Consider the following 71,701-nt stretch of genomic DNA (forward strand, 5'->3'; position numbering starts at 1 on the left):
AAGTCTCTCTAGAGTTTGGAAATCTTTACCAACAAAGAAAAATGCTGATGTATTCTCTTTCAGTTGGACGTCCTCAGATGACTTTTGGCAAGCTCCAGAGAATCATCCCGAAGGTGAGTATCTCTCAAATCCAAAGGACCAGAGAACCTTTGTCCCTTCACGGATGTGAACACTGGTAAGAGTGGGAGAATATCAAAAATGCCCTCATTGCCTCCTTCTCCCCATGTCTATCACAACACCTGATGTAGCATCGACAGCTTAATAATACTGAGTTGTGATTCTTAATACTTCCTTTGTTTTCATAGTGATGCCAGATACTATTTTAATAACTTCACATGAAGTAATGTAGTGAATCCATGAGAAGACCTCTATGATGTTGTGTCTGTTATTATCTCCAAATAATAATGAGTCACACACTTCAGTGTTTATAAAAGCCATGTGACTTGGCGCAAATCTTCTAAGTTCTCTGAGCTCCAGATTCCTGGTCCATGAAATGGAAGTGAAGAATCATAGTTCATGTTATAGATCATAATTATCAGCAAAATAATGAAATGAGGCTATCATGGTACAGAGATGTTAAAGAATTTTCCTGAGGCGGAGTGGCAGGGGTAGTTTAATCCAGAGCTCCAAGCCATTTAAAGCTCATTCACGTTTGCATTTATTTATGAAGTTCAGATGTTGCTCACTAGGGATTTACCCCATAGGGCCTGCTGGTGCTTCCGTTGAGACACCCATTCTCGCGACAGGAAGGACCAGCTGGCCTCTCCTCTGTTACCAGGGCCGCTTGCATGGCTTAGGAATTGCTTTGACTGTTGGCCCCTCCCTACTGTGAGCTCCTTGAGGGCCTTGTCTGCACCTGGGGCATCCGGGAAGCCCCAGTCCCAGCCCAGGGGATCCCTCGGAGGTGCCTGAATGAGTGATCCCACAAGTGCAGATTCAACTCTGGTTTAGAGGGTAAAGGAATGTGGGAGTTGGGTTGCCAGTGTGGAGACCAAATTCAAAGAAGGAAACAGAAAGGTGTTAATTGTTATTATTATTATTACATTTAAACAGTATTTACAAGCTCAGAGAGTACTTTCCCTTAGCCTATTTTACATGTATTGTTCACTATTTCATAAGTGAGGAGGCTGAGTAAAAAGTAGCTTAAGGGCCAGGCCCGATGGCTCACGAGTGTAATCCCAGCATTTTGGGAGGCCGAGGTGGGCAGATCATGAGGTCAAGAGATAGCATCCTGCCCAACATGGTGAAACCTCATCTTTACTAAAAATACAAAACTTAGTGGGGCGTGGTAGTGCCTGCCTGTAGTCCCAGCTACTCGGGAGGCTAAGACAGGGGAATCACTTGACCCGGGGGAGGGGGAGATTGCAGTGAGCTGAGATCTCGCTACTGCACTCTAGCCTGGTGACAGAGCGATACTTTGTCTCAAAAAGAAAAAAGAAAAGCAAAGAAAAAAGTAGCTTAAGATTGTTGGTCAGTGACATATCCCAGTGTAACCAGAATTGGTATGGGTACCATCTCACTGAATTCCACATTCAATGTTGGTGCCTCTCTAGGGTGCTATGCCATATCTGGTACTGCTTTGTTTGCTGCCTAGATTAATTTCAGCAAACCATTTCTTTCCCTCTCCCTTCCTTGTATTCATCTCCCCACAGTATCTTTCCCAGCAGTGTTTTGTCCCCTCGCTACGTATTTACATTTAGACTCCCAGCAACTGACTACAAGCCTTTATGGGATCCCTTGTATTTTATAGAAGCTCTTCCATTTGTAGACCTTTTGAATTCTTAGAATGCTATTTTTCTCCAAATCTTCTGTATACCACACTCTCAATTACATGGAGATTTCTGCTGTTTGCACGAATGTCAGTCTTAAAAGAGTGTGAAGATAAGCATTCTAGCCCTGGAAGCCCCATTCATTTAGGCCATTCCTTTCACTTCTAACCTCCCAGGTTTCTCCTTATTTAGGTAAGTGTAACTCTCCCAGCGTTGCTGAGAATATTGATTAAAGTAATGCATGTGAAGACGCTTTGTAAACTCTAAAGCACTATAGAAATTTCACTGATACTGTTTATCTGTGACCTTCACATTGTAAAGATAATGCTCAAGAAGCCAGCAGAGGAAGGACATGATTCAAAGGGAGTACCAGAAGCATCTGGCCCACAAAATGATGGGAAACAGCTGTGCCCCCCGGGAAAACCAAATACCTCTGAGAAGATTAACAAGAGATCTGGTAAGAGGAAACAATTCAGGAGCAACCACTGTAGCTTCCCTGGCTATGTTCAGGTGTGTGGACTGGGTGCGTGGCATGGATCCCAGACAAGCCTGGGTCCAGGCTGGGCTGAGGAGTTCACCCAGCTCCAGATGAGATGTTAGAGATGACTTTCAGAGACACAGACTGGAGTTGTAAAAAACCACGTGTCTTGGGGCAAGTCTTCCAAATTTTCTCAGTTCCAGATTCCTAGTCCGTAAGATAGAAATAAAGAATCATAGTTCATAAATTGTTTGGAGGCATTAAATTAAATCTAGAAGCCTGATGACGTGAAAGGTGCTCAAGCAATTTTATCTGTGATAATCTGGAATCATATCTTAGTCAGCTCAATGCCTGATACTCAACACATGTGTACTTCAGAGATATTGCAGGTTCCGTTCCAGACCACTGCAATAAAGTGGGTCACACACATTGTTTTTTGTTTGTTTCACAGTGCATAAAAACATTATGTTTACACTATAGTGTAGTCTACTAAGTGTGCAATAGCGTTATGTGTGAAAATGTACATACCTTAATTTTAAAATAATTCGTTGTTAAAAATGCAAACAATCTTCTGAGCCTTCAGTGAGTCACACTCTTTTTGCTGGTGGAGGGTCTTGCCTCGGTGTTGATAGCTGCTGGCTGATCAAGGTGGTGGTTGCTGAAGGGTGGAGTGGCTGTGGCAGTTTCTTAAAAGAAGACAACAATGAAATTTGCCACATTGATTAGCTCTCCCTTTCATGAAAGATTTCTCTGTACTATGTGATGCTATTGGATAGCATTTTACTCACAGTAGAACTTCTTTCAAAGTTAGAGTCAATCCTCTCTAGCTATGAAAGTTTTAGATGGCATCACCTTCCAATAGAAGGCTATTTTATCTATATTGAAAATCTGTTGTTTAGTGTAGCCACCTTTATCAGTGATCTTAGCTAGATCTTCTGCATAGGTTGCTTCAGCTTCTCCATCAGGGTTTGCTGCTTCACCTTGCACTTTTATGTTACAGAGACGGCTTCTTTCCTTAAATCTCACGAACCAACCTCTGCTAGCATCCGACATTTCTTTTGCAACTTCGTCACCCTCTCAGCTTTCATGGACTTGAAGAGAGTTCGGGTTTGCTCTGAATTAGACTTTGGTTTAAGGGAATGTTGTGGCTGGTTTCATCTTCTATCCTGACCATTCAACTTTTCTCTATTTCAGCAGCTTGGCTGTTTGGTTCAAGAGGCCTAGCTTTCAGCCTATCTTGGCCTTCCTCAATAACCTTGGCCATTTCTAGCTTCTGATTTAATGTGAGAGACATGTGACTCTTCCTTTCATTTGAACACATAGCCACCATTGTAGGGTTCTTCATCATCCTAATTTCAGTGTTGCTGTGTCTCAGGAAATAGGGAGGCCCAAGAGGAGGAGAGATGGGGAACAGCTCATCAATGGAGCAGTCAGAACACACACAACATTGATCAATTACGTTCCTCATCTTCTGTAGGGGCAGTTCCTGGTACCCCCAAAACATTTACACACAACAGTGTGACTGTAGTCAATAATAAGTTAATCACACATTTAAAAATAACTAAAAGAGTGTAAATGGATTGTTTGTAACACAAGGATAAATGGTTGAGGGCATGGAGACCCTATTTTCCATGATGTGATTATTACGCATGGCATGCCTGTGTCAAAGCATCTTACATACCCCATAAGAATATACACCTACTGTGTACCCACAAAAATAAAAAACAAAAATTACCTTAAAAGACCAAAAAACAACAAAAACATTTGCAATAATAATATCAAAGCTCACAGATCACAGATCACAACAGACATAATAATAGTTGAAAAGTGTAAAATTGGTGAGAATTCCCCCCAAAAAGTTGCACTATCTGCGAAGCACTATAAAAATGAGGTGCAATAAAACAAGGTATGCCTGTGTGCCCTTAGCAAATATGTGCAGAACGAAAGGAGGTATGGTTGAATGTTCCTGTAAGTGAAGAGGTTGGGAATCTAAACCTCACAACGGAAGGAGCCAGAAGCTAAAACTTTAATTGGCATTTGGCCTGTATTGGTGTGGGTCTAAGGTCTCAGCCTCTCTAAGCCAGAGAATGTGAAAAACTGGAAAAAGAAGACCCATGGGCACTTGGGAGAGGGGAGACATCTCCACTTTTGGAGAAAACAGAACCTAACACTCTCCAGCCTACCCAACCCTCATCTTCCAACTCTTCTCCATCATAGGACCCAAAAGGGGGAAACATGCCTGGACCCACAGGCTGCGTGAGAGAAAGCAGTTGGTGATTTATGAAGAGATCAGCGACCCTGAGGAAGATGACGAGTAACTCCGTAAGTGAACTTTCAGCTCATCCACCACATCCCTGCAGATGTGCTATTCTGTTACAGTACCAGTATCCCATCTTGTCACTTGTTCCCCAAATCATTCCCTTCTCATAATTTTCTAGGGTACAGCATTGAGGCTGAATGATGAGATTTCCCATGCTCTTTCTACTCCCTGCCCTGTATATCCAGGGTTCCTCCCTACCCAGGATGCTGTGGGTTCCCAAACCCCAGGTCAGTCCTGATACGTGGGCCACACCTTCCTCTAGCCTAGAAATGGATAAACCAGGCAAGGAAGTTACTGTGGCATGTGCAGATGGTTCACTTCGAGGAACCGTGGAAAGCGTGTGCAGGTCCTGAGGTAGGGCAGAATCGGAGTGTACAGGGTCTGCACATCAGGAGGAGTTGAGATTGAGTTATCAGGCAGTGGCAACTCACTGCCACTTACTTTCCTTCTCTCTTCTTGCCTCAGCCTCAGAGATATGACACATGCCCATGATGAGAAGCAGAATTTGGTGACCTTTCAAGAACATGGGCATGGCTGCGGACCCCTCGTCATCAGGTGTATAGCAAGTGAAAGCGAGTGTTCACAACAGTGAAAAGTTGAGCATCATTTTTCTTAGTGTGCCAAGACTTCGTTGTTAGCATTTCCGTTGTATTTTCTTACAGTATGCCATTCTGTTAGATATTAGCATTTTCATTGATGAGCAAGACATACTTAATGCATATTTTGGTCTGTGTATCCATGTACCTACCTCAGAAAACAAGTATTGTCAGGTATTCTCTGCATAGAATAGCAAAGCACTTCCCTCCTCTCTCCCCAGATGTGGCGATTGACAGCAGGTCTGAGTGTTTAATTTCAGATTTTTCCTCTGCATTTACACACCACACACACACACACACACACCCCACACACCAAGTACCACTATAAGTATCTCCCATCTGCATTTCCCTATTGCCATGTGTCCTGGTCAAGTCCCTCCACACCCTGTTTTCTTTTCAGCCTGTACTCCCCTCATCCGATTCCCCTATATCAGTTACTGACAGTTAATAAACATTTGCAAACGTTACCCGGTTGTTTGCTCCTCCCATTATTGTGCACACAGCTCTTTGCAAGTGTGTGAATATTTATTAGGAAAGATTCTTAGAAGTGGAATGGCTGTATCAAAGGAGTCATTTATTCAACAAAACCCTAATGAGTGCATCCTCGTGCTGAGCGCTGTTCTAGGTGCTGGAGAGACATCAGGGAACAAGGCAGGCAGATGTTCCTGACCACCATTCTAGAGGAGGATGTTTCCAGTTGTTGGTTTTGTCTGTTTGTTTGTTTGTCTGTTTTTTCTACAGATGGGGTCTTCCTCTGTCCAGGCTGGAGTGCAGTAGCATCATCATAGCTCAATGCAGCCTTGAACTCCTGGGCTCAAGCGATCCTTCCACCTTGGCCTCCTAAAGTGCTAGGATTCAGGTGTGAGCCTCTGTGCCTGGCCTCCAGTTTTTATTTTGATAGAGACCATACACTTAATTCCTGGAGCAGAATTCTGCAGCAGGTGGTTGGGCATCTTGGCCTTTGCTCTCTGAACGAATTTCAAGTTCAAGGTCTGGGATGGTCCATTTGGGAGTATGTGGGAGGAGACACAGATGAAATCGTCATCTGGGGAACGTGGAGGAATGAGGAAGATGCGTGCACGGTAGACCCTGTGATGGACAGGGAATAGAAGAGTCCACTTAGTCTCCATGCAGGGGAGCAATGGTGGGAAATTCCCCTGGACAGAAGCATGAGACTGCCCATCAAGGGTCTCACCAACCAAGGGTCTGGGGGCTGGGGTGGGGACGATGATTGGGGAATGGGACAGTTCTTTCTCACAGGTACCACTGCACGGTGCAGAGGGGAAACAGTTGTTGGGAAGGAAAGGGCAGAGGGGAATCTATTTTAGAACAAACCATTGTGTGTGAATGGAGACATTAAAGCTCCATTCACACGCAACAGACTTGAAACACCAGCCCCAGGTGGAGGCAGGATTGGAGCTGTTTTGGCAGTCCATAGCCCATCACCTTGGCCTCCTGGTTCTCCCCAGCCTTGGAAGGAGGACACTATCATCATTATGCCTATATGATAGATGAGAGACGGAGTCCCAGACAGATGGTAGGCATCTTGTCACAGGTCCTACAGCTGACAGGGGCAGGAGGGGCTGAGTTTGGAGTTCACTGACTTCAGAAACATTTAGGAGGACAGATGTGTGTGATGGAGGGAGGGAGAATTGAACAAGCCCGGGGTTCTGTCCCCATTCGCAAGGTAGAGGCTGTGGGTTCATTTTCCCAAGACAAGGAGCCGTAGGAGAGAGAGAGTGCAGGGAGAGAGAGGCAATCGTGGTCATAGTGGGGACAGTGGGAGACAGAGATATGCAGGGTGGGCAGAAGAGGGGCAGGCAAGGAAACAGGGGAGACCAAGGCCATGTGTGGGCTGCCACAACCACTAGAGGGACAGGGTGCCAGGAAGGAGGTTGTGGGGCTCCAGGAGCAGCAGAGGTTTCCCAGATCTGTGAGCATGTCCTGCCTGGCACTGCAGGAAGAGGTGGCTGCCACCCGGGTCAGTGTGGACGTACCTCTACCTGTGTCTCAGAGGAAACAAATTCTATTTTATTCCAATATAGTTCTATATTATGCAAATGTAACATTCGACTACTAGATATCGAGAGCCTTATCCTCCAGGCAAATAGAGGAGAGGATACCCTAAGAGAGATACTGAAGGATTTGATTTTTCTTTCTCCCTGGGAAGATGGAATCCATAAGCTGGGTCCCCCAGCCCACAAGACAGGTGCAAGGAGGGGTGGCTGGAAGATTGTGAGTCATGACGGAATATTTTTCCTTAGGTTCCTTGGTTATATAAAGCTCCTGACTATCTGTCTATTATGGATAGATAAAGAGTGAACATGGTCCTCTCTCCACAAATGTGTTTCTCTGCTTTATTATTACTGTGAAGGGCTGAAGTTACCTCAAGTTCTGATACATAACTTTTTTTTTTTTTGAGACAGAGTCTCGCTGTGTTGCCCAGGCTGGAGTGTAGTGGTGAGATCTTGGCTCACTGCAACCTCCGCCTGCCAGGTTCAAGTGATTCTCCTGCCTCAGCCTCCCGAATCACCAGGAATACAGGCGCCTGCCACCATGCCCAGCTAATTTTTGTATTTTTAGTAGAGATTGGGTTTCACCGTGTTAGCCAGGATGGTCTCAATCTGCTGAACTCATGATTCCCTGGCCTCAGCCTCCCAAAGTGCTGGGATTACAGGCATGAGCCACCATGCCCAGTGATGCATTACTTTTTTGTGTTATTTTTTGAGACAGGATCACACTCTTGTCTCCCAGGCTGGAGTGCAGTGCTGCAATTTCAGCTCACTGCAGCCTCGATATCCCAGGCTCAAGGGATTCTCCCACTTCAGCTTCCGAACTAGCTGGGACTACAGGCACACACCACCATACCCAGCTAATTTTTGTATTTTCTGCAGAGACAGGATCCCACTAGGTTGCCCAGGCTGGTCTCTATATACTGGATTCAGGCAATCCTTCTGCCTCAGCCTTCCAAAGTGCTGGGATGACAAGTATGAGCCACCTCGCCAGGCCTTCACTTTCTTTAATGAATGATTATCAGAGTATCATCTTAGAGGCAAAAGTGGCTACTGCCAGGCAATCTATTGGTGATGTTGGAGGGGAATCTGGCTGATTCAGATGCTTCAAATGAACTTTTAAATTAACCTACCTGATGATTATCCTAAGGCCCTTTCCAGCTCCCTGTTTTTTTGTTGATTCTGGGTTTGGAGTTTTTCAGAAGCTTTGTTACAAAGAGCATCTCTTTGCCGGACGCAGTGACTCACGCTGTAATCCCAGCAGTTCGGGAGGCCAAGGCAGGCAGATCACTTGATGTCAGGAGTTCGATACTAGCCTGGCCAATATGGTGAAACCCCTGTCTCTACTAAAAATACAAAAATTAGCTTGCCATGGTGGGGGCCACCTGTGAATTCCAGTTACTGCGGGGGCTGAGGCGGGAGAATCACCTGGACCCGGGAGACAGAGCATGCAGTGAGATGAGATCATGCCACTGCACTCCAGCCTGGGCGACAGAATAAGTCTCTGTCTCAAAAAACAAAAAGCATCTCTTGCCTACAGTGATTTGAGCTGTGGTCTTCTCTCCTTGGCTTTCTCTATCAGTCTGATCCCACCTACTCTATCTCCCAAGAATGCCTCCATATATCTGGTGGACCACTGACACATTTTCTTATTTTCCTCTACTGTTAATAATTGACCCTTGAAAACATTTTCTTCCCAATTCGATGGAATGTTGAGTGGGGCACGGGATCTATCTGCCATCTTGCTCCAATAATCTGGTTTTAGATATTTTATGTATTTTTGTCACAATATAAGTGTGATTTTTCTCAATTTGGTTTTCTAAATGGTTAATATTGGTATGTAGAAACCCTATCTATTATTGTATATAATACTTTGTTACCTGTTTGGGTGCACCTTCCCCTGTATTTTGGCACAAGACTCAATCTGTTTTATTCTCCAAAAGAAATCTAAGAGGCTGGGTGTGGTGGCTCACACCTGTAATCCTAGCACTTTGGGAGACTTAGGCGTGTGGATCACCTGAGGTCAGGAGTTCAAGACCAGCCTGGCCAAGATGGTGAAACCCCATCTCTACTAAAAATACAAAAAAAAAAAAAAGTTAGCTGGGCATTGGTGATGCGCACCTGTAGTCACAGCTACTAGGGCAGCTCAGGCGGGAGGATCATTTGAACTCGGGAGGCAGAGATTGCAGTGAGCCAAGGTGGCACCACTACATACCCAGCCTGGTGGACAGAGACTCTATCTCTAAATAAAAAGAAAAACAAAAAAAGAAAATTCACCCCACAGGCAATAGATAGTTATAAAAGGACACTTTATGGACGATTTCATAGGGGATACTGATGGAAAGAAAGGAAGTATACATTTTACAGAGCTGAGCAGTTCACTGCAAAAATCACCAGAACTGCCTTTTCTCCTAAAATATTACCCATAAGCTATTCTACTACTGGTTCTTCTAATCCATCCATCCCTCTATTCCAAATCCTCAAATTGTCCGTTTCCTTATTGGGGTGATTTTCCTCTGTCCAGATCTGGGTCCTCCACAACACTTAACACTGTCTTCGGGTGTGTGAATTCCCATTGTTTTAGCTCAGGTTCCCAAGGAAACAGGTTTTGGGCCATACAGGACACCTCTAGACAGACTATACTGAGAAACCATGCTTGGAACAGGGCATGGGGAGAGGAGAGGAGAGGGAATTTACTACCTGTCTCTCACTCCTGGCTATTTTCTTATTGGTCAAAATTTACCCCACGCACATGAACTCCCCTACACTTCCAGATTGCATCACCTGCCCCTTTGGCAGCTGTCTGGGAAGCCAGATCCCACACTTTGAAGTGTAGTATTTCATACAACCCAAAAGTGGTAGCAGAGGCCAGGCGTGGTGGCTCACGCCTATAATCCCAGCTACTCAGAAGGCTGAGGTAGGAGAATCACTTTACCCTGGGAGGCAGAGGTTGCAGTGAGCTGAGATCACACCACTACACTTCAGCCTGAGTGACAGAGCAAGACTCCGTCTCAAAAACAAGACAACAAAAAACAAGCAAACAAACAAAAAAGTGGTAGGAAAAACCAGAAAGTCCAGGTATGTAGCGAATTGGCCTGGTTGTACAGCAGCAGCCAAGGGTGAAAACTAAATACTCCCAGGCAAGTCCTAAGTTCACCAAGTAATTAGAGTACCCACCTGTGTTAGTTAATTGCCTTTATCTGAAGGAAAAATAAAACTCATATCTCTATGACAAGCAGGTGCTTACAGCTTGGAGCAAGGCACCTAGGCTAAACTCCCCTGGCGACAGGGAGACAAGGACATCATCTTCCTCAATGTTCACATTTGAAAGAGGCGGCTCCAAGGCCCTGAAGAAAGACATTTCTAGGGACTGGGCTTGATGGCTTACACCTGTAATCCCAACACTTTGGGAGGCTGAGGCTGGAGGATCACTTGAGGCCTGGAGTTCAAGTTCAAGACCCTCTTGGGTTCTAGGATGGCCAGAGGCTTACAGATCAAAGGAAGAATTTACAAATACAAATTTTCTCAAGGATATGCTCCAAGGAAAGTGAAATGGGGAAAGGTCTCTTCTTGCCATTTTGGCAACAGGAAAAATTTAACTTTATGTTTAGTTACCTTTACAATTTCCCCCGTTTGTTATTCTTTTATAGGAACACTGCAATTTTCTAATTATTTCCCCTGCTGTTTCTTTCTCTGGGTAGTTTACAGCCACTTAGATATCCAACAAGTCCATAGTAAGATGCAAAGCAAAACAATTATCAAGATTATAATAGGATAATTTTCTTTTTTGGGATGGAGTTTCTCTCTTGTTGTCCAGGCTGGAGTGCAGTGGTGCAATGTCGGCTCACTGCAACCTGTCTCCTGTGTTCAAGCGATTCTCCTGCCTCAGCCTCCCAAGTAGCTAGGGTTACAGGCATGCGCCACCAGGCCCAGCTAATTTTGTATTTTTTGTAGAGATGCAGTGTCACCATTTTAGCCAGGCTGGTCTTGAACTCCTTACCCCAGGTGATCCGCCCACCTCGGCCTCCCAAAGTGTTAGGATTACAGACTTAAGCCACCATGCCCTGCCTAGAAAGAATTCTTAAATTCAGTATAATACTCACCTTGTCAGGGGGCGGAGCGACCTTTAAACACATCATACTGGTTAATTGTGTCAAAGTCAAAATAAATTATAGAGATAAATCCCTAAATCAAATGCTCTATTTGGGAATCACAAAATTGCAATTCAGGGCATACACATGGGCTGGGGTGGTCTTCAGTATGTCCAACAAACAAAGAGAAGTTGGAAGTTTTATTAGAAAGAAAAATGTTACATATTGTTTTGGAATGAGGCTCATTGGCCCTGGAGAAGCTGGTTCATTCTCACAATCAGCTTTCACATTCCCTCTTTTGATCACCATCTTTCTTTGAAAACCTCACTGATCAGCCACCTTAAAGAGAGGCTTCATTGTCACTCCATGCCAGGATGGACCTGGGCCGGTTGTCTTTGTCCCATGTCAAGGGAAAGGTAAGGGAGTCGATATCAGGGACATGGGCCACATTTGAGCCACAAAGAGGTCAGAAGGAATAAAAATACAGGCATATTTGTCTGGAGTTCAGCATCAAATTCCATCTTATTAGTCCCATCTATGTTAGCATTCATCTTGAAGCACTAGGCCAACATTATCCTGTTGGGAGAACTGGCTTAACAAGTATTAGGCAACAAGAATGGAGCTCAAAGATTATAATACCAAAATAATTAGCAATTATTTTATTTTATTTTATATTTTATTTTATTTTATTCTATTCTATTTTATATTTTATTTTATTTTATTATTTTATTGCGATGGAGTCTTGCTCTGTCACCCAGGATGAAGTGCAGTGGCGTGATCCCAGCTCACTGCAAGCTCCACCTCCTCGGTTCAACTGAATCTCCTGCCTCAGCCTCTTAAGTAGCTGGTATTACAGGTGCTCACCACCACGCCCGACTAACTTTTTTATTTTCAGGGGAGATGGAGTTTCACCATGTTGGCCAGGCTGATCTCAATCTCCTCACCTCAAGTGATCTGCCCGCCTTGGCATCCCAAAGTGCTGGGTATACAGGCATGAGCTACTGCACCCAGCTATAATTAGGAATAGTATAATAAATTTAGTTTGTACAATGGTTTTGAACCAAAATCTCAAGACAAGTCAAGGACTATGGGGGAACTGAATGAGACCTCTTGCTGTCTTTAAGTATCATTTTAGTACTGGGTTGAATTAAAGCAGAGTGCCAACTCTATAAAAGAGACCACTAGATGAATCAAAGGCTTTGGGAGTTAGGTTATGACAAGTGAAAAATGTAGACATTAAGGGGGTAAGAGTCTCTTTATGATATGAAGACTTATTCTGGCGTTTTGGGAAAAGCCATCTACAGTGTGGAAACATCAACTTCTTATCCTGATTTGTCACTGGAATGTATCTGGTTATGGCACTGGACAGTTTGGTGAACTTTTTCTGTGGTCCAAACATCAGGCACAAGACTTGTTCCATAAAAGAAAAAAAATTTTTTTTGAGACAGAGTCTCGCTCTGTCACCCAGTTTGGACTGCAGTGGTGCAATCTCGGTTCACTGCAAGCTCCACCTCCTGGGTTCATGCCATTCTCCTGCCTCAGCCTCCCAAGTAGCTGGGACTACAGGCGCCCACCACCGCGCCCGGCTAATTTTTTGTATTTTTAGTAGAGACGGGGTTTCACTGTGTTACACAGGATGGTCTCGATCTCCTGACCTCATGATCTGCCCCCCTCGGCCTCCCAAAGTGCTGGGATTACAGGCGTGAGCCACCGTGCCCGGCCTCGTTCCATAAAATTTATGCACTTTGTCTAGGCTCGGTGGTTCACGCCTGTAATCCCAGCACTTTGGGAGGCCGAGGTGGGTGGATCACGAGGTCAGGAGATCAAGACCATCCTGGGTAACACGGTGAAACCCCGCCTCCACTAAAAATACAAAATATTAGCCAGGGATGGTGTCACGTGCCTGTAGTCCCAGCTACTCGGGAGGTTAGGCAGGAGAATCGCTTGAACTCGGGAAGCGGAGGTTGCAGTGAGCCGAGATCTCGCCACTGCACTTCCAGACTTGGTGACAGAGCAAGACTGTCTCAAAAACAAAAAAAAAAGAAAAGAAAAGAAAGAGAGAGAAAGAAAAAGAAAGAAAAAGAAAGAAAGAAAAGAAAGAAAGAAAGAAAAGAAAGAAAGAAAGAAAGAAAGAAAGAAAGAAAGAAAGAAAGAAAGAAAGAAAGAAAGAAAGAAAGAAAAAATTATGCAGCTTTATCTTAAAGGATTTGTAAACCAAAAATAACATCCTAAGCAACCCCCTGTTCCCCCACCACCCTTAACCATCTGAATGGACTTCCTCCTCAGCCAGAGCTCTTTTAAAATTAACCTAAGTGACCATTTTAGGCCATGACAGGATGTGTGGTTGAGACATGCCTCATTATACCTCTCTGGCATCAACATTAACACAGACTTAAATCTCATAAGAAACATGTTACAACCTAGTCTCTCTGAAGCTGAGTCCCTGAAGGCTTCCTCTGGAAATAAGAACTTGGGTCACCACAATCCTCTATCTTAACCCAGACATTCCTTTCTGTTGATCCTAGGCATTTTTGTTTGTTTCTTTGTTTTTGTTTTGAGGCAGAGTCTAGATCTGTTGCCCAGGCTGGAGTGCAATGGTGTACTCTCGGCTCACTGTAACCTCTGCTGCCCGGATTCAAGGAATTCTCCTGTCTCAACCTCCTGAGTAGCTGGGATTACAGGCGCCCTCCACCATATCCAGCTAATTTTTTTGTATCTTTAGTAGAGACGGGGTTTCACCATGTTGGCCAGGCTGGTCTCGATTTCTGATCTCAGGTGATTCACTGGCCTCAGCCTCCCAAAGTGCTAGGATTACAGGCATGAACCACTGTGCCCAGCCCATGCTAGGTTTTCAGATAAATCCAACCAATTGTCAACCAGAAAATTTTTAAATCTACGTATACACTGGAAGCCCCTGCTTCAAGTTGTCCTGCCTTTCTAGATCAAACCAAAGTATTACTTAAAAGTATTTGATAGACCGGGCGCGGTGGCTCAAGCCTGTAATCCCAGCACTTTGGGAGGCCGAGACGGGTGGATCACGAGGTCAGGAGATCGAGACCATCCTGGCTAACACGGTGAAACCCCGTCTCTACTAAAAAAATACAAAAAACTAGCCGGGCGAGGTGGTGGGCGCCTGTAGTCCCAGCTACTCGGGAGGCTGAGACCGGAGAATGGCGTGAACCTGGGAGGCGGAGCTTGCAGTGAGCTGAGATCCAGCCACTGCACTCCAGCCTGGGCGACAGAGCGAGACTCCGTCTCAAAAAAAAAAAAAAAAAAAAAAAGTATTTGATTGAGTCTCCATATAATGTATAAAACCAAGCTGCACCCCGACCTCCTTGGGCAACTCAGGACCTCCTAAGGCCGAGTCATGGGCCATGGTCACTCCATTTGTCTCAGAATAAATCTCTTCAAATGTTTTCCAGAGTTTATCTGTTTTCATCAGCAGACTTCAGGAACAGAGCCGTTTCTGTTTTTAGTAATTTTATGGGAAAAAGTTGGATCTAGTCTAGTCTATATTTAGATAACAAGAACTCGGTCGGGCGCAGTGGCTCATGCTTATAATCCCACCATTTTGGGAGGCTGAGGCGAGCAGATCACTAGGTCAAGAGATCGAGACCATCCTGGCCAACATGGTGAAACCTGTCTCTACTAAAAATACAAAAATTAGCTGGACATGGTGGCGTGAGCCCGTAGTCCCAGCTACTTAGGAGACTGAGGCAGGAGAATCGCTTGAATGCGGGAGGTGGAGGTTGCAGTGAGCTAAGATCCGGCCACTGCACTCCTGCCTGGTGACAGAGCAAGACTCTGTCTTAAAAACAAAGAAATAAGAAAAAAAAAAAAAAAAAAACCAAGACAACTATAATCTAATAACAGATCTATTACAGCAATTTTTAGCAACATAATTTTTCTCTATATATTGATCACTTGGGAATCTTAGATTTAAAAACCTCTTGAGGATAGAAAGTGAAATCAAGGCCGACTTTAGATTTCACCTACGTTCTTCAGGTTCCTAGACCTGCCAGAAAGTGACCATTTTATTTACCCACTGTAAAGCTAAAAACACTTGAAGTCAGGCATTCCATGCATTTTGATGAAAGCTTTGGTAATATAACCAATTTTTTTTTCTTTTTGAGACAGAGTCTTGCTCTATCACCCAGGCTGGTATGCAGTGGTGAGATCTCAGCTCACTGCAGCCTCCACCTCCTGGGTTCAAGCAATTCTCCTGTCTCAGTCTCCTGAGTAGCCAGGATTACAAATGTGTGCCACCACTCCCTGCTACGTATTTTTGTATTTTTAGTAGAGATGTGGTTTCACCATGTTGGCCAGGCTGGTCTCAGACTCCTGACCTCAGATGACCCATGCGCCTCAGCCTCCCAAAGTGCTGGGATTATAGGTGTGAGCCACCGTGCCCGGCCCTATAACCAATGTTTTTAATTGTATCCATCTATAAAGAGAGAGCAGATTTTTTTTTATTTTCGTGTTTAAAAAAAAATGGGCCTGGTGCAATGACTCATACCTATAATCCCAGAAGGTTGGGAGAGCACTTGAGCCCAGGAGTTCAAGATCAGCCTGGGCAACATAACTAGACCCCCGTCTCTGAAAAAAACATATTAAGAAGAAAAGAAAAAAAAGGAAGAAAAGAAAGAGAAGAGAAAAGTAAAGTATGGTTTTATTATTACCTGCATGAGGTGGTAGGTGTGCTTGAGAGAAGAGAGGAAAGGAGGGGAGGAGAGGGGAGGGCAGGGGAGGGCAGGAGAGGGGAGGGGGAGGAGGGGCAGTGGGGAGAGGGAGTGGGGAGCTGCAGGCAGGAAGGAATGGTTTTATTACTACCTGCAGGCAAGGCCTGCATGAGGTGGTGGGTGTGCTGGGCCCAGGGGACGTGTGGGTTGTGAGGAGACGGTGATGGTGAGGCTGGAAGGAAAGGGGGTGGTTTGGAAACCAGGCCCAAGGGATCCTCAGATCCACTTCTTGGAATGGGCAGCCTTGAGAAAAGAGTCACGGTAAGCCACAGTCATGCCATCCATCAGATGCAGAAATTCTTGGAAATCTAGCTGCCCATCACTAGTGAGATCCAGTTTCTTCAACATGTGGTCAAGGACACTGGGGCCCTCTGGTTCTTCGTGAAGGCATCCAGTTCTCTATTCATGAAGTTTGGGAACTCCATCTTGGAGTGCATGCTATTATAACCATCCTTTCCAGTTTATTTCTGGAAAACAGCAATCAGGGACTCTCTGTAGGGCTGGAGATTTTTGCCATGTTGGAGTTGAATGAGTCACCAAGAGCAGGTTTTTACTGGACCTGTGTAAATAGCCATATTGCCATAAGAATATTTACAAATAGTTTCTGAATTTTGGAAGAATGGAGCAGAAAGAGAAAGCAAACCTTTCCATCTTAGTTTACAAAAGTATACTTTACCAAATTGTTATAAACTATAGATAGTTTAACAGAGAAAATTTTCTCTTTGTTTCATTTTTTTGAGAAAGTGTTGTGCCCTGTTGCACAGGCTAGAGTGCAGTGGTACAAACGCAGCTCCCTGCAACCTCTGCCTCCTGGCTGAAGTGATCCTCCCACCTCGGCCTCCCAAGTAGCTGGGACCACAGGCGCACACCACCATGCCCAGCTAATTGTTTTTTTTTTTTTGAGACAGGCTTTTGCCATGTTGCCCAGACTGGTCTTGAACTCCTGGGCTCAAGCAATCCTCCTGCCTTGGCTTCCAAAGTGAGCCCCCACACCCCACCAGAAAATTTTATTAAATGTGGAAAACCAAACATTTAAGTAAAAAACAAAGCTTTTTTTCCCCTTAATTTCTTTTAGAAACCAGGTCTCCTATGTTGCCCAGGTTTGTCTTGAAGTCCTGCGCTCAATGGATCCTCCTGTCTCAGCCCGAGAATGCTGGGATTACAGGTGTGAACCACTGTGCCAAGCCCAAGAATAAATAAAGTTTTAAATAGAGGTCATAAAAACATTATCAGTTATTTAGCCTCACGTAATTTTGTTCTGCTTGATCTTGATGATCAGTTGCATGAAACCATCAGTTTTCATTAGAGTTTTGAAAAATAATTTATTTAGTTCATTGATCTGAAAGTTATTACAAATCTATATTCAATAGTACTTGTTAAAATCTTTTTTTATGAATCTGATTCTGGATGCCTTTAGAGAAAAATCAGCACTGTAGATGATAAAGCTTAGAATAGTAATGATTAAGATCTGATGAAAGGTCCACAATTGAGAAAAAATTCAGTTATTTCTATTATATAGAACATTTTAAGATAACAACCAGAATCATGACTGATAGCGTTACACCAGGACCATCAGAACTCTGTAAAATTTATGTGATCTTCAGAACATTAACATCAATAACATATCTATATAGATGTAAACAGCAATTAGTGTTTTTTTTATTTGACATTGCTTTTCATATAATCTAACATATCAAATAAGCCTAATGAGAGACACATTCTTTGAGGCTCTCCAGGGGCCTCACTGGTAAATCTCAAAGTCAATTTCAGGTTAAAAAGACTTAGAATATGATTAGTTTGTTTGACAGCAATAGATAAATTAAAAAAGAATTGGATTTTGGGAAAGTTTGTCAAAGATGTTAAAAGGCTCAAAACATTTGTTCAAAACAGGATCACGGGTCACTGTGGAAATAAGTCACTCATTTAACCAGAGTGATAGTCAACAGACTTCAAAAGCAATACAGAAAGTTACACGGACTTAAAAACTTAACCCTTTCAAAGCTCAGTTTTCCTAAGCAAAAAGAAACCTAATTAGTAGGCCGGACACGTTGGCTCATGCCTGGAATCCCAGCACTTTGGGAGGCCGAGGCAGATGGATCACATGAGGCCAGAAGTTCAAGACCAGGCTGAGCAATATGACAAAACCCCTTTTCTACTAAAAGGACAAAAAATTAGCTGGATGTGGTGGCCCGCACCTGTGGTCCCAGCTAGTGGAGGTTGAAGAGTTGCTTGAACCCGAGAGATGGAGGTTGCAGTGACCTGAGATCCCGCCTCTTGCACTCCAACCTGGGCAACAGAGACTCCATCTCAAAACAAAAACAAAACAAAACAAAACTCTAGGAACAACAGAAAGGAATGCCAGGGTTAAGATAAAGGATTGTGGAGACCCAAGTTCTCATTTGCAGAGGAAGCCTTCGGGTACTAGGCTACAGAGAGAATAGGTTGTAACATGTTTCTTATCAGACTTCAAGTCTGTGTTGATGTTGATGCCAGAAAGGTATAATAAGGCATGTCTGACCCCCATTTCCTGTCATGGCCTGAAACCATCTCTCAGGTTAAATTTTAAAAGAGCCCTTACGGAGGAAGAAGTCCATTCAGATAGTTGTGGGGTGGCAGGGTTAGGATTTTATTTTTGATTTACAAGTCCTATAAGATAAAAGTGCATAAATGTTAAGGAACAATTGTCGTGCCTGATGTATGGACCATGCAAAAAGTTCACCAAACTGTCCAATGCCGTAACCAGAGACATTTGAACGACAAATCAGGGTGAGGGGATGATGTTTCCACACTGTAGACAGCTTTTCCCAAGACGTCGGAATGAGTCTTCATATCATAATGGGGCTCTTACCCCCTTAATGTCTACATTTTTATTTGACAGAACCTGACCCCCAAATCCCATAATTCACCTAGTGGTCCCTTTTATAGAGTTGGCACTCTGCTTTAATTGAACCAGTCCTAAAATGCTACTCAAAGACTACAAGAAGCCTCATTCAATTCCCCCATAGGTTTTTGATTTGTTTAGCTGGTGGTCCTTAGGCTTGGGATCTTGGTTCAAAACCATTGTACAAATTAAATTTATTATACTATTGCTAATTATAGCTGGGTGCGGTGGCTTACACCTGTAATCCCAGCACTTTGGGATGCCAAGGTGGGCAGATCACTTGACGTCATGAGTTCTAGACCAGCCTGGGTAACATGGTGAAACCCTGTCTCTACTGAAAATAAAAAAAGTAGCCGGGCATGGTCGTGAGCACCTGTAATTCAAGCTGCTTAAAAGGCTGAGGCAGGAGAATTGCTTGAATCCGGGAGATGTAGGTTGCAGTGAGCCGGGATCACGCCATGTAGGTTGCAGTGAGCCGGGATCACGCCACTGCACTTCATCCTGGGCAACAGAGCAGGAATCCATCTGAATAAAATAAATAAAATAAAATAAAATAAAGTAAAATAAAATAAAATAAAGCAAAACAATTGTTAATTATTTTTGGATTATGATCTTTGAGCTCTGTTCTTGTTGCCTGTCCAATATTTGTTAAGCCAGTTCTTCCAACAAGATAATGTTAGCCCAGGGCATCAAGAAGTTTGCTAATACAGATGGCACTAACTAGATGAAACTTGATGCTGAATTCCAGATAAATCTCCCTGAATTTTTTTTTCTTCTGACCTCTTTGTGGCTCAAATGTGGCCCATGTCCCTGATATCGACTCCCTTACCTTTCTCTTGACATGGGACAAAGACAACCGGCCCAGGTCCATCCTGACATGGAGTGACAATGAAGCTTCACTGTAAGATGGCTGATCAGTGAGGTTTTCAAAGAAAGATGTTGATCAAAACGGGGAATGTGAAAGCTGATTGTGCAAATGAACCAGCTTCTCCAGTGCCAATGGGGTTCATTTCAAAACAATATGTAACATTTTTCTTTCTAATAAAACTTCCAACTTCTGCTTCTTCGTTGCACATACTGAAGACCACCCTAGTCCGTGTGTATGCCCTGAATTGCAATTTTGTGATTCCCAAATAAAGCATTTGATTTAGGGATTTCTCTCTATAATTTATTTTGACTTTCACACAATTAACCAGTATGATGTGTTGAATGGTTACCCCGCCCCCTGGCAAGGTGCATATTATACTGAATTTAAAAATTCACTCTAGACTGAGCATGGTGGCTCACGTCTGTAATCCTAACACTTTGGGAGGCTGAGGTGGGTGGATCACGTGGGGTGAGGAGTTCAAGACCAGCCTGGCTAACACGATGAAGCCCCATCTCTACAAAAAATACAAAATTAGCTGGGCCTGGTGCCGCATGCCTGTAATCCCAGCTACTTGGGAGACTGAGGCAGTAGAATCGCTTGAACTCAGGAGACAGAGGTTGCAGTGAGCCGAGATCCCACCATTGCACTCCAGCCAGGGCAACGAGAGTGAAACTCTGTCCCGAAAAAAAAAGAAATCATTCTATTATAATCCTGATAATTGCTTTGCTTTGCATCTTACTGTGGACTTGCTGGCAATCTAGGTGGCTGTAAACTACCCAGAGAAAGACAGAAATAGCAGCGGTGATAATTAGAAAATTGTATTGTTACTATAAAAGAATAACAAAAGGGGGAAATTGTAAGGGTAACTAAACATAAAATTGAATTTTTCCTGTTGCCAAAACCGCAAGAAGATACCTTTCCCCATTTCACTTTCCCTAGAGCATTTCCTCGAGAAAATTTGTATTTGTAAGTTCTTCCTTTGATCTGTAGGCCTCTGGCCATCCTAGAACCCAGGAGGGTGTTGAACTTGAACTCCAGGCCTCAAGTGATCCTCCAGCCTCAGCCTCCCAAAGTGTTGGGATTACAGGCATGAGCCACCACACTTGTACCCTAGGAATGTCTTTCTTCAGGGCCTTGGAGCCATCTCTTTGAAATGTGAGCATCGAGGAAGATGATGTCCCGGTCTCCCTGTCAGCAGGGGACTTTAGCCTAGGTGCTTTGCTCTAAGCTGTAAGCACCTGCTTGTCATAGAGATATGAGTTTTATTTTTCTTTCAGATAAAGGCAATTAACTAATGCAGATGGGTACTCCAATTACTTGGTGAACTTAGGACTTGCCTGGGAGTATTTAGTTTTCACCCCTGGCTGCTGCTGTACAAGCAGGTCAGTTAGCTACATATCCAAACTTTCTGTTTTCTGCTACCATTTTTTATTGTTTCTTTGTTTGGCTTTTGTTTGTTTGTTTTTGAGAGGGAGTCTCCCTCTGTTGCCCAGGCTGGAGTGCAGTGATGCGATCTCGGCTCATCGCAACCTCTGCCTCCCTGGTTCAAGCAATACTCCTACCTCAGCCCATGGAGCTGGGATTACAAGCACGGGCCACCATGCCAGGCTAAATTTGGACTTTTAGTGGAGACGGGGTTTCACCATGCTCAGCAGGCTAGTCTCATACTCCTGAACTCATGATTCACCTGTCTTGGCTTCCCAAAGTGCTGGGATTACAGGCATGAGCCACCACACCTGGCCTCTATGACCACTTTTGGATTGTATGAAACACTACACTTCAAAGTGTGGGATCTGGCTCCCCAGACAGCTGCCAAAGGGGCAGGTGATGCAATCTGGAAGTGTAGGGGAGTTCATGTGCGTGGGGTAAATTTTGACCAATAAGAAAATAGCCAGGAGTGAGAGACAGGTAGTAAATTCCCTCTCCTCTCCTCCCGCCATGCACCGTTCCAAGCATGGTTTCTCAGTATAGTCTGTCTAGAGGTATCCCATATGGCCCAAAGCCTGTTTTCTTGGGAACCTGAGCTAAAACAATGGGAATTCACATACTCGAAGACAGTGTTAAGTGTTGTGGAGGACCCAGATCTGGGCAGAGGAAAATTACCCCAATAAGGAAATGGATAATTTGAGGTTTTGGAATAGAGGGAAAGACTAGTAGAACCAGTAGTAGAATAGCTTATGGGTAATATTTTTGGAGAAAAGGCAGTTTTGGTGATTTCTGCAGTGAACTGCCCAGCTCTGTAAAATATATACTTCCTTTCTTTCCATCAATCTCCCCTATGAAATCTTCCATAAATTATCCTTTTATCACTATCTATTGCCTGTGAAGTGAATTTTCTTTTTTTCTTTTTCTTTTTTATTTAGACATACTCTCTGTCACCCGGGCTAGAGAGTGCAGTGGCACGATCTTGACTCACTGCGATCTCCGCCTCCCGAGTTCAAGTAATCCTTCCGCCTCAGCTGCCCTAGTAGCTGGGACTACAGGCACGCACCAATGCCCGGCTATTTTTTTTTTTTTTTTGTATTTTTAGTAGAGATGGGGTTTCACCATCTTGGCCAGGCTGGTCTCGAACTCCTGATCTCAGGTGATCCACACACCTAGGTCTCCCAAAGTGCTGGGATTACAGATGTGAGTCACCACACACAGCCTGTCAGTTTTCTTTTGGAGAATAAAACAGACTGAGTCTTGTGCCAAAATGCAGGGGAAGCTGCACCCAGACAGGTAACAATATATTATATAAAATAATAAGGCTTCTACATACCAATATTAACCATTTAGAAAACCAAACTAAGAAAAATTACACTTATATAGTGACAAAAATACATAAAATATCTAAAACCAGATGGTTGGAGCAAGATGACAGCTAGATCCCGTGCCCCACTCAACATTCCATTGACCTGGGAAGAAATGTTTTCAAGGATCAATTCTTAACAGTAGAGGAAAATAGGAAAACAGGTCAGTGGTCCACCAGAAATATTGAGGCATTCCTGGGAGATAGAGTAGATGGGATCAGACTGATAGAGAAACTCAAAGAGACAAGACCACAGCTCAGATCACTGTAGACAAGAGATGCTGTTTGTTTTTTGAGACAGAAACTTACTCTGTCGCCCAGGCTGGAGTGCGGTGGCATGATATCAGCTAGCTGCAGCATCTGTCTCCCAGGTTCAAGGGATTCTCCTGCCTCAGCCCCTGTACTAACTGGGATTCACAGGCTCAAGCCACCACAGCCAGCTAATTTTTGTATTTTTAGTAGAGATCAGGGTTTCGCCATGTAGGCCAGGCTGGTCTCGGAATCCTGACCTCAAGTGATCTGCTTGCCTCAGCCGCCCAAAGTGCTGGGATTACAGCATAAGTCACCGTTTTTAATGAGTCATTGTCTTTGTTGTTTTTTAGGCTTTTAATTTTTGTTTTTTATTTTTGTGGGTACACAGTAAGTGTATATTCTTATGGGGTACGTGAGATGCTTTGATACCGGCATGCCATGCGTAATAATCACATCATGGAAAATAGGGTCTCCATCCCCTTAACCATTTATCCTTGTGTTACAAACAATCCATTTACACTCTTTTAGTTTTTTTTAAATGTACGATAAAGTTATTATTGCCTATAATCACCCTGTTGTGTGTAATTGTTTGGGGGGTACCAGGAACTGCACCCATAGACGATGACAAACTTAATCGATGAATGTTGTGTGTGTTCTGACTGCTCCACCGATGAGCTCTTCTCTTCTCTCTTCCTTTTCTTGGGCCTCCATATTTCCTGAGACACAGCAACACTGAAATTAGGACAATAAACAACCCTACAGTGGCCGCCAAGTATTCAGTTGAAAGGAAGAGTTGCATGTCTCTCACATTAAATCAGAAGCTAGAAATGGCTAAGCTGAGTGAGGAAGGCATGCTGAAAGCCAAGACAGGCTGAAAGCTTGGCCTCTTGCACCAAATAGCCAAGCTGTGTATGCAAAGGAAAAGTTCTTGAAGGAAACACTAATACTAATACTCCAGTGAACAGAAGAATAAGAAAGCAAAACAGCCTTACTGCTGAAATAGAGAAAGTTTGAGTGGTCATGATAGAACATGAAACCAGCCACAACATTCCCTTAAGCCAAAGTCTAATTGAGAACAATACCCGAACTCTCTTCAAGTCCATGAAAGCTTGAGAGAGGTGAAGAAGCTGCAGAAGAAACGTGTGAAGCTACCAGAGGTTGGTTTGTGAGGTTTAAGGAAAGAAGCTGTCTCCATAACATAAAAGTGCAAGGAGAAGCCTGATGGAGAAGCTGCAGCAAGTTATCCGGAAGATCTAGCTAAGATCACTGATAAAGGTGGCTACACTAAACAACAGATTTCCAATATAGATAAAATAGCCTTCTATTTGAAGGTGATGCCATCTAAACCTTTCATAGCTAGAGAGGATTGACTCCAACTTTGAAAGAAGTTCTACTGTGGGTAAAATGCTATCCAATAGCATCACATAGTACAGAGAAATCTTTCATGAAAGGGAGAGCTAATCAATGTGGCAAATTTCATTGTTGTCTTCTTTTAAGAAACTGCCACAGCCACTCCACCCTTCACCAACCACCACCTTGATCAGCCAGCAGCCATCAACACCGAGGCAAGACCCTCCACCAGAAAAGAGCATGACTCCCTGAAAGCTCAGAAGTTTGTTAGCATTTTTAAACAATGAATTATTTTAAAATTAAGGTATGTATTTTTTAGACATAACGCTATTGCACATTTAAGAGACTACAGTATAGTGTAAGCATAATGTTTTTATGCACTGCGAAACCAAACAAAAAAAAAGTGTGAGACTCTCTTTATTGCAGTGGTCTGGAACCGAGTCTACAATATCTCTGAAGTACACCTGTATTGGGTATCAGGCATTGAGCTGAGTAAGACATGATCCCAGGTTATCAAAGATAGAATTGCTTGAGCACGTTTCATGTCATCAGGACTTCGGGATTAAATTTAATGCCTCCAAATAATTTATGAACTATGATTCTTTATTTCCATCTTATGGACAGGGAAACTGGAGCTGAGAAAATTTGGAAGACTTGCCCCAAGTCACGTGGTTTTTTATATGGATGACAACTCCAGTCTGTGTCTCTGGAAGTCATGTTTATCATCTCATCTGGAGCTGGGCAAGCTCCTCAGCCCAGCCTGAACCCAGGCTTTTCTGGGATCCATGCCACACACCCAGTCCCCACACCTGAACATAGCCAGGGAAGCCAGAGGGGTTGTTCCCGATTTGTTTCCTCTTACCAGGTGTCTTGTTAATCTTCTCAGAGGTACTTGGTTTTCCTGGGGGGCACAGCTGTTTCCCATCATTTTGTGGGCCAGATGCTTCTGACATTCCCTTCGAATCATTTCCTTCCTCTGCTGGCTTCTTGGGCACGATCTTTGTAATGTGAAGGTCACAGATAAACAGTATCAGTGACATTTCTATAGTGCTTTAGAGCTTACAAAGCGTCTTCACATGCATTACCTTAATCAATGTTCTCAACAATGCTGGAAGAGTTACACATGCCTAAATGAAGAGAAACCTGGGAAGTTAGAAGGGAAAGGAATGCCCTAAATGAATAGGGTTTCCAGGTTTATCTTCACACTCTTTTAAGACTGACATTCTTGCAAACAGCAAAAATCTCCATGTAATTGAGAGTTTTGTATACAGAAGATTTAGAGAAGAATAGCATTCTAAGAATTCACAAGGTCTACAAAGGGAAGATGTTCTGTAAAATACAAGGGATCCCATATAAGCTTGTAGACAGCTGCTGGGAGAGTAAATGTAAAAACATAGGGAGGTGACAAAACACTGCTGGGAAAGATGGTGTGGGGAGACGAATACAGGGAAGGGAGAGGTAAATAAATGGTTTGTTGAAATTAATCTAGACAGCAAAGAAAGCAGTACCAGATATGGCATACCACCCTACCGAGGCACCAACATTGAATGTGGAATTACCTGAGGTTGTACTCATAACAATTCTGGTTGCACTGGGATGTGTCACTGACCACCAATCTTATGCTGCTACTTCTTTTTTTTTTTTTTTTTTTTTTTTTTTGAGACGCTGTCTTGCTCTCTTCCAGGCTGGAGTGCACTGGTGCCATCTTGGCTCACTGCAACATTTGACTCCTGCATTCAAGCGATTCTCCTTCCTCAGCCTCCAGAGTATCTGGGGCTACAGGGAGGTGCTACCACGCCCCGCTAAATTTAGAATTTTTAGTAGAGACGAGGTTTCACTATGTTGGGCAGGGTGATCTCGATCTCTTGACCTTGTGATCTGCCCACCTCGGCCTCCCAAAGTGCTGGGACTACAGTCGTGAGCCACCATGCCCAGTCTTTAAGCTGCTTTGTATTCAGCTTTCTCACTTATGAAATAATGAACAATACATGTAAAACAGGCTAAGGGAAAGTCCTCTCTGAGCTTGTAAATTCTGTTTAAATGTAGTCATAATAACAATTAATACCTTTCATGATCCTCTTTGAATTCAGTCTCCACGCTGGCAACCCAACTCCCAGATCCCTTTACCCTCTAAACCAGAGTTGAATCTGCACTTGTGGGATCACTCATTCAGGGGCCTCCGAGGGATCACTGGGCTGGGACTGGGGCTTCCCAGATGCCCCAGGTGCAGACAAGGCACTCAAGGAGCTCACAGTAGGGAGGGACCAACAGTCAAAGCAATTCCTAAGCCATGCAAGCGGCCCCGGTAACAGAGCAGAGGCCAGCTGGTCCTTCCTATTGCGAGAGTGGGTGTCTCAACAGAAGCACCAGCAGGCCCTATGGGGTAAAGCCCTAGTGAGCAACATCTGAACTTCATAAACAAATGCAAACGTGAATGAGCTTTAAATGGCTTGGAGCTCTGGATTAGACTACCCCTGCCACTGTGCCCCAGGAAAATTCTTTAACATCTCTGTACCCCGATAGCCTCATTTTATTATTATGTTGCTGTTAGCTATGATCTAAAACATGAACTATGATTCTTTACTTCCATTTCACGGACCAGGAATCTGGAGCTCAGAGAACTTAGAAGATTTGTGCCATGTCACGTGGCTTTTATATGGATGACAACCGAAGTGTGTGACTCATTATTTGGAGATAATAATAGAAACAACATCATAGAGGTCTCCTTAAGGATTAAATAAATTAATCCATGTGAACTGCTTAAAATAGTATCTGGCATCTCTATGAAAACAAAAGAAGTATTAAGGATCACAACTCTTAGTATTATTAAGCCGTTGATGCTACATTAGGCGTTGTGATACACATGGGGGGAAGGAGGCAGTGAGGGCATTTTTGGTATTCTCCCACTCTTACCAGTGTTCACATCCGTGAAGAGACAAAGTTCTCTGGTCCTTTAGATTTGAGAGATACTCACTTTCAGGAAGATTCTCTGTAGCCTGCTGAAAGTCATCTGAGGACTTTCAACTAAAAGAGAATACATCAGAATTTTTCTTGGTTGGTAAAGATTTCCAAACTTCAGAGAGACTTCTGTCGCATGAGGGCATTCTGCAGCAGAGGGTTACGAGTGCACTCATTATTGAGGAGTTATTTGAGATTTGCTTCTGAATTATGTTTAGTCATGGTTGGTCCATTTATCTGTGGGATCAGTTCAAACTTGTCCATCTCATAGTTTATCAAATGGGAACTAAACCCCATCATAGTCTCATCTTATTCCATTACATATCTTTTACTTTTTCCCAAGTAATTAAATTAAATTGATTGATTGGGAATCTGAACTGTATCCACTCAAGAAGTACAACTAAAAATCACTGTACACTTCAAATGGGTGAATCTTATGGTATGTCAATTAAGCTGTTAAATGTGTGATGAATCATGGATGATTTAGTTCAGTGGCTCTGAAATATTTTCAGTATAAAGACACTCCTTTAATATCAAAAACTTGGCAGATACTAAAGCACTGGATTTTCAGACCTCTTATAGTGATTGTGGGAGAATGTAGAATCTGACCTGTTTAGTTGGGGAGTAATAGGTCTATTGGAGACAGTTTGGACATTCTGACCTTGTCTTATAATTGTGTTGTCAGAGCAGAAGAGCAAGTAAACACATATGTCCCCTTAATAGTCCTGAAATGCACAAAGATCTCTACGCAAAGGGATCATTCTTTCAAACTCACTTCCAAGCTCATCACGGAGAATTGGGGTTGTTTGGGAATGAGAAGAGTATTTGGTTTTGATAAAATGCAAAAAAACAGTGATCTTTATTACATAATGTGTCCATCACCCTCACTCATAAGATACCTATCCAATACCCATATGCTGTTAATGAGACAAACTCTGGAAGTTTTTGGCGGATCTACAGTTTTAACATTTTCTTTCTTTTTTTCACTTGTAACATTTTCTTAATTGTCCTTTGATTCATTAACAGTGCTTAGAAGAACAACATGTTCTTTAAAAAAGAAATATTTCAAACACACAGAAAAGTATAGGAAATAATATTGAGTCCAGTCAGATCTCAACATTGCCCCACAGCTATGTTAGGTCTGATTTATTTATTCAGAATATTAGAAATACTACAAACAGGCCGGGTGTGGTAGCTCACACTGGTAATCCCAGCACTTTGGGAGGCTGAGGTGGGTGGATCACCTGAGGTCAGGAAGTTTGATACCAGCCTGGCCAGCATGGTGAAACCCCTTCTTTACCAAAAATAAAAAAATTAGCTGGGTGTGGGGGTAGGCACCTGTAACCCCAGCTACTCCGGAGGCTGAGGCAAGAAAATCACTTGAACCTAGGAGGTGAAAGTTAGAGTGAGCTGAGATTGCCTTATTGCACTCAAGCCTGGGCGACAAGAGCGAACCTCCACCTCAAAAACAAACAAAACACACTATCAAGAAGTCACAGCTGAAGCTGTCTGTGCAGCGCTCACCAATCCCTGCCCTCCCTCCCTCCTCCACTTACAGGCAGTCACCTTAATTTGATGGCTTTTTATTCACATTCATGTTTGTATACATTTACCATTTACTTATTATCCATAAAAATATATGGTGGTGGTATGGTGACTTGTATGGTAGCTGAGGCGGGAGGATTGCTTGAAGCCCAGATTTCGAGGCTACAGTGAGCTATGATTGCACTACTGCACTCTAAGCTAGATGACAGAGTGAGAGTCTGACTCAAAAAAAAAGAGAGAGAGAGAGAGAGAGAGACAAGCCGAGAGAAAGATGGTAGGGTAGGTGTGTGTGTTTGGGGGTTTGGGGATAGGGTGCCAGGATGCCACAGAGACAGTTGGACTCATCAGAACAGACGCCTAAGGGAGAGAAACGTGCAGGATACAGGTATGAGCTCCACTGTGGCCAGTCCCTGCCCTCGGCCCTGACAGGATACAGAAGAGCAGAACACCCAGAAGCTGTCTTGCAAATTTTCTCTTCACAAAAGGAAAATGTGGGGTACTTTCTGCAGCCTAAAAAGTAGCCAAAGCAGAAAAAGGGATGCTCACGTGTCCCCAGACTTGTGTGTGCCTAGAACGTTCTGTTACTGAGTTTAGTCATGGCCTCATACTTTCTCTTCATATACACAGAGATGATTTTCTCCAAGGCTTTCATCTTTTCCCACTTTTTCTTAGAGAAGTATTTGGGAATATCATCAAAGGCCTAGGAAAAAAAGAAAAAGGAATTCTGGCAGTGTCTCAGCTAGGGATGTCTGCCATTCAGCTGGAGCCGCTTCCTGTGTGCTGGATCTGGGAAGTGGGGATGATAATCCGTCCTGGTTGATGCCATGGCTAACTGACAGAACATGGGGGACCTACACTAGCTTGTACTCTGCCACACAGTAGGGCTTTAATGCTGCTGGCTGACTCTCTTCCCACCTTCCAGAATGGACTGAGAGTCACCAAATGAAGTGCAAGATCACAGACTTGTCTCCAGGGATACTAGGTGATGACAGAGTGAGGGTGGGAGGCTCCCAAGGGTCCAGATCTCCCCCGAGACCCTGCTCCTTGTCCCCAGTATCTCTGTCCTCCCCTCCTCAGAAACCTGCTCACTCCCACTGTCCCCTGGGCCACTGTTTTGCCCCCTCCAGGTCACCTCATCTTTTGTATCTTCTCTGGTATTTGAGCATCATCCCTGGGCCTCTTTGCACAGGCGTCATCTCTATTAACGGCACCAAGACCAGTCTGACCTGCAAGAGAAACAGCCTGAGTCTTTAGGGAGAAATCTGTGAAGGCCGGTCACACTCAGTCACCTGGAATCAGGTGTTGCATTTCTCCATCCAGGGCTTATCTGTCCGTGAGTAAGGGGAGAAGTCAGATGGAAACAGGGAGCCAGGGGTCTCTGGGAGAAGTGTTGATTGGGGATGACAGGTTTCCTATGGGCATAGCAGCCTTGAGTCTTTGGGAGGGGGTTGGCTACTGTTGTTAGTAGTTTCCCCGGGACTAGGCTTACCCTGAAAGATGTACAGACCCCTGTTGGGGAGGCAGAGATGTGACTGTGTAATTGTATTGAGTGGGGGCGTTCTGACACCCCCACTCAATATATAAAGTCCCAGAGATAACATGGTCTCTCTGGTGATGGATCTGTTCAGGCAGAGGGATGCGGGGTTCTGTTCTGTTGAAGAGAAATGAGTATCTCTAATATGAACGGGTTTAGAGGCTATTAATGGGTGACTTGTAAATTATTAGAAGGAAGAGAGCTAGAATTTCTGAGACTACAAGAGCCCGCCATCACTTAGAGAGAATGTGGGGCATTTCAAGATGCAACAATCAGCCAGGAGCAGTGGCTCACACCTGTAATCCCAGCACACTGAACAATCCTTCTGCCTCTATCTCAGGACTACAGGCATGCACCACCCCACCCCGACTAAAATTTTTATTTTTGATTTTTTTAGTAGAGACCGTTTGCTATGTTGACCAGGTTGGTCTCGATCCCCTGGGCTCAAACAATACTCCTGCCTCAGCTTTGAGATTACAGGCATGCAATACCCTGCCTTTTGCTATGTTTCCCAAGCAGGTGAGCCACTGGGCCCAGTCAGTATTTCATTTTTATTACTGAGTAGTATTCCACGGTACAGATGTACCACAGTTCGACCATTTGCTTATTGTAGAACATATTGATTATTTCCAGCTTTGGCTATTACAGTAAAGCTGCTATGAACAATTATGTACAAGTTTCTGGATAAGCATACGTTTTAATTTCTCTGAAGTGTAATTGTTGAATTGTATGGTCATTACATGTTTCATTTTATAAGAAACTACCAAACTGCTTTCCAGAGTGGCTGTAAGATTTTACCTTCCCAGAAGCATTTTACTAGATGTCCAGTTTTTCCGCATCCTTGTCACCATTTGGTGTTCTCACTATGTCTTTTATTTTAGCTATTGTAATAAGTGTGTAGTGATACCACATCATGGTCTTAGTTTGTATCTAATGAAGCAAATGAGCATTGAGCATCTTTTCATGTGCTTATTTGCTTGTTTCCTCTTCAGTGAAATGTATGTTCACATCTTTTCATGATTTTCTAATTGGATTATTTGTTTGTATTTTTTACCATTGAGGTTTTTTTATTATTATTATTATTTTTCTTGAGACAGAGTCTGGCTCTGTTACCCAGGCTGGAGTGCAGTGGCACGATCTTGGCTCACTCCAATTTCCGCCTCCCAGGTTCTAATGATTCTCATGTCTCAGCCTCCCACATAGCTGGGATTACAGGCAGGCATCATCATGCCAGTCTAATTTTTGTATTTTTAGTAGAGATGGGTTTTTGCGATGTTTCCCAGGCTGGTCTCGAATTCCAGGCCTCAAGGGATCTGCCCTCCATCCACCTTGACCTTTCAATATGCTGGGATTACAAGCTTGAGCCACCACGCTCAGCCTACCGTTGAGTTTTGAGAGTACTACACATATCCATTATATATTCTGGATGTGAGTCCTTTCTTGGATATGTGGTTTGCAAACATTTTCTCCTAGTCCAGACCCTGTTTTTTCGTCCTTTTAACAGGGTTTCTTGCAAAGCACAAGTTTTAAATTGGATGTAATCTAATTTATTTGTTTTCCTTATGGATTGTGCTTTTTAAACCATTGACTATGCCCTAGATCTCAGACATTTGTCCTGTGCTTTCCTGCAAAAGTTTGTTTTTTAGTTTTATATTTTAGATTTAAATCTATGATCCACTTGAGGTGTTTTTGGTATAAAAATATGAAGATTAGGTCTTTTTTTTTTTTTTTTTTTTTTTTTTTTTGCCTATGGATATGCAACTACTCCAGCACCATTTGTTAAGCAGACGATCCTTCCTTCTTTTTGTCTCTTTGTAAAAAATCAATGTGGGGCTATTTCTAGGTTCTCTATTTTGTTCCAGTGATCTATGTGTCTATTCTTCTCCCAATACTACAGTCTTGATTCCTGTAGCTATATAAGAAGTACTGAAATGTGGTAGAGCCATTCCTCCCACCTTATTCTTCTTTTCCAAAAATTGTCTTAGCTATAAAAATATTTTTTGAGATGGAATCTCACTTGTGTCACCCAAACTGGAGATCAGTGGGGTGATCTTGGCTCACTGCAACCTCCGCCTCCTCTCAGCGGCCCGAGTAGCTGGAATTTCAGGTGTGCACCACCACACCTGGCTAATTTTTGTATTTTTAGTAGAGAGGGGATTTCACCATGTTGCCCAGGCTGGTCTTGAACTCCTGACTTCAAGCGATCCACGGGTCTCGGCCTCACAAAGTGCTGGGATTACAGGCGTGAGCCACCATGCCCAGCGTTGTCTAAGCTATTGAAAATTTGTTACAGCAGCAATCAAAAATGAAAACACATGGAAACATTTATTAGTGAAATAAAATAGAAGGTCAAGAAACAGACTAATCTATATGCAAACTTCAGCATGCATTTCCAAACAGGGACAAAAGATGATGGGTTGTATAATAAATGATTGCTTGACAAGTGTCTATCCATTTGAAAAAATGAAGATTAAATCCAAAATGTGAAGTCATAAAGAACTAGATGAAAATTTAGGAAAATATTACCATGTAAGACATCTTGAGTTGGCATAGGCACTTCCTGACATTACACCAAGGCTATAAACAATGAATCTGACAAATTTAAAAATGTAAAAATTAAAGTATCATCTAATTCAAAAGACACCATAAACAACTGTTTTAAAAGGCAAATTTTGGGGAAATTGGTGAAGCATCCACAACAAATTAAAAGTAACCATCTCTAATATACAACAGAGCTTTTGCATATCAATAAGAGAAACTGGAACAACCCAATGAAAAAAATGTGTTCAGGCATGGCACTACTTCACCGTATAACAGAAAAGGATTACAAAATAAAATGTATGAAATGAAAATAATAAAGGAAATGGAGAATAGATCCCAGAAGTTTCAACATTCATCAAATAAAAGTTCCAGAGATACACCAGGGGCAGTGACTCATGCCTGTAATCCCAGCACTTTGGGAAGCCGAGGTGGGTGGATCACCTGAGGTCAAGAGTTTGAGACCAGCCTGGCCAACGTGGTGAAACCCCATCTCTACTAAAAATTAAAAAAATTAGCCAGGCATGGTGGCATATGCCTGTAATCCTAGCTGCTAGCAGTGCTGAGGCAGGAAGATCACTTGGACCTGGGAGGCGGAAGTTGCAGCGAGCCGAGATTGTGCCACTGCACTCCAACCTGGGCAACAGAGTGAGACTCTATTTCAAGAAAAAAAAAAAGAAGAAGTTCCAGAGATAGAGAATAGAAAGACTGGGCCGGGCGCCGTGGCTCACGCCTGTAATCCCAGTACTTTGGGAGGCCAAGGCAGGCAGATCACCTAAGGTCAGGAGTTTGAGATCAACCTGGCCAACATGGTGAAACCCCATCTCTACTAGGAGTTGGTGGAGGGCGCCTGAAATCCCAGCTATTTGGGAGTTCAGAACAGCTCCCAGTAACAAAACCCTTGATGGTTTGGCCCAACTCGGGGATGACATGTCTTCGAGTGGGAAAAGGTCAGATGCCACAGATGGAGGATCAGCCCAGGTGGAGCTTTCTAAGTTGCATCCTTTTTTTTTTTTGTCCTTGTTTTCTGGAAGGCTTATTACCTGTTCTGTGAACATGCAGAGCAGACACTTGGCAGGGCAGACCCAGTGCTAACCCAAAGTGGTGTGATAACATTAAGGAATGGGGGCTTGGAAAGTTCCTAGAGAAAGTGCAGACTCATCAAAGCTGGCCAGTAACTGAGCATTCCTTTCCTACCTCTCCCTCTGACCTCTGAGCTAGGCAGTTACAACCAATATCACTCACCCATAGACTCCCTTCACACTGTAAGGCAGAAATCCTGTAAGCGTCTCTGAGGACTCATACGCTAGGGGCTGGAAAGAAAAATTGACTCAGCTCAGCTCTAGAGACTCTGTACCCTAAGACCTATCAATCCAGAAACCCTGAAACTCATGTGGAGTGTCTGGGCTGACACATCTTCCCAGGCACAAAGAGTTATACAGAAAAACTATCTGATAGGCCAGGTGTGGTGGCTCACGCCTGTAATCCCAGTACTTTGGAAGGCCGAGGTGGGATGATCACCTGAAGTCAAGAGTTTGAGACCAGCCTGGTCAACATGGCGAAACACCATCTCTACTAAAAATACAAAATTAGCTAGGGGTGGTGGTGCATGCCTGTAACCCCAGCTACTCAGGAGGCTGGGGCAGGAGAATCACTTGAACCTGGGAGGCGGAGGTTGCAGTGAGGTGAGATCACACCATTGCACTTCAGCCTGGGCAATAGTGAAACCGTCTTAACAACAACAACAACAAAAGGCTGGGCATGGTGGCTCACGCCTGTAATCCCAGCACTTTGAGAGGCTGAGGCAGGCGGCTCGCCTGAGATCAGGAGTTCGAGACCAGCCTGACCAACATGGTGAAACCCCATCTGTACTAAAAATACAAAAATTAGCCTGGCATAGGGTCACACGACTGTGGTCCCAGTTACTCAAGGAGCTGAGGAAGGAGAATTGCTTGGACTCCGGAGGCAGAGGTGCAGTGAGCCAAGATCGAGTCACTGCACTCCAGCCTGGGTGAAAGAGCAAGACTCTGTCTCAAATACATAAGTAAAAAGAAAACCTATTGCATAGATTGGATATGAAAATATTAACTGCTCAAATACATAATTCAGTGGAATAGGTTGGATATTAAAACTGATATAGTTGAAAAAGCAATTACTGAGTTGAGGAAATGAGTCTAAAGAATTCATAAAAGTAATCGGTAATGGATAGAGATGAAGTAAATGAAAGAAAAGTTAATTAGTAGGGAGGATAGAAGAACAAATGTTGAAATACATCCAATAGTAGCCTTATAAGAAGAGAATATAGTCATTAAAAAGGAGAGTGTACTTAAACAAGTAATGAATGAGAAGTTCTCAGATTTAGACAAATGTCTTAAGATTTAAAGGGATCATCGTACACACACACACACAAGAACGGTGAAACGAAAAATTGTGAAAGACCAAAAAATTTTTTTTTAATGATCAGAGAGAAATAGCAGGTTACTTACAAAGGAAAAATATTTAAACCTTCATCGGATCTCTCAAACACCACACTGGAGGCAAGGATACAATGGTGTAATAACTCCAGTGTTGAACGAAAGGAATTTTTTTTTTTTTTGAAACAGAGTCTTGCTTTGTCACTCATGCTGGCATGCAGTGGCATGCTCTCGAATCACTGTAACCTCTGCCTCCCAGTTTCAAGTGATGCTCCTCCTTAGCCTCCTGAGTAGCTACAGGTGCACACCACCACACCCAGCTAATTTTTGTACTTTTAGTAGAGATGGGGTCTCGCCATGTTGGCCAGGCTGATCTCGAACTCCTGACCTGGGATGATCTACCCACCTTGGCCTCCCAATGTGCTAGGATTATAGGAGTAAGCCACTGCTCCCAGCAAAAGAAAGGAATTTTTGTATTTGGTGGAGTAAGGCAAAGTCAGACATATAACACTTCAGGAGATTGAAGACAGAGGGAAATGTTAAAGCAAACAAGTATTTATTGCACTTATTAAAGGCTGTAAGAAAGGGCCAGCTGCAGTGGCTCATGCCTGTAATCCCAGCACTTTGGGAGCCTGAGGCAAGAGGAGTGGTTGACACCAGGAATTCAAGACCAGCCTGGGCAACATGGCGAAACCCTGTCTCTACAAAACATACAAAATTAGACGGGCATTTCAAGTTCCTGAGTCTGTAGAGAATTAAAAAAAAATACCTGGGTGTGGCAGTGCATACCTGTAGTCCCAGCTACTCGGGAGACTGGGGCAGGAAGATTGCTTGGGCCCTGGAGTTTGAGGCTGCAGTGAGCTAGAATTGGGTCACTGCACTCCAGCCTGAGTGACAGAGTGAGACTTTGTCTCTGAAAAAAAAAAAAAAAAAAAAAAAAAGATCGTAAGGACGATTTTACTACTATGATAAGTACAGGGACCACTGCAATGGGGTCCTGCTGTGGGAGAGTGATACTAGGATATTAGGATTGACTTCAACTCCACCGAGGAAAAGTGGGGATTTGTAGTCAAGGAGTAGGAGCAGGGGGTCAGAAGATGGGAAATTACTTGGAGGAAACCTCAGGGGCAGGGAGACTCAGGTAAAACTGACTTGACAGGATTTTTGCTGAAACAGGCTAAATGGACAGAGTCCCTGGATGAAGGACAGAGCCCGAGGTTGGGACCTAGTCAGAAACCGAACTCAGAGGAGCCCCACTTAAGTTTGGTCAAAGGAGAGTGTCTCTGTCTGAAAGCATGAGCAATAAAGTCAACAGCAGTAAAATGAGTGGATCACAAAGGAGAATTTTTGTTCATTGCTAAGCAGGACTCTGCTTTAACCACTGTGAAAGTTGATTATGTGAAGTGAATCGTTCTTAGTTTTTTTTTTTTTAAGTTCTTATTTGCAGAGGAAGACTTCAGGTACTATGCTTCAGAGAGAACAGGTTGTAACAAGTTCTGTTTTTTTTTTTTTTTTCTTTTTGAGATGGAGTCTCGCTATGTTGCCAGGCTAGAGTGCAGTGGCTCCTTCTCCGCTCACTGCAACCTCCAGCTCCCGGGTCAAATGATTCTCTTGCCTGAGCCTCCTGAGTAGCTGAGACTACAGGTGTGTGCCACCACGCCCGGCTAATTTTTTTGTATTTTTAGTAGAGACAGGGTTTCACTGTGTTAGCCAGGGTGGTGTTCATCTCCTGACTTCATGATCCACCCTCCTCACCCCCCTAAAGTGCTGGGATTACAAGGGTGAGCCACTGCGCCCGGCCAACATGTTTCTTATCAGACTTCAAGTCTTTGTTGATGTTGATGCCAGAGAGGTATAATGAGGCATGTCTGACCCCCACTTCCTGTCATGGCCTGAAACCATCTCTCAGGTTAAATTTTAAAAGAGCCATGGCTGAGGAGGAAGTCCATTCAGATGCTTGGGGGCAGGGGGCTTAGGATTTTATTTTTTATTTACAAGTCCTATAAGATAAAACTGCATAAATTTTAAAGAACAAGTTTCTTACCTGATGTATGGACCACACAAAAAGTTCACCAAACTGTCCAATGCCATAACCAGGGATATTCAAATGACAAATCAGGATGAGAAGTTGATGTTTCCACACTGTAGACAGCTTTTCCCAAGATATCAGAATAAGTCTTCATATCATAAGGAGACTCTTACCCTTTAATGTCTACATTTTTCACTTGACAGACCCTGATCCCTAAATCCTTTACTTCAACTAGTGGTCCCTTTTATAGAGTTGGCACACTGCTTTAATTCAACCCAGTCCTAAAATGCTACCCAAAGACTACAAGAGGCCTCATTCACTTCCCCCACTATCTTTTGATTTGTTTAGTTGGTGGCCTCTAGGCTTGGGATCTTCGTTCAAAACCATTGTACAAACCAAATTTATTATACTATTGCTAATTATAGCTGGGTGCAGTGCTCACGTCGGTAATCCCAGCATTTTGGGATGCCAAGGAGGGCAGATCACTTGAGGACAGGAGTTCAAGACAAGCCTGGCCAACATGGTGAAACCCCGTCTCTACTAAAAACACAAAAATTAGCTGGGCGTGGTGGTGGGCACCTGTAATCCCAGCTACTCGGGAGGCTGAGGCACAAGAATCACTTGAACCTGGGAGGTGGAAGTTGCAGTGAGCAACTTTGCTCACTGCAGTGGCTGGATCGCACCGCTGCACACCACCCTGGGCTACAGAGGAACACTCCATCTCAGAAAAACAAAAACAAAAATGAAAACTTAATAAACGCAGTCAGGAAACTATCTTAAAACACAAAATCGCCATTTTTTTTTACTGATTGTTTAAAAGAAAAACAGATCAACATGTTAAGAAAACCTATTTCAAACCTAGAGGAGCAGACTCACCCTGCTTCAGTGCACCCTTGACACTAATGTTCAATTTTTAGAAAAACTGATAAACAATTTATTTTCAATCCCAACTAATCTGATCATATGTAAGACTCCTTTTCCAAGGCTCTTCCTTCATAAACCCTCAACAACTTGCCTAGACATTCCATCATTTTTTACCCCCCGTCTTAGTCCCATAATTTTTCATTTTTATATTGGACTCCAATCCAAGTACTAGTAAAATGTTAGAGGAAAGGGATAAACGGAGGAAAGGACTCTTAAGCAAAAAGGATCCAGGGAAATTCTCAGCCTATCAAGATTTCAAAAGACACTAAAATTAGGAGAGGCACTGTCAGGAAGGTATGCTCTGGAGAGAAAGTCAAGAATGGGGCCATGTTTGCTAGTGCTGAAGAGACTAGGCACATGACTCAAGGAGCTCTTCCACTATGCTTAGCCATAGCCGGTAATAGAAATGATATTATCTGGGAAAGATCCACAAAGGACCTGCTGGTCTAAAGGTGTGAATCACTATGACATACATTCTGAGAGGAGGGCTATGGGACCAGAGGGGAGAGCTTCAAGCTACAGAGGATTTTTCTGAGTCCTTGAAACCAAATGGAATTTGTCCTGCTAGATTTCAAAATGGTTGGAAGCAGCGACTCCTTCCTTTCTTCCATTTTCTCCCATTTGAAATGGAAACATCTATAACTATTATCCTACACCTGTCCCACCACTGTATTTTTGGAACAGATAACTTGTTTTCTAGTGTCACGAATTCACAGCAGGAGAATTTTGCCCCAGGATGTTTCATAACCAGAGTCTCATCCATATCTGTTTTAGATGAGGAGACTTGGTACTTCTGAACTGATCTTATTTGGATAAGATGTCAGACTTCTGCGAATGTTGCATGGTTTGAGACATTTGAGGATTTGGGGATGGGGTGCATGTATTTTGCACGTGGAAGAGATGTAAATCCTCGGGGGCCAGAGGGCAGGCTGTGGTAGACGGAACAATGCCCCTCCAAAAGATAGCCACATAGTAACCCCTGGAACCTGTGAGTGTTAACTTACAACAAAAAAAGTGATTATGTTGGTCAAGTGTGGTGGCTCGCACCTGTAATCCCAGCACTTTGGGAGGCTGAGGCCGGTGGGTCACGAGGTCAGGAGTTCAAGACCAGCCTGGCCAAGATGGTGAAACCCTGTCTCTACTAAAAATACAAAAATTAACTGAGCATGGTGGCAAGCACCTGTAATCCCAGCTACTCGGGAGGCTGAGGCAGAGAATTGCTTGAACCCAGGAGGCAGAAGTTGTAGTGAGCTGAGATCACACCTCTGCACGCCAGCCTGGGTGACATAGTGAGACCCCGTCTCAAAAAAAAAAAAAGAAAGAAAAACGTAATTGTGTTAAAGATCCTGAGATGGGGAGATTCTCCTGGATTATCTGGGTGGGCCCTAAATGTAACATTGAATGTCCTTATCAGATTGAGGTAGGGAGATCTGACACAGGGAGAAGAGAAGAAGGCAGTATGACTGCCATGATTTGAAAGTTCCCACCAAAACTTGTGTTGAAATGTAATTGCCATTGTAACAATATTAAGAGGTGGGGCTGTGAGGAAGTGATTAAGGCCATTATCAAAAGATTGGATTAGTTATCACGAGACTGGGCTTGTTATAAAAGGGAGTTTAGCCACATTTTCTCTGTCTGTCTCCTGCACTTGCTTTTGTCTTTCATTCTTCCATCATGGCACAACCTTTACCAGATGCCAATGCCATGCTCTTGGACTCCTAGCCTCTAGAACTGTACACTAAATAAACTTCCATCCTTTATAAATTACCCAATTTGTGGTATTCCGTTATAGTAACAGAAAACAAACAAAGGCAATGACCATGGAGATAGAGATTAGAGTGATGCAGCCATGCATTAGTCCATTCTCATGCTGCTATAAAGAACTGCCCGAGACTGGGTAATTTATAAAGGAAAGAGATTTAACTGACTCACAGTTCCACATGGCTGGGGAGGCCTCAGGAAACAATCATGGCCAAAGGTGAAGAGGAAGCAAATACTTTCTTCACATAGTGGCAGGAGACAGAAGTGCCAGCAGGGGAAATGCCAGACGCTTATAAAACCATCAGATCTCGTGAGAACTCACTGTCACAAGAAGAGCAAGGGGAAAACCTCCCCCACTGGGATTTTTAATCCGTGGGGATTACAATTTGAGATAAGATTATGGAAATTATTTTAATTAAAAATAAATAAATACATAAATAAAAGCACAGATTTTGGACTCAGTTCAACTTCTGGGTGAATCCCAGCTGTGTCACCCACTGACCTTGAGCAGACTGCTTAATTCTCTGAGCCTCAGTCTCAACATCTGCACACTGGGGATGATAATAGTATTTAACTCAAGAGAAGGTTGTGAAAATTAATGGGAAGATGCACATAAAGGGCTTTGTGCTGGGCTCAAGGGCCATTGCCCTGTCCCTGCCCTAAGGGAGCTCCCTGTCATCCTGGGGGGATCTTAGAGAGATCAGGGCTGTACATGGAAAGCCTAGAGAGGAATGGGGACTTGTTGGAGGTGCTAGGGATGGGGGTAAGGGAGACTTCTTAGACAAATTGACTTATGAGCTCCCTGATGAATACAGTGGGCCCTAATTACATACTCTTTTTAATACTATTATTATAAATATTATTAATATCAATGGGTAAAATATATTTCTGGTTTTTTGGTCTTTTAGAAAAAAACATATATAGAAGTGAGTTTTTTTAGTTTAAATTTCTTTTTAAAAAAATTTTTTGTAGAGATGGGGGTATCACTATGTATCCCAGATTGTTCTGGAACTCCTGGCCTCAAGTGATCCGTCCACCTCCTGCCTCACCCTCTCAAAGTGTTGGGATTACAGGCATAAGCCACTGGGACTGACTCATTGAAATTTTTCTTTCTTTCTTTCTCTCTATCTCTCTCTCTCTTTTTTGGACAATATCTTGCTCTGTGGCCCAGGTAGGCAGCAGTTGCCGAATCATGGCTCACTGCAACCTCGTACTCCTGGGCTCAAGCAATCTTCCTAACCCAGCCTCCTGAGTAACGGACTACAGGCACACCACCCCACCTCGCTAATTTTATTTTGTGTGTGTGTAGAGAAAAGAGGGTATCGCTCTGTTGCCCAGGCTGGGGTGCACTGGCGTGATCGTGGCTCACTGCAACCTCTGCCTCCCGGGTTCAAGCGATCCACCAGCTGTGGCCTCCCAAAGTGCTGGGATTACAAGAGTGAGCCACCGTGCCCGGCCCAAATTTCTTACGTTGGTAAAGAGTTCCTAGGAAAAATCCCATACATGAAAAAGTTAGAAACTGACAGGAAGGATTTGAGATGGCGACTTGCTTCGTATACACTGCTTATTAAAACTGGATAACAAATGCACCATAGGGGGTGGGGGGGGGGATAGGAAAAATGGAAAGGTAAAATCAGCCCATGCGTACTCTGATTTTGAAAGAATCTAAAGAGAAAATCAGAGCATGCGTACTCTGAACTTGGAGTAGCCAATCCCAGGGAATACTTTAGGCGGGAAAATCAGAGTCTCTGCCCTCGCTTTGAGAAGGTTCTGTCCCTGGAGCCTGGACTGAGAGACCCCACATCAGCTTGGCTTGTCCCGCCTACTGTTCTGACTTCTAATTGGCCAGATGGAGTTCACTGACTGCCCTGATTGGTCCATCATCCTGGGGCAGTGACATCACAGAATATTTTCTCCTCCTCCAGCCACACTTTGTCGCCAACTGCTGCCGACCTCGCCACCACTGCTTTGTCTCTGAGGTAGGTTCTCTTGAAGGGACACCCTAGATGGGCCAATGGGGGCAGATAGAAAAGGAGGAAGCCTCCGTAGGGGCCTCAAGTGCTTGGGCTTCCCAAAATCTTGAGGACTGAAAGACAACTAATGCCTTTCAGGGCGATCATCATGGAGGAGCCTCCCGCCTCGGCCTCGCGCCTACAGGCCTGTGCCATCCCACCCCTGGAAATATTTTTTCATTTTTGTATTTTAGTAGAGACGGGGATTCATTATGTCGGCCAGGCTGGCCTCGACTGCCTGGGCTCAAGTAATCCTCCCACCTCGGCCTCGGGACTACAGGCACGCACCACCCCGCCCTCACTAATAGTTTTTATTTTTCATTTTTTTTAGTAGAGACAGTTTCGCCATGTTGGCCAGGCTGGCCTCAACCGCCTGGGCTCAAGCAGTCCTCCCGCCTCGGCCTCGGGACTACAGGCAGGCAGCAACCTGCTCCCACTAATATTTTCTATTTTTCATTTTTTTAGTGCAGATGGTTTCGCTATGTTTGCCAGGCTGGCCTCGACCACCTGGGCTTAAGCAATCCTTCCACCTTGGCCCTAGGACTACAGAAGTACACGACCCTTCCCACCCTTTTGTTTGTTTGGTTGGTTTTAGTAGAAACCGGATTTCACTATGTTGGCCAGGCTGGCCTCAACCTCCTGGGCTCAGGCAATCCTTGCACCTTGGCCTCAGGACTACAGATGTGTGCCATTCCACCCCTGCTAGTTTGTTGTTGTTATTGTTGTTGTTCTTTTTAGTAGAGACGGGGTTTCGCTATGTTGGCCAGCCTGGGCTTGACCTCCTGGCCTCAAGCCATCCTCCCACCTCGGCCTCAGAACTACAGGCAGGAACCACCTCGCCCATGCTGTTTTTTTTTTGTTGTTGTTATTGTTATTAGTAGAAGTGGGGTTTTGCTATGTTAGCCAGGCTGGCCTCGACTTCCTGGGCTCAAGAGATCTCTTGCCTCAGCCTCGGGACTACAGGTGAGCACTACCCTGCCCCCACCAATACTTTTTATTTTATTTTATTTTTTTACTAGAGGGTTTTGCTAGGTTGGCTAGGCTGGTATCGACCTTGTGGGCTCAAGCGATCTGCCCCCCTTGGCCAGCCAAGGTGCTGAGATGTTACAGGCCTGTGCCACCACCCCCAGCTAATTTTTTTGCGTTTTTTTTTTTTTTTTTTTTTTTTTGTAGAGATAGGGATTTTGCTATGTTTCCCAGGCTGATCTCAACCTCCTGGGCTCAAGCGATCTGCATGCCTCGGCCTCTCAAAATGCTGGGATTATAGCCATGAGCCACTGCGCCTGGCCGCTTGCTGCAACTTGAAATGCCCCACATTCTCTCTAAGGGATGGCGGGCTCTTGTAGTCTCGGAGATTCTAGCTCTCTTCCTTCTAAAAATTTACAGGTAACCCAGTAATAGCCTCTAAATCTGTTCATATTAGCGAAGGTCATTTCTCTTCAACGGAACAGAACCCCCCCCCCATCCCTCTGCCTGATCAGATCCATTACCAAAGAGACCGTGTTATCTCTGGGAGTCACTTCCCTTCCTTTATTGAATGAGTGGAGGCATCAGAATGCCCACACTCAATAAAATTACACAGTCACGTCGCTGCCTCCCCAACAAGGGTCTGTACATCTTTCAGGGTAAGCCTAGCTCCAGGGAAACTACTAACGACATTGGCTAACCCCCTCCCAAAGACTCAAGACTGCTTTGCCCATAGGAAACCTGTCATCCCAATCAATACTTCTCCCAGAAACTCCTGGCTCCCTGTTTTCATCCGACTACTCCCCATGTCCTTACTCAGGGACAGATAAGCTCCCAATGGAGAAAAGGAACAACTGATTCCAGGTGACTGAGTGTGGCCGGCCTTCACTGATTTCTCCCTCCACAGGACCAAAGGTCTCAGACTGTTTCTCTTGCAGGTCAGACTGCTCCTGGTGCCATGAATGGAGACAACGCCTTTGCAAAGAGACCGAGGGATAATGCTAAAACATCAAAGAAGAGAAGCAAGGTGAGGTGATCTGGAGGGGGCATAGCAGTGGTCCAGGGAACAGAGTAGGGTGACCAAATTTCTGAGGAGGGGAGGACAGAGGTACTGGGAACAAGGAGCAGGGTCTCTGGGGAGATCTGGACCCTTGGGAGCCTCCCACCCTCACTCTGTCATCACCTAGAATCCCTGGAGACAAGTCTGTGACCCTGCACTACATTTGGCGACTCTCAGTCCATTCTGGAAGGTGGGAAGAGAGCCAGCCAGCAGCATTAAAGCCCTACTGTGTGCCATGGGAGAAGCTAGGGTAGGTCCCCCATGGTCTCTGAGTTAGCCATGGCATCAACCAGGACAGCTTATCATCCCCACTTCCCAGATCCAGCACAAGGAAGCAGCTCCAACTGAATGGCAGACATGCCTAGCTGAGTCACTGCCAAAATTCCTTTCTTTCTTTCTTTCTTTCTTTCTTTCCTTTTTTTTTTTTTTTTTTGTAGGCCTTCGATGATATTGCCAAGTACTTCTCTAAGAAAGAGTGGGAAAAGATGAAATACTCGGAGAAAATCAGCTATGTGTACATGAAGAGAAACTATGAGGCCATGACTAAACTAGGTAACAGAAAGTTCTAGGAACAGACAAGTCTGGGGATACATGAGCATCACTTTTCCTGCCTAGGCTACTTCTTAGGCTGCAGAAAGCACCCCACATTTTCCTTTTGTGAAGGAAAAAATCGCAAGGCAGCTTCTGGGTGTTCTGCTCTTCTGTATCCTGTCAGGGCTGAGGGCAGGGACTGACCATGGTGGAGCTTGTACCTGGACCCTGCACTTTTCTCTCCCTTAGGCGTCTGTTCTGATGAACCCAACTGTCTCTGTGGCATCACAGCACATCTCCCACCCTACCTTCCTCCTCTCGGCTTGGCTCTCTATCTCTCTCTCTCTTTCTCTTTTAATTTTTTTTTTTTTTTTTTTTTGAGCCAGACTCTCACTCTGTCACCTAGGCTAGAGTGTAGTAGTGCAATCATAGCTCAATGCAGCCTCGAACTCCTGGGCTTAAGCAATCCTTCTGCCCAGCCTATGGATTAGCTGAGCCTACAGGCACATGTCACCATGCCCAACTAATTTTATTTTATATTTTGTAGATATGGGAGTCTCTCTATGTTACCCAGGCTCATCTTGAACTCCTGGCCTCAAGCAATCCTCCCACCTCAGCCTCCCAAAGTGCTGGTACTACAGACATGAGCCACCATGTCAGGCCTAAGTTTGTGTCTTAAGGAATAAACATTTTGCTTCTTTCTAGGTTTCAATGCCACTCTCCCACCTTTCATGCATAATAAACAGGCCACAGACTTCCAGGGGAATGATTCTGATAATGACCGTAACCACAGGAATCAGGGTGAGTAGATGGGAAGTGGCTGGAAAGGTCTCCTGAAGCCCAATTGCTTTTCAACTCAGCTACTTGGGAAAGATCCTCTGGCATTTGTTCCCTCATACACATCTGAGTTGAGTGAAAAAAAAAAAATTGAATACAGAAAGTTAACTACAGAGGCCATTCATAAAATTCTTAAACATGCAAAACAGTAATATGTATTTTCATGGATAATAAGTTAATGGTAAATACATAAAAACATAAATGTGAATAAAAAGCCATCAAATTGAGGAGACTGGCTGTAAATGGAGAAGGAGGAGGGCAGGGATTGGTGAGTGCTGCACAGACAGCTTCAGCCGTGACTTGTTGATAGTGTGTTTTGTTTTGTTTTTGTTTTTGTTTTGGACTGGAGATTCTCTCTTGTCGCCCAGGCTGGAGTGCAGCGGCACAGTCTCAACCCACTACAACCTCTGCCTCCCAGGTTCAAGCGATTCTCCTGCCTCAACCTCCTGAGCAGCTGGGATTACAGGCGCCCGCCACCATGCCCACCTAATTTTTGTATTTTTAGTAGAGACAGGGTTTCACCATGTTGGCCAGGCTGGTCTCAAACTCCTGACCTCAGGTGATCCACCTGCCTCAGCCTCCAAAGTGCTGGGATTACAGCCGTGAACTACTGCACCCGGCCCGTTTATAGTGTTTCTAACATTCTGAATAAATAAATCAGATCTAACATAGTCATGGGGTAATGTTGAGATGGGACTGAACTCAACATTATTCCCCATACTTTTCTGTGTGTTTGAAATATTTCCTTTTTAAAGGACATGCTGTTCTTGCTAAACATTGTTAATGAATCAAAGGACAGTTAAGAAAATTTTAAAAGTGAAAAAAAAAAGAAAATGTTAAAAGTGTAGATCCGCCAGAAACTTCCAGAGATTGTTTCATTAACAGCATGTAGATACTGGATAAATATCTTAAGAGAGAGGGTGATGAACACATTGTGTAATAAAGAACACTGTTTCTCTGTACTTTATTAAAACCAAATAGTCTTCTCATTCCCAAACAACCCTAATTCTCCGTGATGAGCTTGGAAGTGAGTTTGAAAGAGTGATCCCTCATCCAACACAGAGAGCTTTCCCAATTGTCAGTGAGCAAAGATAACATAGGGTGAAAAAAAGACAGGTTCTTGGGTAGAGATCTTTGTACACTTCAGGACTATTAGGGGAACATATGTGTTTACTTGGTCTTCTGCTCTGACAATACAATCATAAGACAAGGTCAGAATGTCCAAACTGTCTCCAATAGACCTATTACTGCCCAAGTAAACAGGCCAGAATCTACCATCTCCCACATCACTATAAGAGATCTGAAAATCCAGTGCTTGAGCATCTGCCAAGTTTTTGACATTAAAGGAGTGTCTTTTTACTGAAAATATTTCAGAACCACAGGACTAAATCATCCATGGTTCATTACAAATTTAACAGCTTAATTGACATACTTATGGTATGTGCACTTCACCCATTTGAAGTGTACAGTGATTTTTAGTTGTTGCACATCTTGAGTGGATACAGTTCAGATTCCCAATCAATTTAATTATTTGGGAAAAAGTAAGATACGTAATGACATAAGATGAGACTGTGATGGGGTTTAACCCCCATTTGATAAACCATGAGATGGAAAATTCTGAATTGATGCCACAGATAAATGCACCAACCATGACTAAACATAATTCAGAAACAAATCTGAAATAACTCCTCAACAGTGAGTGGACTCATAACCCTCTGCTACAGAATGCCCTCATGTGACAGAAGTCTCTCTAGAGTTTGGAAATCTTTACCAACAAAGAAAAATTCTGATGTATTCTCTTTCAGTTGAACGTCCTCAGATGACTTTTGGCAAGCTCCAGAGAATCATCCCGAAGGTGAGTATCTCTCAAATCTAAAGGACTAGAGAACCTTTGTCCCTTCATGGATGTGAACACTGGTAACAGTGGGAGCATATCAAAAATGCCCTCATTGCCTCCTTCTCCCCATGTCTATCACAACACCTGATGTAGCATCAACGGCTTGATAATACTAAGAGTTGTGATCCTTAATACTTCTTTTGTTTTCATACTGTCGCCAGATACTTTTTTAAGCAGTTCACGTGGATTAATTAATTTAATCCATAAGAAGACCTCTATGACGTTTCTGTTATTATCTCCAAATAGTAATGAATCACACACCTCAGCTGTCGTCCATATAAAATCCATGTTGTTGGCACAAATCTTCTAAGTTCTCTGAGCTCCAGATTCCTGGTCCATGAAATGGAAGTAAAGAATCGTAGTTCGTGTTATAGATCATAATTATCAGCAAATTAATAATAAAATAAGGCTATCAGGGTACAGAGATGTTAAAGAATTTTCCTGAGGTGCAGTGGCAGTGGTACTCTAATCTAGAGCTCCAAGCCATTTAAAGCTCATTCACATTTGTATTTGTTTATGAAGTTCAGATGTTGCTCACTAGGGCTTTACCCCATAAGGCCTGCTGGTGCTTCCATTGAGACACCCACGCTCGCAACGGGAAGGAGCAGCTGGCCCCTCCTCTATTACCGAGGCCGCTCACTCACATGGCTTAGGAATCGCTTTGACTGTTGGCCCCTCCTTGAGCTCCTTGAGGGCCTTGTCTGTACCTGGGGCATCTGGGAAGCCCCAGTCCCAGCCCAGGGGATCCCTCAGAGGCCCCTGAATGAGTGATTCCAGAAGTGCAGATTCAACTCTGGTTTAGATGGTAAAGGCATCTGGGAGTTGGGTTGCCAGTGTGGAGAACGAATTCAAAGAAGGATCCAGAAAGGTATTCATTGTTATTATTATTACATTTGAACAATCTTTACAAGCTCAGAGAGGACTTTCCCTTAGTCTGTTTTACATGTATTATTTACTATTTCATAAGTGAGGAAGCTGAGTAAAAGGTAGCTTAAGGGCCAGGCATGGTGGCTCACGACTGTAATCCCAACACTTTAGGAGGCTGAGGTGGGCAGATCACGAGGTCAAGAGATTGAGACCATCCTGGCCAACATGGTGAAACCTCGTCTCTACTAAAAATATGAAACTTAGTGGGGCGTGGTAGCGTCTGCCTATAGTCCCAGCTACTCGGGAGGCTGAGGCAGGGGAATCGCTTGAACAGGGAGGGGGAGATTGCAGTGAGCTGAGATCGCACTACTGCACTCTAGCCTGGTGACACAGTGAGATTTTGTCCCCCTCCAAAAAAAGAAGAAAGCAGCTTAATATTGTTAGTCAGTAACACATCCCAGTGTAACCAGAACTGATATGGGCACCACCTCACTGAATTCCACATTCAGTGTTGGTGGCTTGGTAGGGTGTTATGCCATATCTGGTACTGCTTTGTTTGCTGCCTAGATTAATTACAGCAAATCATTTCTTTCCCTCTCCCTTCCCTGTATTCATCTCCCCGCAATACCTTTCCCAGCAGTGTTTTGTCCCCTCTCTTATGTTTTTACATTTACTCTCCCAGCAGCTGTCTACAAGCTTACATGGGATCCCTTATATCTTATAAAAGCTCTTCCTTTCGTAGACCTTGAGAATTCGTAGAATGCTATTTTTCTCCAAAGCTTCTGTGTACCACATTCTCAATGACATGGAGATTTCTGATGTTTGCACCAGTGTCAGTCTTAAAAGAGTGTGAAGATAAGCATTCTAGCCCTGGAAACCCCATTCATTTAGGCCATTCCTTTTGCTTCTGATCTCCCAGGTTTCTCTTATTTAGGTAAGTGTAACTCTGGCACCATTGTTGAGAACATTGATTAAGGTAATGCATGTGAAGACGCTTTGTAAGCTCAAAAGCACTATAGAAATGTGACTGATACTGTTTATCTGTGACCTTCACATTATAAAGATCATACCCAAGAAGCCAGCAGAGGAAGGAAATGATTCAAAGGGAGTGCCAGAAACATCTGACCCACAAAACGATGGGAAACAGCTGTGCCCCCCGGGAAACGCAAATACCTCTGAGAAGATTAACAAGAGATCTGGTAAGAGGAATCAATTCGGGAACAAGCCCTCTGGCTTCCCTGGCTATGTTCGGGTGTGTGGACTGAGTATGTGACATGGATCCCAGACAAACCTGGTCCAGGCTGGGCTGAGGAGCTCGCCCAGCTCCAAATGAGACATTAGACATGACTTCCAGAGACACAGACTGGAGTTGTCATCCATATTAAAAAAGCCATGTGACTTGGGGCAAGTCTTCCAAATTTTCTCAATTCCAGATTCCTAGTCCATAAGATAGAAATAAAGAATCATAGTTCATAAGTTGTTTGGAGGCGTTAAATTAAATCTAGAAGGCCTGATGACGTGAAAGGTGCTCAAGCAATTCTATCTGTGATTACCTGGGATCATATCTTACTCAGCTCAATGCCTGATACCCAATACAGGTGTACTTCAGAGATATTGTAGGTTCGGTTCCAGACTACTGCAATAAAGAGAGTCACACACATTGTTTTCCGTTTGTTTCACAGTGCATTAAGAACATTATGTTTACTCTATAGTGTACTCTACTATGTGCAATAGCGTTATGTGTAAAAATGTACATACCTTAATTTTAAAATAATTCATTGTTAAAAAGTGCTAACAATCTTCTGAGCCTTCATTGAGTCACAACTTTTTGCTGGTGGAGAGTTTTGCCTCGGTGTTGATGGCTGCTGGCTGATCAAGGTGGTGATTGCTGAAGGGTGGAGTGGCTGTGGCAGGTTCTTGAACACAATGAAATCTGCCACATCGATTAGCTCTCCCTTTCATGAAAGATTTCTCTGTAGTATGTGATGCTATTGGATAGCTTTTACCCACATTAGAACTTCCTTCAAAGCTGGAGTGAATCCTCTCTAGCTGTGAAAGTTTTAGATGGCATCTTCTTCCAATAAAAAGGCTATTTTATCTATATTGAAAATCTGTTGTTTAGTGTAGCCACCTTCAGCAGTGATCTTAGCTAGATCTTCTGTATAACTTGCTGCAGCTTCTCCATCAGGGTTTGCTGCTTCTCCTTGCACTTTTATGTTATGGAGACGACTTCTTTCCTTAAACCTCATGAACCAACCTCTGCTAGCTTCACACATTTCTTCTGCAGGTTCTTCACCTCTCTCAGCTTTCATGGACTTGAAGAGAGTTTGGGTGTTGCTCTGAATTAGACTTTGGCTTAAGGGAATGTTGTGGCTGGTTTCATCTTGTATCCTGATCACTCAAATTTCTCTATTTCAGCAGTAAGGCTGTTTTGCTTTCTTATTCTTCTATTCACTGGAGTGTTCGTATTATTATTTCCTTCAAGAACTTTTCCTTTGCAGTGTATACTATTATTTCCTTCAAGAACTTTTCATTTGCATACACAGCTTGGCTATTTGGTGCAAGAGGCCTAGCTTTCAGCCTGTCTTGGCTTTCAGCATGCCTTCCCCACTCAGCTTAGCCATTTCTGGCTTCTGATTTAAAGTGAGAGACATGCAACTCTTCCTTTCTTTGGAACACTTAGCAGCCATTGTAAGGTTGCTAATTGTCCTAATTTCAGTATTGCTGTGTCTCAGGGAATAGGTAAGCCCGAGAAAAGGAAGAGAGATGGGGAACAGCTCATCGCTGGAGCAGTCAGAACACACAACATTGATCGATTACGTTCGTCATCTTCTGTGGGCACAGTTCCTAGTACCCCCAAAACATTTATACACAACATCGTGACTATAGTCAATAATAACTTAATTGTACATTTTAAAATAACTAAAAGGGTGTAACTGGATTGTTTGTAACACAAGGATGACTGCTTGACAGGATGGATACCCTATTTTCCATGATGTGATTATTACGCATTGCATGCGTGTATCAAAACATCTCACATACCCCATAAGTATAAACACCTACTGTGTACCCACAAGAATAAAAAACAAAAATTATTTTAAAAGACTAAGAAACAAAAAAATAATTGCAGTAATAACATCAAAGCTCACTGATGACAGATCACCATAACAGATAGAATAATAATGGAAAAGTGTAAAATTGGTGAGAATTCCCCCCAGAAAATTGCAGTATCTGCGAAGCACTATAAAAACGATGTGCCATAAAACAAGGTATGCCTGTGTGCCCTTAGCAAATACGTGCAGAACGAAAGGAGGTATGGGTGAATGTTCCCGTAAGTGAAGATGTTGGGAATCTAAACCTCACAACGGAAGGAGCCAGAAGCTAAAACTTTAATTGGCATTTGGTGTGTATTGGTGTGGGTCTAAGGTCTCAGCCTCTCTAAGCCAGAGAATGTGAAAAACTGGATAAAGAAGGCCCATGGGCACTTGGGAGCATGGAGGCATCTCCTGTTTTTGAGAAAAAAGAGCCTAACACTCTCCAATCTACCCAACCCTCATCTTCCAACTCTTCTCCATCATAGGACCCAAAAGGGGGAAACATGCCTGGACCCACAGACTGCGTGAGAGAAAGCAGCTGGTGATTTATGAAGAGATCAGCGACCCTGAGGAAGATGACGAGTAACTCCGTAAGTGAACCTTCGGCTCATCCCCCACATCCCTGCAGATGTGCTATTCTGTTACGGTACCGGTATCCCATCTTGTCACTTGTTCCCCAAATCATTCCCTTCTCATAATTTTCTGGGGTACATCATTGAGGCTGAATGCTGAGATTTCCCATGCTCTTTCTACTCCCTATCCTGTATATCCAGTGATCCTTCCTACACAGGATGCTGTGGACTCCCAAACCCCACGTCAGCCCTGATATGTGGGCCACATCTTCCTTTAGCCTAGGAATGGATAAACCAGGTGAGGAAGTCACTGTGGCATGAGCGGATGGTTCTCTTCGAGGAACCGTGGAAGGTGTGTGCAGGTCCCGAGGTAGGGCAGAATCAGAGTGTGCAGGTTCTACAGGTCAGGAGAAGTTGAGATTGAGTTATTGGGAATTGGGAACTCACTGTCACTTACCTTCCTTCTCTCTTCTCGCCTTAGCCTCGGGGATATGACACATGCCCGTGATGAGAAGCAGAACGTGGTGACCTTTCACGAACATGGGCATGGCGGCGGACCCCTTATCATCAGCTGTATAGCAAGTGAAAGCAAGTGTTCACAACAGTGAAAAATTGAGTGTCATTTTTCTTAGTGTTCCAAGACTTCGATGTTAGCATTTCCATTGTATTTTCTTACAGTGTGCCATTCTGTTAGATACTAGCGTTTTCATTGCTGAGCAAGACATATTAAATGCATATTTCGGTTTGTGTATCTATGCACCTATCTCAGAAAGCAAGTATTGTCAGGTATTCTCTGCATAGAACAGCACTACCCTCCTTTCTCCCCAGATATGACTACTGAGGGCAGTTCTGAGTGTTTAATTTCAGATTTTTTCCTCTGCATTTACACATCACACACGCACATGCACACACACACACACACACACACACACACACACCAAGTACCAGTGAAAGCATCTCCCATCTGCTTTTCCCATTGCCATGCATCCCGGTCAAGCCCCCCTCACTGTGTTTCCTGTTCATCATGTACTTCCCTCATCCGATTTTCCTGTATCAGTCGCTGACAGTTAATAAACATTTGCAAACGTTCCCCAGTTGTTTGCTCCTCTCATTACTGTGCACACAGCTCTATGCACGTGTGTGAATATTTCTTTAGAAAAGATTCTTAGAAGTGGAATTGCTGCATCAAAGGAGTCATTTATTCAACAAAACCCTAATGAGTACTTACTCGTGCTGAGCGCTGTTCTAGGTGTTGGAGAGACATCAGGGAACAAGGCAGACAGATGTTCCTGACCACCATTCTAGAGGAGGATGTTTCCAGTTGTTGGCTGGTTTGTTTGTTTTTTCTAGGGATGGGGTCTTGCTCTCTCTAGGCTGGAGTGCAGTGGCATGATCATAGCTCAATGCCCCCTTGAACTCCTGGGCTCAAGCAATCCTCCCACCTTGGCCTCCTAAAGTGCTAGAATTCAGGCGTGAGCCACCGCGCCTGGCCTCTAGTTTTTATTTTGATAGAGACTATACACTTCAGTCCTGGAGCAGGATTCTGCAGCAGATGATTGGGCATCTTGGCCTTTGCGCTCTGAACGATTTTCGGGTTCAAAGCCTGGGACGGCCCATTTGGGAGTATGTGGGAGGAGACACAGATGAAATCATCATCTGGGGAATGTGGAGGAATGAGGAAGATATTTGCACGGTAGACCCTGTAATGGGCAGGGAATAGAAGAGTCCACTTAGTCTCCATGCAGGGGAGCAACGGTGGGAAATTCCCCTGGACAGAAGCATGAGACTGCCCATCAAGGGTCTCACCAACCAAGGGCCTGGAGGCTGGAGTGGGGACGATGGTTTGGGAATGGGACAGTTCTTTCTCACAGGTACCACTGCACGGTGCAGAGGGGAAACAGTTGTGGGGAAGGGAAGGGCAGAGGGGAGTCCATTTTTGAACAAACCATTGTGTGTGAATGGAGGCATTAAGGTTCCATTTACACACAGCGGACTTGAAACATCAGACCCACGTGGAGGTAGGATTAGAGCTGTTTTGGCAGTCCATAGCCCATCACCTTGGCCTTCTGGTTCTCCCCAGCCTTTGAAGGAGGACACTATCATCATTATGCCTATACGACAGATGAGAAACGGAGTCCCAGACAGATGGTAGGTGTCTTGTCACAGGTCCCACAGCTGGCAGGTGCAGGAGGGGCTGAGTTTGGAGCTCACTGACTAGAAACATGAAGGAGGACAAGTGTGTGTGACAGAGGGAGGGAGAATTGAACAAGCCCAGGGTTCTGTCCCTAATCGCAAGGTAGAGGCTGTGGGTTAATTTACCCAAGACAACGAGTCCTCAGAGAGGGAGAGTGCAGGGAGGGAGAGGCAATCGTGGTCATAGTGGGGACAGTGGGAGACAGAGATATGCAGGGTGGGCAGAAGAAGGGCAGGCAAAGAAGCAGGGGAGATCCAAGGCAAAGTGTGAGCTGTCACAGCCACCAGAGGGAGAGGGTGCCAGGAAGGAGGTTGTGGGGCTCCAGGAGCAGCAGAGGTTCCCCAGATCTGTGAGCATGCCCTGCCTGGCACTGCAGGAAGAGGTGGCTGCCACCCAGGTCAGTGTGGATGTACCTCTACCTGTGTCTCAGAGGAAACAAATTCTATTTTATCCCAACATGTTTCTGTATTACACAAATGTAACATTTGGCTACTAGATTTTGAGTGCCTTATCCTCCATGCAAATAACAGAGAGGATACCCTAAAAGAGATACTGAAGGATTTGATTTTTCTTTCTCCCTGGGATGATAGGATCCATAAGCTGGGTCCCCCAGCCCACAATACAGGTGCAAGGAAGGGTGGTCGGAAGATTGTGAGTCATGACAGGGAACATTTTTCCGTAGGTTCCTTGGGTATATAAAGCTCCCTACTATCTGTCTGTCATGGACAGATAAAGAGTGAATGTGGTCCCCTCTCCACAAATGTGTTTCTCTCCTTCATTATTTCTGTGAAGGGCTGAAGATACACAAGTCCTGATACATTACCTTTGAGACAGAGTCTTGCTCTGTCACCCAGGCTGGAGTGCAGTGGCGATATCTCGGCTCACTGCAACCTCTTCCTACCAAGTTCAAGCGATTCTCCTGCCTCAGCCTCCTGAATCGCTGGGAATACAGGCGCCTGCCACCATGCCCAGCTAATTTTTTGTATTTTTAGTAGAAATGGGGTTTCACTGTGTCAGCCAGGATGATCTCCTGACCTCACGATCTGCTGGCCTCAGCATCCCAGTGTTGGGATTACAGGCGTGAGCCAACGCACCCAGTGATGTATTACTTTTTTGTTTTTTTGTGTTTTTGTTTGTTTGTTTGTTTATTTTGAGACAAGATCACACTCTGTCTCCCAGGCTGGAGCACAGTTCTGCAGTTTCAGCACACTGCAGCTTCGATCTCCCAGGCTCAACAGATTCTCCCAGTTCAGCTTCCGAACTAGCTGGGACTACAGGCACACACCACCACACCCAGCTAGTTTTTGTATTTTCTATAGAGACAGGATCCCACTATGTTGCCCAGGCTGGTCTCTATGTACTGGCTTCAGGCAATCCTCCTGCCTCAGCCTCCCAAAGTGCTGGGATGACAAGTATAAGCCACCTCACCAGGCCTTCACTTTCTTTAATGTACAATTATCAGAGTATCATCTTAGAGGCAAAAGTGGCTACTGCCAGCCAATCTGAGTGTGGTGTTGGAGGGGAATCTGGCTGATTCAGATGTTTCAAATGAACTTTTAAATTAACCTACCTGATGACTATCCTAAGGCCCTTTCTCACTCCATGTTTTTCTGATTCTGGGTTTGGAGTTTTCAGAAGCTTTGTTACAAAGAACATCTCCTGGCCGGATGCAGTGACTCACGCTGTAATCCCAGCACTTTGGGAGGCCAAGGAAGGCAGATCACTTGAGGTCAGGAATTCGAGACCAGCCTGGCCTACATTGCAAAACTCCTGTCTCTACTAAAAATACAAAAATTAGCCGCCCGTGGTGGTGGGCACCTGTGAATTTCAGTTACTGCAGGGGCTGAGGCAGGAGAATCACTTGAACCCGGGAGACAGAGCATGCAGTGAGCCGAGATCATGCCACTGCACTCCAGCCTGGGCGACAGAGTAAGTCTCTGTCTCAAAAAACAAACAGCATCTCTTGCCTACATTGATTTAAGCTATGGTCTTGTCTCCTTGGCTTTCTCTATCAGTCTGATCCCACCTACTCTATCTCCCAAGAATGCCTCCATATATCTGGTGGACCACTGACATGTTTTCTTATTTTCCTCTACTGTTAAGAATTGACCCTTGAAAACATTTTCTTCCCAGTTCGATGGAATGTTGAGTGGGGCACAGGATCTATCTGCTATCTTACTCCAATCATCTGTTTTAGATATTGTATGTATTTTTGTCACAATATGAGTGTAATTTTTCTCAATTTGGTTTCTAAATGGATAAGATTGGTATGTAGAAGCCCTATCTATTATTTTATGTATATAATATTTTGCTACCTGTCTGGGTGCAGCTTCCCCTGAATTTTGGCACAAGACTCATTCTGTTTTATTCTTCAAAATAAAACTGACAGGCTGGGTGTGGTGGCTCACACCTGTAATCTCAGCACTTACGGAGGCCGAGGCATGTGGATCACCTGAGGTCAGGATTTTGAGACCAGCCTGGCCAAGATGGTGAAACCCCATCTCTAATAAAAATACAAAAAAAAAAAATTAGCCAGGCATTGGTGGTGCATGCCTGTGGTCCCAGCTACTAGGGCAGCAGAGGCGGCAGGATCACTTGAACTCGGGAGGTGGAGATTGCAGTGAGCCAAAGTGGCACCATTGCATTTCAGTCTGGTGGACAGAAATTCTATCTCTAAATAAAAAGAAAAAGAAAAAAAGAAAATTCACTGCACAGGCAGTGGATAGTAATAAAAGGATAATTTATGGAAGATTTCATAGGGGAGACTGATGGAAATAAAGGAAGTATACATTTTACAGAGCTGAGTAGGTCACTGCAAAAATCACCAGAACTGCCTTTTTCTCCAAAAGTACTACCCATAAGCTATTCTACTACTGGTTCTTCTAGTCCTTTTCTCTATTCCAATTCCTCAAATTGTCCTTTTCCTTACTGGGATAATTTTCCTCTGCCCAGATCTGGGTCCTCCACAACACTTAACACTGTCTTCAAGTGTGTGAATTCCCATTGTTTTAGCTCAGGTTCCCAAGGAAACAGGCTATGGGCCACACAGGACACCTCTAGACAGACTATACTGAGAAACCATGCTTGGAACGGTGCATGGGGAGAGGAGAGGAGAGGGAATTTACATACCTGGCTCTCACTCATGGCTTTTTTTTTTTTATTATTGGTCAAAATTTACCCCACAGGCACAAGCTCCCCCACACTTCTAGATTGCATCATCTGCCCCTTTGGCAGCTGTCTGGAAAGCCGGATCCCACACTTTGAAGTGTAGTGTTTCATACAATCCAAAAGTGGTAGCAGAGGCCAGGTGTGGTAGCTCATGCCTGTAATCCCATCACTTTTGGAGGCCAAGGCAGGAAGATCATGAGGTCAGGAGTTCGAGACTAGCCTGGTGAGCATGGTGAAACCCCATCTCTACTAAAAATACAAAAATTAGCCCAGCACGGTGGCACGTTCTTGTAATCTCAGCTACTTGGGAGGCTGAGGCAGGAGAATCGCTTGGCCCTGGAAGGCAGAGGTTGCAGTGAGCTGAGATTCCACCACCGCACTTCAGCCTGGGCAACAGAGCAAGACTCCATCTGAAAAACAAAACGAAACAAAGCAAAACAAGCTATCAAAAGAGTGGTAGCCAAAACCAGAAAGTCCAGGCATGTAGCTAATTGGCCTGATTGTACAGCAGCAGGCAAGGGTGAAAACTAAATACTCCCAGGCAAGTCCTAAGTTCACCAAGTAATTGGAGTACCCATCTGTGCTAGTTAATTGCCCTTATCTGAAGGAAAAATAAAATTCATATCTCAATGATAAGCAAGTCTTATCATTAGCTTGGAGCAAGGCACCTAGGCTAAACTCCCCTGGTGACAGGGAGACAGGGACATCATCTTCCTCGACATTCACATTTCAAAGAGATGGTTCCAAGGCCCTCAAAAAAGACATTCCTAGGGGACGGGTGTGGTGGCTCACGCCTGTAATCCCAACATTTTGGGAGGCTGAGGCTGGAGGATCACTTGCGGCCTGGAGTTCAAGTTCAAGACATTCCTGGGTTCTAGGGTGGCCAGAGGCTTACAGATCAGAGGAAGAATTTACAAATACAAATTTTCTGAAGGAAATGCTCTAGGGAAAGGGAAATGGAGAAAGGTCTCTTCTTCCCTTTTGGCCACAGGCAAATCTCAATTTTATGTGTAGTTACCCTACAATTTCCCCTTTTTGTTATTCTTTTACAGTAACATTTTAATTTTCTAATTATCTCCACTGCTGTTTATATCTTTCTCTGGGTACTTTATAGCCACCTAGATATCCAACAAGTCCATAGTAAGATGCGCAGCAAAGCAATTATCAAGATTATAATAGGATAATTTTTTTTTTCGGGACGGAGTTTCTCTCTTGTTGCCCAGGCTGGAGTGCAATGGTGTGATCTCGGCTCACTGCAACCTCTGTCTCCTGAGTTCAAGCGATTTTCCTTCCTCAGCCTCCCAAGTAGCTAGGATTACAGGCATCCACCACGAGGCCGAACTGATTTTGTAGTTTTTGTAGAGATGGGGTTTCACCATGTTAGCCAGGCTGGACTTGAACTCCTCACCCCAGGTGGTCCACCCACCTCGGCCTCCCAAAGTGTTAGGATTACAGACATGAGCCACCATGCCCAGTCTAGAATGAATTTTTAAATTCAGTGTAATACTCACCTTGTCAGGGGGCGGGGCAACCTTTAAACACATCATACTGGTTGATTGTGTCAAAGTCAAAATAAATTATAGAGACAAATCCCTAAATCAAATGCTCTATTCGGGAATCACAAAATTGCAATTCAGGGCATACACACGGACTAGGGTGGTCTTCAGTATGTGCCACAAACAAAGAGAAGTTGGAAGTTTTATTAGAAGGAAAAATGTTACATATTGTTTTGAAATGAGGCTCATTGGCCCTGGAGAAGCTGGTTCATTCTCACAATCAGCTTTCACATTCCCTCTTTTGATCAACATCTTTCTTTGAAAACCTCACTGATCAGCCATCTTAAAGTGAGGCTTCATTGTCACTCCATGCCAGGATGGACCTGGGCCGGTTGTCTTGGTCCCATGTCAAGGGAAAGGTAAGGGAATCAATGTCAGGGACATGGGCCACATTTGAGCCACAAAGAGGCCAGAAGGAAAAAAAAAATTCAGGCATGTTTGTCTGGAGTTCAGCATCAAGTTCCATCGTGTTAGTCCCATCTATATTAGCATTCATCCTAAAGCACTATGCCAACATTATCCTGTTGGGAGAACTGGCTGAACAAATATTAGACAGGCAACAAGAACAGAGCTCAGAGCTCATAATCCAAAAATAATTAGCCATCGTTTTATTTTATTTCGTTTTATTTTGTTTTATTTTATTGTGATGGATTCTTGCTCTGTTGCCCAGGATGAAGTGCAGTGGCGTGATCCCGGTTCACTGCAACCTCCACCTCCTGGGTTCAAGAGAATCTCCTGCCTCCGCCTGTGGAGTAGCTGGGATTACAGGTGCTCACCACCACGCCGAGCTAATTTTTGTATTTTCAGTGGAGATGGGGTTTCACCATGTTGGCCAGGCTGGTCTTACACTCCTGACCTCAAGTGACTCACCTGCCTTGGCATCCCAAAGTGCTGGGATTACAGGCGTGAGCTACTGCACCCAGCTATAATTAGCAATAGTATAATAAATTTAGTTTGTACAATGGCTTTGAACCAAGATCCCAAGAGAAGTCAAAACACTATGGGGGAATTGAATGAGACCTCTTGCTGTCTTTGAGTAGCATTTTAGGACTGTGTTGAATTAAAGCAGAGTGCCAACTCTATAAAAGAGACCACTAGATGAATCAAAGTATTTGTGAGTTAGGTTCTGTCAAGTGCCTGTAATCCCAGCATTTTGGGAGGCCGAGGCTGGCAGATCACGAGGTCAGGAGATCGGGACCATCCTGGGTAACACAGTGAAATCCCACTTCTACTAAAATGCCACAAATTAGCTGGGGATGGTGTCACATGCCTGTAGTCCCAGCTACTCTTGAGGTTGAGGCAGGAGAATCACTTGAACCCGGGAAGCGGAGGTTGAAGTGAGCTGAGATCTTGCCACTGCACTCCAACCTTGGCGACAGAGTGAGACTATGTATAAAAAAAAAAAAAAAATGCAGTTTTATCTTATTGTATTTGTAAACCAAAAATAGCATCCCAAGCACCTCTCCTCCCCTTAACCATCTGAATGGACTTCCTCTTCAGCCAGGGCTCTTTTAAAATTAACCTGAGAGACTGTTTTAGGCCATGACAGGATGTGTGGGTCAGACATGCCTCATTATACCACTCTGGCATCAACATTAACACAGACTTAAATCTCATAAGAAACATGTTATGACTTAGTCTCTCTGAAGCCTACTCCCTGAAGGCTTCCTCTGCAAATAAGAACTTGGGTCACCACAATCCTCTATCTTAACCCAGACATTCCTTTCTGTTGATCCAGGGCATTTTTGTTTGTTTGTTTTTGTTTTGAGGCAGAGTCTGGATCTGTTTAATGCAATGGCGCGTTCTCAGCTCACTGTAACCTCTGTTTTCCAGATTCAAGGAATTCTCCTGTCTCAGCCTCCCAAGTAGCTGCAATTACAGGTGCCCGCCACCACACCCAGCTATTTTTGTGTGTGTGTCTTTAGTAGAGACAGGGTTTCACCATGTTGGCCAGGCTGGTCTCGAACTCCTGACCTCAGGTGATTCACCACCTTCAGCCTCCCAAAGTGCTGGGATTACAGGCGTGAGCCACAATGCCCAGCCCATCCTTGGTTTTTAGATAAACCCAACCAATTGTCAACCACAAAATTTTTATATCTGCCTATAACTGGAAGCCCCTGCTTCGAGTTGTCCTGCCTTTCTGGACCAAACCAAAGTATTACTTAAATGTATTTGACTGAGTCTCCATAAAATCTATAAAACCAAGCTGCACCCCAACCACCTTGGGCAACTCAGGACCTCCTGAGGCCGTGTCATCAGTCCTGGTCACTCCTATTTGGCTCAGAATAAATCTCTTCAAATGTTTTCCAGAGTTTGACTTTTTTCATCAGGAGACATCAGGAACAGAGCAGTTTCTGTTTTTAGTAATTTTATGGGAAAAAGTTGGATCTAGTCTAGTCTATAGGTAGATAACAAGAACTTGGCTGGGCGCAGTGGCTCACGCCTGTTATCCCACCATTTTGGGTGGCTGAGGCAGGTGGATCATGAGGTCAAGAGATCGAGACCATCTTGTCCAACATGGTGAAACACCATCTCTACAAAAAACACAAAAATTAGCTGGACATGGTGGCATGAGTCTGTAGTCCCAGCTACTCGGACGGCTGAGGCAGGAGAATTGCTCGAACGCGGGAGGCGGAGGTTGCAGTGAGCCAAGATCTCGACACTGCACTCCTGCCTGGTGACAGAGCGAGACTCTGTCTCAAACAAACAAACAACAACAAAACAAAACAACAACAACAGCTAAAACAAGAACTCAAACAATGCACACAGCTACAATCTCATACCTAGTCTATTAGAGCTTTTCTTCAGCAACATAATTTTTCTCTATATATTGATCACTTGGGAATCTCAGATTTAAAAACCTCTTGAGGATAGAAAGTGAAACCAAGGCCGACTTTAGATTTCACCTACATTCTTAAGGTTCCTGGGCCGCCAGAAAGTGACCGTTTTTATTTACCCACTGTAAAGCTAAAAACACTTGAAGTCAAGCATTCCATGCATTTTGATGAAAGCCTTGGTAATATAACCAATTTTTTTTTTCTTTTTGAGACAGGGTCTTACTCTGTCACCCAGGCTGGTATGCAGTGGTGAGATCTCAGCTCACTGCAGCCTCCACCTCCTGGGTTCAAGCAATTCTCCTGCCTCAGCCTCCTGAGTAGCCAGGATTACAAATGTGTGCTGCCACTCAGTGCTACGTATTTTTGTATTTTTAGTAGAGATGTGGTTTCATCACGTTGGCCAGGCTGGTCTCAGACTCCTGACCACAGATGATCCATGCGCCTCAGCCTCCCAAAGTGCTGGGATTATAGGTGTGAGCCACCGTGCTCGGCCCTATAACCAATGTTTTTAATTGTATCCGACTATAAAGAGAGAGCAGATTTTTTTTTTTCGTGTTTAAAAAAAAGTGGGCCGGTGCAATGACTCACACCTATAATCCCAGAAGGTTGGGAGAGCACTTGAGACCAGGAGTGCAAGATCAGCCTGGGCAACATAACTAGACCTCCATCTCTGAAAGAGAGAGAGAGAGAGAGAGAAAGAAAGAAAGAAAAAGAAAGAAAGAAAGAAAGAAAGAAAGAGAGAGAGAGAGAGAAAGAAAGAAAGAAAGAAAGAAAGAAAGAAAGAAAGAAAGAAAGAAAGAAAGAGAAAGAAAAGAAAGAAAGAAAGAAAGAAAGAAAGAAAGAAAGAAAGAAAGAAAGAAAGAAAGAAAGAAAGAAAAGAGAAAAGTAAACTATGGTTTTATTACTGCTTGCATGAGGTGGTAGGTGTGCTTGAGAGAAGAGAAGAGAGGAAAGGAGGGGAGGAGAGGGGAGGGCAGGGGGAGGCAGGAGAGGGGAGGGGGAGGAGGGGCAGGGGAAAGAGGGAGTGGGGAGCTGCAGGCAGGAGGGAATAGTCTTATTACTACCTGCAGGCAGGGCCTGCATGAGGTGGTGGGTGTGCTGGGCCCAGGGGATGTGTGGGTTGTGAGGAGACGGTGATGGTGAGGCTGGAAGAAAAGGGGGTGACTTGGAAACCAGGCTCAAGGGATCCTCAGATCCACTTCTTGGAATGGGCAGCCTTGAGAAAAGAGTCACGGTAAGCCACAGTCATGCCATCCATCAGATGCAGAAATTCTTGGAAATCTAGCTGCCCATCACTAGCGAGGTCCAGTTTCTTCATCATGTGGTCAAGGAGACTGGGGCCCTCTGGTTTTTCGTGAAGGCATCCAGTTCTCTATTCATGAAGTTTGGGAACTCCATCTTGGAGTGCATGCTATTATAACCATCCTTTCCAGTCTATTTCTGGAAAACAGCAATCAGGGACTCTCTGTAGGGCTGGAGATTTTTGCCATGTTGGAGTTGAATGAGTCACCAAGAGCAGGTTTTTACTGGACCTGTGTAAATAACCATATTGCCATAAGAATATTTACAAATAGTTTTCGAATTCTGGAAGAATGGAGCAGAAAGAAAAAGCAAACGTTTCCATCTTAGTTTACAAAAGTATACTTTACCAAATTGTTATAAACTATAGATAGTTTAACAGAGAAAATTTTCTCTTTGTTTCATTTTTTTGAGAAAGTGTTGTGCCCTGTTGCACAGGCTAGAGTGCAGTGGTGCAAACACGGCTCCCTGCAACCTCTGCCTCCTGGCTCAAGTGATCCTCCCACCTCGGCCTCCCAAGTAGCTGGGACCACAGGCGCTCACCACCATGCCCAGCTAATTGTTTTTTTTTTTTTTTTTCTTTTTTTTGAGACAGGCTTTTGCCATGTTGCCCAGACTGGTCTTGAACTCCTGGGCTCATGCAATCCTCCTGCCTTAGCTTCCAAAGTGAGTCACCACATCCCACCAGAAAATTTTATTAAATGTGGAAAACCAAACATTTAAGTAAAAAACAAAGCTTTCTTTCCCCTTAATTTCTTTTAGAAACCAGGTCTCCTATGTTGCCCAGGTTTGTCTTGAAGTCCTGCGCTCAATGGATCCTCCTGTCTCAGCCCGAGAATGCTGGGATTACAGGTGTGAACCACTGTGCCAAGCCCAAGAATAAATAAAGTTTTAAATAGAGGTCATAAAAACATTATCAGTTATTTAGCCTCACGTAATTTTGTTCTGCTTGATCTTGATGATCAGTTGCATGAAACCATCAGTTTTCATTAGAGTTTTGAAAAATAATTTATTTAGTTCATTGATCTGAAAGTTATTACAAATCTATATTCAATAGTACTTGTTAAAATCTTTTTTTATGAATCTGATTCTGGATGCCTTTAGAGAAGAATCAGCACTGTAGATGATAAAGCTTAGAATAGTAATGATTAAGATCTGATGAAAGGTCCACAACTGAGAAAAAAATCAGTTATTTCTATTATATAGAACATTTTAAGATAACAACCAGAATCATGACTGATAGCGTCACACCAGGGCCATCAGAACTCTATAAAATTTATATGATCTTCAGAACATTAATATCAATAACATATCTATATAAATGTAGATAGCAATTAGTGTTTTTTTTATTTGACATTGCTTTTCATATAATCTAACATATCAAATAAGCCTAATGAGAGACACATTCTTTGAGGCTCTCCAGGGGCCTCACTGGTAAAACTCAAAGTCAATTTCAGGTTAAAAAGATTTAAATTAGAATATGATTAGTCTGTTCAACAGCAATAGATAAATTAAAAAAGAATTGGATTTTGGGGAAGTTTGTCAAAGATGTTAAAAGCCTCAAAACACTTGTTCAAAACAGGATCACGGGTCACTGTGGAAATAAGTCACTCATTTAACCAGAATGATAGTCAACAGACTTCACATGCAATACAGAAAGTTAACATGGACTTAAACACTTAACCCTTTCAAAGCTCAGTTTTCCTAAGCAAAAAGAAACCTAATTAGTAGGCTAGGCGCGTTGGCTCATGCCTGGAATCCCAGCACTTTGGGAGGCCGAGGCAGACGGATCACCAGGCCAGAAGTTCAAGACCAAGCTGAGCAACATGGCAAAACCCCTTCTCTACTAAAAGGACAAAACATTAGCTGGGCGTGGTGTCCCGCGCCTGTGGTCCTAGCTATTGGAGGCACAAGAATTGCTTGAACCCGGGAGACAGAGGTTGCAGTGAGCTGAGATCCTGCCCATTGCACTCTAACGGAGGCAAAACTCCAACAAAAACAAAACAAAACCCTAGGATCAACAGAAAGGAATGCCTGGGATAAGATAAAGGATTGTGTTGACCCAAGTTCATATTTGCAGAGAAAGCCTTCTGGTACTAGGCTTCAGAGAGAATAGGTTGTAACATGTTTCTTACTAGACTGAAAGTCTGTGTTGATGTTGATGACAGAGGTATAATGAGGCAAGTCCGACCCCCACTTCCTGTCATGGCCTGAAACAGTCTCTCAGGTTAAATTTTAAAAGAGCCGTGGCTGACGAAGAAGTCAATTCAGATGGTTGGGGGGTGGCGGGGGTTAGGATTTTATTTTTGATTTACAAGTCCTATGAAAGTGCATAAATTTTAAGGAACAAGTGTCGGGCCTGATGTATGGACCCCAAAAAGAGTTCTCCAAACTGTCCAATGCCATAACCAGAGACATTTGAACGACAAATCAGGATGAGAAGTTGATGTTTCCACACTGTAGACAGCTTTTCCCAAGACGTCAGAATAAGTCTTCACATCATAATGAGACTCTTACCCCCTAAATGTCTATACGTTTCACTTGACAGAACCTGATCCCCAAATGCTTGGATTCCCCTAGTGGTCCATTTAATAGAGTTGGCACTCTGCTTTAATTCAACTCAGTCCTAAAATGCTACTCAAAGACTACAAGAGGTCTCATTCAATTCCCCCATAGGTTTTTGATTTGTTTAGCTGGTGGCCCTTAGGCTTGAGATCTTGGTTCAAAACCATTGTACAAACTAAATTTATTATACTATTGCTAATTATAGCTGGGTGCGGTGGCTCACGCCTGTAATCCCAGCACTTTGGGATGCCAAGGAGGGCAGATCACTTGTGGTCATGAGTTCTAGACCAGCCTGGCCAACATGGTGAAACCCCGTCTCTACCGAAAATACAAAAATTAGCTCGGCGTGGTGGTGAGCACCTGTAATCCCAGGTACTCAGGAGGCTGAGGCAGGAGAATTGCTTGAATCAGAGACATGTAGGTTGCAGTGAGTCGGGATCAGGCCACTGTACTTCATCCTGGGCAATAGAGCAAGAATCCATTGCAATAAAATAAAATAAAATAAAATAAAATAAAACAAAACAAAATAAAATAATAAAACAATTGCTAATTATTTTTGGATTATGATCTCTGAGCTCTGTTCTTGTTGCCTGTCTAATATTTGTTAAGCCAGTTCTCCCAACAGGATAATGTTGGCCTAGTGCTTCAAGATGATTGCTAATACAGATGGTACTAACACAATGAAACTTGATGCTGAACTCCAGACAAAGCTGCCTGAATTTTTTTTTTTTTCCTTCTGGCCTTTTTGTGGCTCAAATGTGGCCCATGTCCCTGATATCGACTCCCTTACCTTTCCCTTGACGTAGGACAAAGACAACCGGCCCAGGTCCATCCTGGCATGGAGTGACAATGAAGCCTCACTTTAAGATGGCTGATCAGTGAGGTTTTCAAAGAAAGATGTTGATCGAAAGAGGGAATGTGAAGGCTGATTGTGAGGATGAACCAGCTTCTCCAGGGCCAATGAGCCTCATTTCAAAACAATATGTAACATTTTTCTTTCTAATAAAACTTCCAACATCTCTTTGTTCGTTGTACATGCTGAAGACCACCCTAGTCCGTGTGTATGTCCTGAATTGCAATTTTGTGATTCCCTAATAGAGCATTTGATTTAGGGATTTGTCTCTATAATTTATTTTGACTTTGACACAAATAACCAGTATGATGTGTTGAATGGTCACCCGGCCCCCTGACAAGGTAAGTATTATACTGAATTTAAAAACTCATTCTAGACCAGGCACGGTGGCTCATGTTTGTAATCCTAACACTTTGGGAGGCCGAGGTGGGTGGATCACCTGGGGTGAGGAGTTCAAGTCCAGCCTAGCTAACATGGTGAAACCCCATCTCCACAAAAAATACAAAATTAGCTGGGCCTGGTGGTGCAAGCCTGTAATCCCAGTTACTTGGGAGGCTGAGGCAGGAGAAATTGCTTGAACTCAGGAGACAGAGGTTGCAGTGAGCCGAGATCACACCATTGCACTCCAGCCTGGGCAACAAGAATGAAACTCTGTCTCGGAAAAAAAAAATTACTCTATTATAATCTTGATAATTGCTTTGCTGTGCATCTTACTATGGACTTGTTGGATATCTAGGTGGCTATAAAGTACCCAGAGAAAGATATAAACAGCAGTGGAGATAATTAGAAAATTAAAATGTTACTGTAAAAGAATAACAAAAGGGGGAAATTGTAAGGGTAACTAAACACAAAATTGATTTTTTTCCCGTCGTCAAAAGGGTAAGAAGAGACCTTTCCCCTTTTCACTTTCCTTAGAGCATTTCCTTGAGAAAATTTCTATTTGTAAGCCTCTGTTCACCCTATAACCCAGGAATGTCTTGAACTTGAACTCCAGGCCTCAAGTGATCCTCCAGCCTCAGCCTCCTCACCCGGCCCCCAGGAAGGTCTTTCTTGAGGGCCTTGGAGCCATCTCTTTGAAATGTGAACATTGAGGAAGATGATGTCATTGTCTCCCTGTCACTAGGGGAGTTTAGCCTAAGTGACTTGCTCCAAGCTGTAAGCACCTGCTTGTCACAGAGATATGAGTTTTATTTTTCTTTCAGATAAGGGCAGTTAACTAGCACAGATTCGTACTCCAATTACTTGGTGAACTTAGGACTTGCCTGGGAGTATTTAGTTTTCATCCTTGGCTGCTACTGTATAATCAGGCCAGTGAGCCACATACCTGAAATTTCTGGTTTCTGCTGCAACTTTTCTTTGTTTGTTTGTTTTTGAGAGGGAGTCTCCCTCTGCTGCCCAGGCTGGAGTGCAGTGGTGCGATCTCAGCTCATTGCAACCTCTGCCGCCCAGGGTCCAGCGATTCTCCTTCCTCAGTCTCCTGAGTAGCTAGAATTACATGCATGGGGCACCATGCTAGGCTAAATTAGGATTTTTAGTAGAGATGGGGTTTTACCATGCTCACCAGGCTAATCTTGAACTCCTGACCTCATGATCCACCTTCCTTGGCCTCCCAAAGTGCTAGGATTACAGGCTTGACCCACCACACCTGGCCTCTATGACCACTTTTGGATTGTAGGAAACACTACACTCCAAACTGTGTGATCTGGCTTCCAGATCTGGCTTCCAAGACAGCTACCAAAGGGGAAGGTGATGCAGTCTAGAAGTGTGGGGGAGTTCGTGCCTGTGGGGTAAATTTTGACCAATTGGAAAAAGAACCAGGAGTGAGAGCCAGGTACCTAAATTCCCTCTCCTCTCCTCTCCCCATGCACTGGTCCAAGCATAATTTCTCAGTATAGTCTGTCTAGAGGTGTCTTGTATGGCCCAAAGCCTGTTTCTTTGGGAACCTGAGCTAAAGTAATGGGAATCCACACACTCGAAGACAGTGTTAAGTGTTGCGAAGGACCCAGATACAGGCAGAGGAAAATTACCCCAATAAGGAAAAGGACAATTTGAGGATCTGGAACAGAGGGAAGGACTAGAAAAAAAACAGTCGTAGAATAGCTTATGGGTAATATTTTTGGAGAAAAAGGCAGTTCTGGTGATTTTTGCAGTGAACTGCCCAGCTCGATAAAATATATACTTCCTTTCTTTCCATCAGTCTCCCCTATGAAATCTTCCATAAATTATCCTTTTATCACTATCTATTGCCTGTGAAGTGAATTTTCCTTTTTTCTTTTTCTTTTTTATTTAGAGGTAGAGCTGTCACCCGGGCTGGAGTGCAGCAGCGCAATCTCGACTCACTGCAGTCTCTGCCTCCCAAGTTCAAGTAATCCTGCCACCTCTGCTGCCCTAGTAGATGGGACTACAGGCCCGCGCCACCAATGCCTGTCTAATTAATTTTATTTTATTCATTTATTTTTTTTTATTTTGTATTTTTAGTAGAGATGGGGTTTCACCATCTGGGCCAGGCTGGTCTTGAACTCCTGATCTCAGGTGGTCCATGCACCATGGCCTACCAAAGTGCTGGAATTAGAGCTGTGAGCCACCACACCCAGCCTGTCAGTTTTCCTTTGGAGAATAAAACAGATTAAGTCTTGTGCCAAAATGCAGGGACGCCGCATTCAGAGAGGTAACAATATATTATATACAATAATAGATAGGTTTTGTACATACCAATAATAACCATTTAGAAAACCAAATTGAAAAAAATTACACTTATATAGTGACAAAAATACATAAAATATCTAAAACCAGATGATTGGAGCAAGACGGCAGGTAGATCCCGTGCCCCACTCAACATTCCATTGCACTGGGAAGAAAACGTTTTCAAGGGTCAATTCTTAACAGTAGAGGAAAATAGGAAAACGTGTCAGTGGTCCACCAGAAATATTGAGGCATTCTTGGGAGATAGAGTAGATGGGATCAGACTGATAGAGAAACCCAAGGAGAACAGACCACAGCTCAAATCACTGTAGGCAAGAGATGCTGTTTGTTTTTTGAGACAGAAACTTACTCTGTCACCCAGGGTGGAGTTCAGTCGTGTGATCTCGGCTCATTGCACCCTCTGTCTCCTGGGTTCAAGGGATTCTCCTGCCTCAGACCCTGCAGTAACTGGGATTCACAGGTGCCCACCACCAAGGTTGGCTAATTTTTGTATTTTTAGTAGAGATAGGGTTTCGCCATGTAGGCCAGGCTGATCTCGAACTCCTGACCACAAGTGATCTGCTTGCCTTGGCCTCGCAAAGTGCTGGGATTACAGTGTCAGTCACTGTGCCCAGCCAGGAGATGCTCTTTGTAACAAAGCCTATGAAAAACTCTAAACCCAGAATCAAAATTACACGGTGCAGGAATGGACCTTAGGATAATCATCAGGTAGGTGAATTTAAAAGTTCATTTAAAACAACTGAATCACTAGATTCCCCTCCAACACCACACTCAGATTGGCTGGCAGTAGACACTTTTGCCTCTAAGATGAAACTCTGCTAATTGTTCATTAAAGAAAGTGAAGACCTGGCCAGGTGGCTCACATTTGTCATCCCAGCACTTTGGGAGGCTGAGGCAGGAGGATTGCCTGAGGCCAGGAGATCCAGACCAGCCTGGGAAATATAGTGGATCCCATCTCTACAAAAAAAAAAATACAAAAATTAGCTGGGTGTGGTGGCGTTTCTCTGTAGTTCCAGCTAGTTGGGAAGCTAAAGTGGGAGAATCCCTTGAGCCTGGGAGATCGAGGCTGCAGTGAGCTGTACTTGCATCACTGTACTCCAGCCTGGGTGACAGAGTGTGATCTTGTCTTAAAAAAACACAAAAAAGTAAGGTTATCAGGACTTGGTGTATCTTCAGCACTTCACAGTAACAATGAAGGAGAGAAACACATTTGTGGAGAGGGGACTATGTTCACTCATTATCTACACATGATAGACTGATAGTCAGGAGCTTTATATACCCAACGAGCCTAAGGAAAAATGTTCCCTGTCATGACTCAGAATCTTCCAGCCACCCTTCCTTGCACCTGTCTGGAGGGCTGGGGGACACAACTTATGGATCTCATCATCTCAAGGAGAAAGAAATATCAAATCCTTCAGTATCTCTTTTGGGGTACACTCTCCTCTGTCTCCATGGAGGATAAGGCACTCAATATCTAGTAGCCGAATGTTGCATTTGTGTAATACAGAACTATCTGGGATAAAATAGAATTTGTTTCCTCTGAGACACAGGTAGAGGTATGTCCACACTGACCTGGGTGGCAGCCACCTCCTCCTGCAGTGCCAGGCAGGGCATGCTCACAGATCTGGGGAACCTCTGCTGCTCCTGGAGCCCAACCTCCTTCCTGGCACCCTGTCCCTCTGGTGGTTGTGACAGCTCACACTTTGCCTTGGGTCTCCCCTGCTTCTTTGCCTGCCCTTCTTCTGCCCACACTGCATATCTGTCTCCCACTGTCCCAACTATGACCATGATTACCTCCCTCTCCCTGCATTCTGTCTCTCCTAGGGCTCCTTGTCTGGGGTAAATGAACCCACAGCCTTTACATGGTGATTGGAAACAGAACCCAGGGCCTGTTCAATTCTCCCTCCCTCCACCACACACACCTGTCCTCCTTAATGTTTCTGACGTTGGTGAGCTCCAAACTCAGCTCCTCCTGCACCTGCCAGCTGTAGGACCTGTGATAAGACACCTACCTTCTGCCTGGGACTCTGTCTCTCATCTATCATATAGGCATAATGATGATAGTGTCCTCCTTCCAAGGCTGGGGAGGACCAGGAGGCCAAGGTGATGGGCCACAAGCAGTAAAAACAGCTCCAATCCTGCCTCCACCTGGGGCTGGTGTTTCAAGCCCCTTGCGTGTGAATGGAGCTTTGATGCCTCCATTCACACACAATGATTTGTTCTAAAATAGACTCCCCTCTGCCCTTCCCTTCCCCACATCTGTTTCCCCTCTGCACCATATAACGGTAACTGTGAGAAAGAACTGTCCCATTCCAAATCATCGTCCCCACCCCAGCCCCCAGGCCCTTGGTTGGTGAGACCCTTGATGGGCAGTCTCATGCTTCTGTCCAGGGGACTTTCCCACCGTTGCTCCCCTGCATGGAGACTAAGTGGACTCTTCTATTCCCTGTCCATCACAGGGTGTACAGTGCACGCATCTTCCTCATTCCTCCACGTTCCCCAGATGACGATTTCATCTGTGTCTCCTCCCACATACTCCCAAATGGACTGTCCCAGACCTAGAACTTGAAAATCATTCAGAGAGCAAAGGCCAAGATGCCCAACCACCTGCTGCAGAATCCTGCTCCAGGACTGAAGTGTATGGTCTCTATCAAAATAAAAACTGGAGGCCAGGCGCAGAGGCTCACACCTGAATCCTAGCACTTTAGGAGGCCAAGGTGGGAGGATCGCTTGAGCCCAGAAGTTCAAGATGGCATTGAGCTATGACCATGCCACTGCACTCCAGCCTGGACAGAGAAAGACCCCGTCTCTAGAAACAAACAAACAAACAAACAAAACC

The 71,701-nt window shown here is 44.0% G+C and overlaps 2 protein-coding genes and 3 pseudogenes across 2 annotated transcripts in view; 2 read left to right on the forward strand and 3 right to left on the reverse strand.

Moving 5' to 3' along the window:
• LOC126945641 (putative protein SSX6) overlaps positions 1-5,467 on the forward strand; it is a 12,523-nt gene extending 7,056 nt beyond the window's left edge. The window contains exons 5-8 of the mRNA XM_050775736.1: positions 64-113; positions 2,091-2,226; positions 4,465-4,569; positions 5,033-5,467. Of these exons, the coding sequence (XP_050631693.1) occupies positions 64-113; positions 2,091-2,226; positions 4,465-4,565 (287 nt within the window). The 3' untranslated portion in view covers positions 4,566-4,569; positions 5,033-5,467. The remainder of the gene's footprint in view (positions 1-63; positions 114-2,090; positions 2,227-4,464; positions 4,570-5,032) is intronic.
• Positions 5,468-16,221: 10,754 nt separating this feature from the next.
• On the reverse strand, positions 16,222-16,522 carry LOC126945757 (protein S100-A11-like; annotated as a pseudogene).
• A 4,342-nt stretch (positions 16,523-20,864) lies between these two features.
• On the reverse strand, positions 20,865-27,187 carry LOC126945759 (protein SSX7-like; annotated as a pseudogene).
• Positions 27,188-41,769: 14,582 nt separating this feature from the next.
• Positions 41,770-52,777, forward strand: LOC126945640 (putative protein SSX8). Its single transcript, XM_050775735.1, has 8 exons — positions 41,770-41,829; positions 43,767-43,855; positions 44,326-44,440; positions 45,125-45,220; positions 47,062-47,111; positions 49,084-49,219; positions 51,601-51,705; positions 52,169-52,777. The coding sequence occupies exons 2-7, from the start codon at positions 43,787-43,789 to the stop codon at positions 51,699-51,701; spliced, it is 567 nt and encodes a 188-aa protein (XP_050631692.1). The 5' UTR covers positions 41,770-41,829; positions 43,767-43,786; the 3' UTR covers positions 51,702-51,705; positions 52,169-52,777.
• A 9,854-nt stretch (positions 52,778-62,631) lies between these two features.
• LOC126945760 (protein S100-A11-like) lies at positions 62,632-62,932 on the reverse strand (annotated as a pseudogene).
• Positions 62,933-71,701: the final 8,769 nt, after the last annotated feature.

This window comes from Macaca thibetana, chromosome X, assembly GCF_024542745.1.
Source record: "Macaca thibetana thibetana isolate TM-01 chromosome X, ASM2454274v1, whole genome shotgun sequence".
NCBI lineage: Eukaryota > Metazoa > Chordata > Mammalia > Primates > Cercopithecidae > Macaca > Macaca thibetana.

Coding starts and splice junctions, on each gene's coding strand:
- LOC126945640 (XM_050775735.1), top strand. CDS start 43,787: ATGAATGGAGACAACGCCTTTGCAAAGAGACCGAGGGATAATGCTAAA. Junction 44,441..45,124: donor TGAGGCCATGACTAAACTAG/GTAACAGAAAGT, acceptor GCTTCTTTCTAG/GTTTCAATGCCACTCTCCCA. Junction 49,220..51,600: donor GAAGATTAACAAGAGATCTG/GTAAGAGGAATC, acceptor TCTCCATCATAG/GACCCAAAAGGGGGAAACAT.